General features: G+C 36.5%; 5 protein-coding genes across 6 annotated transcripts; 4 read left to right on the top strand and 1 right to left on the bottom strand.

The window, feature by feature from the left end:
- Nucleotides 1-19,051: 19,051 nt before the first annotated feature.
- On the top strand, nucleotides 19,052-23,057 carry LOC103958128 (beta-glucosidase BoGH3B-like). 2 transcript variants are annotated; one of them, XM_048571240.1, is made up of 10 exons: nucleotides 19,052-19,223; nucleotides 19,364-19,633; nucleotides 19,887-20,091; nucleotides 20,242-20,332; nucleotides 20,430-20,578; nucleotides 21,152-21,395; nucleotides 21,482-21,586; nucleotides 21,729-21,911; nucleotides 22,005-22,209; nucleotides 22,402-23,057. In XM_048571240.1, exons 2-10 carry the CDS (start codon nucleotides 19,402-19,404, stop codon nucleotides 22,884-22,886), a joined length of 1,899 nt encoding a protein of 632 aa, XP_048427197.1. In that variant the 5' UTR covers nucleotides 19,052-19,223; nucleotides 19,364-19,401; the 3' UTR covers nucleotides 22,887-23,057. The 2 variants fall into 2 exon arrangements, with proteins under 2 accessions (XP_048427197.1, XP_048427196.1); XM_048571239.1 differs by having other exon boundaries at nucleotides 19,053-19,219.
- A 10,301-nt stretch (nucleotides 23,058-33,358) lies between these two features.
- Nucleotides 33,359-35,851, top strand: LOC103958118 (beta-glucosidase BoGH3B-like). Its single transcript, XM_048571299.1, has 7 exons — nucleotides 33,359-33,708; nucleotides 33,815-33,905; nucleotides 34,041-34,186; nucleotides 34,498-34,741; nucleotides 34,858-34,962; nucleotides 35,066-35,248; nucleotides 35,351-35,851. Exons 1-7 carry the CDS (start codon nucleotides 33,359-33,361, stop codon nucleotides 35,597-35,599), a joined length of 1,368 nt encoding a protein of 455 aa, XP_048427256.1. The 3' UTR covers nucleotides 35,600-35,851.
- LOC125471155 (periplasmic beta-glucosidase-like) lies at nucleotides 35,806-36,243 on the top strand. Its single transcript, XM_048571274.1, has one exon. It carries the CDS (start codon nucleotides 35,806-35,808, stop codon nucleotides 36,241-36,243), a length of 438 nt encoding a protein of 145 aa, XP_048427231.1.
- A 720-nt stretch (nucleotides 36,244-36,963) lies between these two features.
- Nucleotides 36,964-40,884, top strand: LOC103958352 (beta-glucosidase BoGH3B-like). Its single transcript, XM_048571257.1, has 8 exons — nucleotides 36,964-37,751; nucleotides 37,909-37,999; nucleotides 38,118-38,263; nucleotides 38,378-38,621; nucleotides 38,775-38,879; nucleotides 38,974-39,364; nucleotides 39,547-40,045; nucleotides 40,330-40,884. The coding sequence occupies exons 1-8, from the start codon at nucleotides 37,315-37,317 to the stop codon at nucleotides 40,415-40,417; spliced, it is 2,001 nt and encodes a 666-aa protein (XP_048427214.1). The 5' UTR covers nucleotides 36,964-37,314; the 3' UTR covers nucleotides 40,418-40,884.
- Nucleotides 40,885-41,029: 145 nt separating this feature from the next.
- On the bottom strand, nucleotides 41,030-57,055 carry LOC103958103 (structural maintenance of chromosomes protein 3). The gene is made up of 30 exons (XM_048571256.1): nucleotides 56,789-57,055; nucleotides 56,089-56,127; nucleotides 55,891-55,966; nucleotides 55,135-55,173; nucleotides 54,942-55,009; nucleotides 54,766-54,837; nucleotides 52,774-52,853; nucleotides 52,582-52,660; nucleotides 52,344-52,461; nucleotides 52,091-52,266; nucleotides 50,963-51,208; nucleotides 50,710-50,831; nucleotides 49,755-49,899; nucleotides 48,658-48,830; nucleotides 48,486-48,585; nucleotides 47,634-47,770; nucleotides 47,286-47,487; nucleotides 46,423-46,510; nucleotides 46,173-46,322; nucleotides 45,159-45,310; nucleotides 44,875-45,066; nucleotides 44,599-44,782; nucleotides 44,442-44,512; nucleotides 44,221-44,372; nucleotides 43,693-43,861; nucleotides 43,438-43,584; nucleotides 42,961-43,056; nucleotides 42,328-42,502; nucleotides 41,548-41,740; nucleotides 41,030-41,308 (listed from the first exon to the last, which is right to left on the bottom strand). The coding sequence occupies exons 2-29, from the start codon at nucleotides 56,101-56,103 to the stop codon at nucleotides 41,550-41,552; spliced, it is 3,615 nt and encodes a 1,204-aa protein (XP_048427213.1). The 5' UTR covers nucleotides 56,104-56,127; nucleotides 56,789-57,055; the 3' UTR covers nucleotides 41,030-41,308; nucleotides 41,548-41,549.
- Nucleotides 57,056-71,771: the final 14,716 nt, after the last annotated feature.

Here is a 71,771-nt window from a genome sequence, read left to right as displayed (position 1 = left end):
ATATGAAACAACATTAAATAACATTAAACAACATAAAAATTATACAACATAAAAAAAAGTATTTAAAAATTCTTTTTTTTTTCCTATGACATCAGCCAGCCGTTGTATTTGAATTTGAATTTTTTTTTTGGCCAAAATTTAAAAATATTCATTTTTTTCCTATAAATTTAAGTTGTAGTTTTTAAATTTAAGTTGTTGTTTTTAAATTTAAATAATAAATTATGTTTGGCCCTCGGTTGGAGACCGTTTTTTGTAAAAGGGTTAAAACGAGCCATTTGGCCCTCGGTTGAAGATGGTAAGAAATATGGTCTTGCATTGTTCATTAAAATATTAATTGCTTAGAGACCCAAAGGACTAAAACAAGCCCTCTAGTCCTTCTTCGGTTGGAGATGATCTAAGTGCCAACATGTCAATAAACATATAGAATTAGAGAGTTAATTCCTACTCCAGAGGAATAGAGTTTCTCCGCTTGTTTCTCTCATTTTTTGCTTGTTAAATTTCAAATTGTGTCTTGAAGCCTCGTCATGGGTGCCACTTTCTTGGCCAGCTAAATGCAAAATTTTCGAACACCACTTGATGAACCTCATCTTTTTCTGGTTGTATCGGATTATTAGGACCAAGATCCTCTTCTAATCTAAGGATGAGGATCCTCATGATCAAGGGATGTGGGCCGTTGGATGAAAATCCAACGGCTATAAACAGGAGATCCCTTTAAAGTTATAATAGTTATAATCGTTGAATTTTAATCCAATGACCCACATTCCTTGGTCATAAGATCCTCATCCTTAGATTAGGAGAGGATCCTGCTCCAGATTATTACAACCTCTACCAGTCCTCCCAGTCAATTTTTTAATACAAAAAATTGAAAATTATGTCAACTTTTGGTAGAGAGTGCCAAATGCATATTTACAAGGCTTTGACGTCCAATGTGAAAAATATAATACAATTTGGTATAAATAATCAAAGGTGCAGAACCTACAGCTGTAACATGCAAAAAAATAAATAGGACACACTCTGTAGACTATTTATTGAATGGTTAATCTTTACATATTGATTTAAAATATAAAATTTTGATTATAAATATGAAGTTTTATAAGTTAATCATGAAGCATTTTTGAGACATAATCTTTCTAGTTTTTACTAGTCAAAGTATTTTCTTGAGCAAAAAGTATATCTAAATAAGGTAGGTTTTAACCTCACAATGAATTAACAATAATACAATTCAAATTCGTTTTTGATAAGAATCGAACCTAAAACTTCACTTATAAGTTAAAAAAATACTATTAAATTATAGTACTAAGTAACTTGAATAGTCATGTATTATTCTAACATAAAAGCCACCTATTTGTCTACATGGGCATAAAAAAACACCCATTTGTCTACATTTGCATTAATAAAGCACATGGGCATAAATATTTAAAAATTGAAAATGTTTGGCTTTTTTTTTTTTTCATATAAAAATCCCAAAATCCCGAGAATGGCATCAACGACAATTGAATTGGTCGTTTAATCACAATGACATATGCCCAACCACTTTGAATTTACTTGTGGTAATAACAATGTTGAAAATTCTATCAAAACAACTGATCGGTTCAGTTCAAATGTACAATTTTTTAACTAGCGATTTATTTATTTATTTAAGCTAAATTAAGAGAATGAAACGGTTTGAATTCGTGACAAACTTAGTTAAATAGAAATTCTCTATCTACTAGAATAATTCATCACTTACAAAAATCAATTGTAATTAAACGAAGAGAGTTTTAACGAAACACTTCAGGTACTATTCACTTTAACGAAAAATGACATAAGTCACTTCTGATACTATCACTTACAACACATTTTTGTCATTTTGATTAAAACTCAAAATTTTCAAGTCATTTTCATTAATTTTCCTTTAAATAAAATACCCTCTCAACTTGTTCATTTACCCTACATTTTACAAGGTTCCTTTACTAAGGAAGTGGAAGAGTGAGCTAAGTCTTACAATGGGCTAGCAATAATGTGGTTTAAATTCACATTTGACGAGAATCGAACCTAAGACCTCTCACTTATCAATGAAGAGGAATATCATTAGACCGTAATACTAAGTGACAAGTTTAAGTCTATTTACTTCTATTATTTTGTACTGGAAATAAATAAAATAAATAAAAATTAATGAAAAGGGTTTGAAAAGTTTGAGTTTTAATGATAATGACAAAATAAATGATAAAGTGAATAGTATCAAGATTGACTTTTTAGTATAAAAATATGATTTTTCGTTAAAGTAAACAGTAACGTAGATTTTTTTTCTTAAAACTCCCAATAAATAAAAACCCCAAAAACCCGTAAGTCTGCACCGATCAGCCACGACGACAGCCGCGGAATCGCCACCACCCACGACCAATCCACCTCGCCGACGAGAGCTCCATGTGCAAGCCTCCTATCTCTTTCTCTTCTAGGATTTCATCCGTCAAGGGCACATTCGTTGTTATTATCATTTGCCCCAATTCTAATTTTCTAACCGAATCAATTCGATTCAGATCACAGGCTTCGCAGGCTACGAATCAATTAGATTTCAATTATTGGCTGACTCAATTCCATTTAGTCAACAAGGAATTAGGAGGATTTTATAAGACTTTATAGATTTGATAGAATTTGAAAACTCCTACAAATTTTATATGGATTTTTAAGGATTTCGTTTATGATTTTGGTGGATTTTTAAGGCAAAGGAGGTGGTAACCCAACAGACATCCGCGAGCAACCATTGTTGTTCACCACTTCTACACACCAACCGCTACTGCCACCCATGGGAAATTCACCATTACCCACCAAGTCTTGTTCGACTTTCCGATAAAAAAATTACAAAATAAATATTACAAACGGTGAAATCAACACCATCATTCCATGAAATTAGAGAAAAAAAGAAAAACTCAAACAAATCCCCAAAGATCAGTGGAAAAAAGGATAAAGAACAAAAATTGATCGTCGAGCGAAAAAAATTGAAGATGTGAAAATTGGGACCCAACAACACTACATATGAGAAATGATGCGACCCAGCATCATCTTTATTTAGAAATAATGCGACCCATCAAGGAAATTTCAAGAAAAAATGCAGAGATGAAGGAATAGGATTAAAAAACCAAAAAACAAAGTGGCTGGCAGGGAGTGAGAGGAAGAGAGAGTCAGAGGTCGCTAGATTTGAAATCCCCGGGGTGGCTTGAGGTTGGATTCTATTTGAACTTGGTTATATATATTTGTTATTCTCAAATTTTATAAAATCCACAACTTAATGAAATTCTATAAAATCTTTAATATTTTAAAGGTTATTTTGATTCCGGTCCCCTAATCAACCTAGTTGTTAGAATGAAATCTTATTTGTTTAAATAGTTTGATCAAGATCCACAGCATCTAAGGAATTTAACTCATGCATTTATGCATTCAATATCCCGCAAATTATGAAATTTAAACAAAGCCACATAATATTGCTACAAATATAACAATTACTTAAAAATCAATAATACAGTAATTTGTTCTTCACGTAATTCTAACAAAAAAAAAATGTACCCACGTATTATTTGTGACATCCCACATCGCCTAGGGGAGTGATCCTTAAATGTATGTTCTCATCCCTACCTAGCACGAGGCCTTTTGGGAGCTCACTGGCTTCGGAACTCCAAAGTTAAGCGAGAAGGGGGATAGAGCAATCTCATGATGGATGAACCACTGGGAAGTTGCTCGTGAGTTCCCAAAAACAAAACCGTAAGGGAATGGTAAGCCCAAAGCGGACAATATCGTGCTACGGTGGTGGAGCAGGCCCAGGAAGTGATCCATCCCGGGCCCGGATGTGACAGTTTGGTATCAGAGCCTAACCCTGGCCGTGGTGTGCCGACGAGGACGTCGAGCCCCTAAGGGGGGGTGTATTGTGACATCCCACATCGCCCATGGGAGTGATCCTTAAATGTATATTCCCATCCCTACCTAACACGAGGCCTTTTGGGAGCTCACTGGCTTCGGGTTCCGTAGGAACTCCAAAGTTAAGCGAGAAGGGGGCTAGATCAATCTCATGATGGGTGACCCACTGGGAAGTTGCTCGTGAGTTCCCAAAAACAAAACCGTGAGGGAATGGTAAGCCCAAAGCGGACAATATCATGCTACGGTGGTGGAGCAGGCCCGGGAAGTGATCCGCCCCGAGCCGGGATGTGACAGTTTGGTATCAGAGCCTAACCCTGGCCATGGTGTGCCGACGAGGACGTCGGGCCCCTAAGGGGGGTGGATTGTGACATCCCACATCGCCCAGGGGAGTGATCCTTAAATGTATATTCTCATCCCTACCTAGCACTACCTAGCACGAGACATTTTGGGAGCTCACTGGCTTCGGGTTCCTTAGGAACTCCGAAGTTAAGCGAGAAGGGGGCTAAAGCAATCTCATGATGGGTGACCCACTGGGAAGTTGCTCGTGAGTTCCCAAAAACAAAACCGTGAGGGAATGGTAAGCCCAAAGCGGACAATATCATGCTACGGTGGTGGAGCGGGCCAGGGAAGTGATCCGCCCCGGGCCGGGATGTGACATTATTAATACAGTGCAAGTAATAACTATTGGTATATTTTAAAACATAAAATAAACAAATATAATTAGCATGGGTACATTCATAAAAAAAATATTGGCACAAATTAAATTAAAAATATGGGTACATATTAAAATTCAAAACTATGAGTACAAATTAAATTGAAAACATGGGTACATATTAAAATTCAAAATTATGGGTACAAATTAAACTAAAAAGAATATTGGTATAAATTAAAAAAAAAGATACAAATTATCAATAGAAATATATGAGGAAAAAAATATTGAAAAAAAATATATTTGAAAATGATTAATAAACATTTTTAAATTGACATATAATAACTTGTAAATAATTTAATATTCAAACAAGGACATGAAGATAAGTCAAGGGACCTTGAACAAAAATGAAAAAGGAATACGGTTTTAATTAATGAGAAGGAGAAATGAGAGATAGGAACCTAATTTATTAAAAAAAAAAATGTAAGTAGAGAGGTGATATGTTTTTTTAAGTATTTCTCAATTTGTATTATGATACGTGGTATACCAGCTTGTGTTTTGAATACTTTGAAAAATTTTGCGATGGCACGGACATACTATCTATGTGACAGTTTGTTCAATCAAATAAAACGTCATACGGAGGGAAATTTACACATAGTTGTGTGGACCAAACATAATTGTGGTGATGTAGATTTGTGCCGTGAAGACCTTTCTCTTAAGAAAGCCGCAACTGACGAGTGGATACATGAACCCTTGCATTGAGCCAAAATGCATATGACGAGTGGAAACACAGTTCTTTTTTTATTATAACAGTGTATCTGTGTGATGTAAATATTTCTGTCATGGACGAGACATTGGATTTAAGATGAGGTACTAGGAATGAAAGCAATTTAAAACAATAAGAAGCGCTTATTTCCGCAAAGCTGTCCCTAAAATTACACAATTTGAAACATGTTAACTCATTCGGCAAAAGAAAAACGTTTAAAATAGCTTTCACCAAAAATAAAAAAGTCTAAAATTGTGACATCCCACATCGGCCAGGGGTGTGATCCTTAAATGTATATTCTCATCTCTACCTAGCACGAGGCCTTTTGAGAGCTCACTGGCTTCAAGTTCCGTAGGAACTCCGAAGTTAAGCGAGAAGGGGGCTAGAGCAATCCCATGATGGGTGACCCACTAGGAAGTTGCTCGTGAGTTCCCAAAAACAAAACCGTGAGGGAATGGTAAGCCCAAAGCGGACAATATCGTGCTATGGTGGTGGAACGAGCCCGGGAAGTGATCCGCCCCGGGTCGGGATGTGACAAATTGGTATCAGAGCCTAACCCTGGTCACGTGTGTGCCGACGAGGACGTCGGGGCCCTAAGGGGGTGGATTGTGACATCCCACATCGCCCAGGGGTGTGATCCTTAAATGTATATTCTCATCTCTACCTAGCACGAGGCCTTTTGGGAGCTCACTGGCTTCGGGTTCCGTAGGAACTCCGAAGTTAAGCGAGAAGGGGCTAGAGCAATCCCATGATGGGTGACCCACTGGGAAGTTGCTCGTGAGTTCCCAAAAACAAAACCGTGAGGGAATGGTAAGCCCAAAGCGAACAATATCGTGCTATGGTGGTGGAACGAGCCCGGGAAGTGATCCGCCCCGGGCCGGGATGTGACAAAAATTGAAACAAAATAAAGAGAAAGCTGGACCTTTGCTGGAAAAGAAAAGAAAATAAAGAGAAAGTTGGGTTTTATTTGAATAAAAAAAAATTGATCTGCCAAATGACACTATTTATATCTTCGCATATATTTACGAGTTGATCAACACATTACTAATATAAATATATTAAACTCGATCACATTGGTCATTAAGAAAAATGAGATTCTTTATCATTTCATAATATTAGACTTATTAGTTGAACAATGTTGTCTACATCAAGTCCTATATTCGAGTCGTTTCTCATACTGGGGACAACACAATGGGGATTGACACAATGGGTCTTAAAGCAAGAGGAACCTTGTACAATGTAGGGCAAATGAAGAATTTGACAAGGTATTTCATTTAATTACAATTGATTTTTGCAAATAGTAGATTACCTTGGTGGATAAAGAAATTCTGTTTATATAAGTTCGTTTCAAATTCAATCCCTTCCATTCTCTTTATTTAGCTTAGACGATTAATTTATAATCAAAATTATTCATATTTTAAATCACTATATAAAAATCATTCATTAAAAAATAGCTTGCAATTGTTCCCCTTTTAAATTTCTGGTGCAACATGTTACAGACTGTAGGTTCAACAACTTTGATTATTTTATACCAAATTGTGTATATATATTTCCTGATATTCAACCGCATTGGACGTGAAAGCCTTGTGGCACACTTTATCAAAGTTGCAAGTTTACGAAATTTTCAATTTTTGTATTAAAAATTTGACTAGGACGATTGGTAGAGGTCGTAATAATCTGGAATTTTGTAGTCAAGTGGATTTTTCAGAAAAAAAAATAATAATAATAATAATAAGGGTGGGACTGGGGATAGAAAGAATGGCGAGGCGTGAGACGGAGGCGAGGAAAGGAATTTTATTTCGAAGAGAGTTGGGTTTCAATCATTTAATGATTTTTTTTTTTAAACAAAACGTAAACTAATTATAATAAAAGGCTTAAATGTTAAAATAGTCTTTGTGTTTGAGTTATTGGGTTAATTTAGTCTTTGTATTTTCAATTTGGCCAATTTATCCTTGTATTTATCTTCATTAGTCAATTAATGACATTTTCATCTAATTTCAGTAAAAAAATTTATAAATTATTATATATTTATAAAATTATTTATTTGATTTAAAATTATTTAAAAATTAAAAGAAAAATTATTCTTGTCCTAACTCGCCGACCTCCTCCCTAACATTACCGCTCTCTTTTCTATGTCACAACCTTATTCATTTTTCATATTGGAAGCTTAATTTCTTATATGTGTTATTTTTCATTCATTTGCATTTTTATAGTAAAGAAAAAAAGTAATTATATCTCATATATTTCTTCTTATGAAATTTTTAAAAAGATTGAATTTAATGTCCTTAACTGGCTAACAGTGATAAATATGATGACTAAATTAGCCAAATCAAAAACATAGGGACCGTTTTGACATTTAAGCCATAATAAAAACAAAAGAACATTAAAATTCATTGCATATTATAATCTCTACTAATTAATGAAACTCTCTTTGTCAACCAAGAGAGGGTGAAAGGACAAATTAGTCTTCTATCACACCAAAAAAAAAAAAATGATGGGCAATAATGTAACAGGTCCAAATTTTACTTTTTTTTTTATTAGAGCCTCACCTACAGGTAATGTTAAAATACCTCCAATATTTAAAATAAAATAAAAAACCAAAAACAAAAACCTCCCACTCCCCCCCCATGTTCTCTCTCTCCCCCTCTCTCATTCTCATTTTCTAAAAAAATGTGTTCATACACATAAAATATGTAAGCAAATGTTAGTATAAATAAAAAAAAATTTACTTATATTACAACACGTCACGTAGCTTGGTTTGGATTGAAAACGCCAAATTTGAATTTGGTCAAAAGTGAAGATTGTAGCGTTGGAACAGAAGTATTATAAAAGTGCTTAGCCGGCACACTTAACGCAAAAGGCTAAGAAAAATATGCCATTACAAAAACAAAGAACATTCAAATTAAACCGCGCAAGGCTTTTTTTTATTATTAATTTTATTTTAGTTTGTAATGTTAAATAAAAATTTGGTGAAAATTCAAGAGAGGTATATTAACATCTAAAGAGAAAATTGGAGCAATATTCTCTAAACTTTCATTCAATTGTAACTTTGGTCCTAAATAAAATTCTTTTAGACCATCTTCAATCAACATGTCCTAAATAAAACAATAAGAAGCGCTTATTTCCGCAAAGCTGTCCCTAAAATTACCCAATTTGAAACATATTAACTCATTCGGCAAAAGAAAAACGTTTAAAATAGCTTTCAACAAAAATAAAAAGTCTAAAATTGAAACAAAATAAAGAGAAAGCTGGATCTTTGCAGGAAAAGAAAAGAAAATAAAGGGAAAGTTAGGTTTTATTTGAATTAAAAAAAAAATTGATCTGCCAAATGACACTATTTATATCATCGCGTATATTTACGAGTTGATCAACACATTACCAATATAAATATATTAAACTCGATCACATTGGTCATTAAGAAAAATGAGATTCTTTATCATTTCATAATATTAGACTTATTAGTTGAACAATGTTGTATACATCAAGTCCTATATTCGAGTCGTTTCTTATACTGGGGACAACACAATGGGTCTTAAAGCAAGAGGAACCCTGTACAACGTAGGGTAAATGAAGAATTTGACAGGGTATTTCATTTAATTACAATTGATTTTTGCAAATAGTAGATTATCTTGGTGGATAAAGAAATTCTGTTTATCTAGGTTCATTTCGAATTCAAACCGTTCCATTCTCTTTATTTTTAGCTTATAAAAATCATTCATTAAAAAATAGCTTGCAATTGTTCCCCTTTTAAATTTCGGGTGCAACATGTTACAGACTGTAGGTTCTACAACTTTGATTATTTTATACCAAATTGTGTATATATATTTCCTGATAGTCAACCGCATTGAACGTGGAAGCCTTGTGGCACATTATATCAAAGCTGCAAGTTGACGAAATTTTCAATTTTTTTTATTAAAAATCGGGCTAGGACGATTGGTAGAGGTCGTAATAATCTGGATTTTTGTAGTCAAGTGGATTTTTCAGAATAATAATCTGGATTTTTGTAGTCAAGTGGATTTTTCAGAATAATAATAATAATAATAATAATAATAAGGGTGGGACTGGGGATTGAAAGAATGGCAAGGCGTGAGACGGAGGCGAGGAAAGGAATTTTATTTCGAAGAAAGTTGGGTTTCAATCATTTAATGAATTTTTTTTTTTTAAACAAAACGTAAACTACATATTATAATAAAAGACTTAAATGTTAAAATAGTTCATGTGTTTTAGTCATTGGGTCAGTTTAGTCTTTGTGTTTTCAATTTGGCCAATTGGTCCTTGTGTTTATCATTGTTAGCCAATTAAAGACATTTTCATCTAGCTTGTAAAAAAATTTATAAATTATTATATATTTATTTATAAAATTATTTATTTGATTTAAAATTATTTAAAAATTAAAAGAAAAATTATTCTCCTCCTAACTCGCTGACCTCCTGTGACATCCCACATCACCGAGGGGAGTGATCCTTATATGTATATTCTCATCTCTACCTAGCACGAGGCCTTTTGGGAGCTCACTGGCTTCGGGTTCCATTGGAACTCCGAAGTTAAGCGAGTAGCGCGCGAGAGCACTCCCAGGATGGGTGACCCATTGGGAAGTTCTCGTGTGAGTTCCCAGAAACAAAACCGTAAGGGCGTGGTCGGGGCCCAAAGCGGACAATATTGTGCTACGGTGGTGGAGTGGGCCCGGGAAGTGGTCCCCCCCAGCCGGGATGTGATAATTTGGTATCAGAGCCTAACTCTGGTCGTGGTGTGCCGACGAGGACGTTGGGCCCCTAAAGGGGGTGGATTGTGACATCCCACATCACCGAGGGGAGTGATCCTTATATGTATATTCCCATCTCTACCTAGCACGAGGCCTTTTGGGAGCTCACTGGCTTCGGGTTCCATGGGAACTCCGAAGTTAAGCGAGTAGCGCGCGAGAGCACTCCCAGGATGGGTGACCCATCGGGAAGTTCTCGTGTGAGTTCCCAGAAACAAAACCAAGAAGGTGTGGTCGGGGGCCAAAGCGGACAATATCATGCTACGGTGGTGGAGCAGGTCCGGGAAGTGGTCCCCCCTGGGTCGGGATGTGACAATTTGGTATCAGAGCCTAACCCTGTTCGTGGTGTGCCGACGAGGACGTCAGGCCCCTAAGGGGGGTGGATTGTGACATTCCACATCACCCAGGGGAGTGATCCTTATATGTATATTCTCATCTCTACCTAGCACGAGGTCTTTTGGGAGCTCACTGGCTTCGGGTTCCATTGGAACTCCGAAGTTAAGCGAGTAACGCGCGAGAGCACTCCCAGGATAGGTGACCCATTGGGAAGTTCTCGTGTAAGTTCCCAGAAACAAAACCGTGAGGGTGTGGTCGGGGCCCAAAGCGGACAATATCGTGCTACGGTGGTGGAGCGGGCCCGAGAAATGGTCCCCCCCGGGCCGGGATGTGACACCTCCTCCCTAACATTACCACTCTCTTTTCTATGTCACAACCTTAATCATTTTTCATATTGGAAGCTTAATTTCTTATATGTGTTATTTCTCATTGATTTGCATTTTTTTGTAAAGAAAAAAGGTAATTATATCTCATATAATTTTTATTATGAATTTTTTAAAAAAAATTGAATTTAATGTCCTTAATTCACTAACAGTGATAAATACGATGACTGAATTAGTCAAATTAAAAACATAGGGACCGTTTTGACATTTAAGCCATAATAAAAACAAAAGAACATTAAAATTCACTGCATATTATAATCTCTACTAAATAATGAAACTCTTTTTGTCAACCAAAAGAGAGTGAAAAGATAAATTAGTCTTCTATCACACATAAAAAAAATGATGGGCAATAATGTAATCTCACAGGTCCAAATTTTACTTTTTTTTTATTGAATCCTCACCTACAGGTGATGTTAAAATACCTTCAATATTTAAAATAAAAAAATAAAAAAAAATAAAAAACCTCCCACTCCCCCCATATTCTCTCTCTCTCTCTCTCTCTCATTTTCTAAAAAAATGTGTTCATACACACCAAATGTGTAGACAAATGCTAGTATAAATAAAAAAAAAATTGTTTACTTATATTACAACACGTCACATAGCTTGATTTGGATTGAAAACGCCAAATTTGAAGTTGGTCAAAAGTGAAGATTGTAGCGTTGGAACAGAAGTATTATAAAAGTGCTTAGCCGGCACACTTATAAAAGTGCTTAGCCGGCACACTTACGCAAAAGGCTAAGAAAAATATGCCATTACAAAAACAAAGAACATTCAAGTTAAACGGCGTAAGGCCCTTTTTTTGTTTTTTTTTTTTTTTAGTTTGTAATGTTAAATAAAAATTTGTTGAAAATTCAAGAGAGGTATATTAATATCTAAAGAGAAAATTGGAGCAATATTCTCTAAACTTTCATTCAATTGTAACTTTGGTCCTAAATAAAATTCTTTTAGACCGTCTTCAATCAACATGTCAAATTATAACAGTTAAATCACAATTGATGGTTGATGTTGCAACATATAGTCATATGTCAAATTTTGTGTTTCTCCAACCAAATTGTCAAAATATTATTTATTAATGTAGAGCTTTAGATAGTTGTATTTGTTAAAAAAAATGGTTGAAACAAAATTTGTATTGGCTAAAATGTAGTGGGATAAGAGACCCACAATTAAGCTAGTAAAAAATAAATTTGACGTTGATAATTTGACTCTAAAGAGCATCTCTAAAAGAAATGTCAAATATAATATGTCAAAATTATATTTGATGACTGATGTGGCCAATTGAATACAAATACTAAATCTTCTTCTTTTTCAATGAATGTGTCAAATATTTATTTTATAATTATATTGATGACACACCCCAACCGAGGTCAGGGCATGCTGGCCGTCACGTGGAAGTAACGTAGCCATGTGCACAGTGCGGAAGCTAAAGGAAATAATATAAAAGTACGAATAATTTAAAAACTAGCATACAATAAGTGACAATATGAGTACTAGCGTAAGTGAGTCGCTGAATTCAGAGCCTAAAGACTACAGCAGTCCAAAGAAAAGATACAACAATAGTGCACCCGAAGGTGACCCTACATCGGTGAGTGTCTGTCAGAAATGCCGAGACGCCCTCTGGGAAAACCACCGAACCCGCTAAGCTACTAGAACCTGGAGGGGCGCAAAACAAAAGCGTGAGTGGGCAAAAACAAATTCTTTGAAAACCATTTCATAAAATACATTCTAACCCCTCGCCGTAAAACCTGTATACTTCCCAGAAAATAAACATATATACGTAGGTATAAATATGCCAAATATGCTCAAGGGTATGCCATCATGCTCAAAGCCTCATAATAATATGCAAGTGCTCAAGTATAAACCGTGTCAATAACTTATCACTGGCAGCCGGAGTCACCTAAAGTGACCTGTACGGCTGAATCTAGAGCTCAAATCTCAATCTCAACAGCTAAACCTGCCCACGAGTCGGAACCACCTATAGTGGTCTGTACGACAAGCCTGGGTGTAATACATATAAACGCTCTAGTGCTACGATCACGTGAAGACTGTGCGAATAATCGCGGGTCACCTACGAGTCGGAACCACCTATAGTGGTCTGTACGACAGGACTGTGCACCTAACTTGGATCCAAGCTGAGCGTGTGGTACGGGAGGTGAACGACACGTGAAGGACTGTGCCCTACTCAGGGCGGGAGCACTAACACCGGGGGTGCATGTTATGAGCTCTCTAAGCACCTCTAATCACCATTTAATGCAAAGGTTAAATAACGCTTACCTGGCACTTACCTGCGCCTCCACAGCACCAAATATAATTATGTATATGTATGCCACTACTAATGCATATGATAATGCATAAACAATAAGGATATGGTGCATGGCATAAACAAATGACCCTTTTTAAACAATTTCTGGGAATATAAATGTATATAGGTATATACAGAAAACCAAAAGCCCACTCACTGGTATGTGGAAGGGTCGTAGCCCCCCTACCTCGAGTGTGCACGCTCGTCCTCGGGATACATGTCACCTATATGCGAATTAACTATAAAAACGTTAACTTTAAAACACATAACCTTCCGTTCAAAATAACTTCTCATACATTGCTCAAAATGGGCAAATGAATATACCAACGTGCTCTACACAACCTCAGGATCACAACCATATTTTTAAAATAATTTTTGGACCTCTCACGCGCCCCCACGCGCCTAAATAGGTATGGACCTACGCGCCCCCACGCGCGGCCACGTGCCATGCACACTGACGGTGTCAATTGACGCCGTCAGGAATATTCCGTTAAACTTAACCGGATACCGTTACTGCCGTTAGGAATATTCCGTTAAAATTTAACGGAATATTCCTGTTTCTTCTCCGGCCTACCCTCGCCGGACTTCGGTCGCCGGAAAACCGGGAAAACTTCAAACTCACTATTCTCGTTCTTTTTTTAACCAATTTTCATGATTCTTGAACCAAAATGAAGCTTAGACCTAGGAGAATCACGATAGACTACTTTTAAAGGCTAAAAACCACGCAATCATACCTGTCTTCAAACTCAAAAACCGGCCAACTTCAAACCAAGCTTTCCCGACGTCCAAATTTGTCCAACGAAGCACTCCCAAGCTCCTGGGAACCTCACAAGGACATCTAAGAGCTCCAAAAGTCCAGAAACAAGCTAGAATAAGTTTGCATGAATAGTGCTCAAAACGGAGTTCGTGAAATCGACGTGAAAACGTCGAGGTTCTTACCTGAAAATGGTACCACTGGACTCCTCTCAGCCTCACGAACTTGATGGTGTACTTGGTTCCCTCGATCTGCAAAGATTTGGTGGGTTTTGGGTTTGTCCGTACACTCGAAGGAAGAAGAAGAAAGAAAGAAGGGAGCTCGGGGGAGAGAGACAGGGAAAAGACAAAGGGAGAGGGAAAGTGACAGTGTGTGTGTGTGGTCCAACTCTGGCCAACACCACACTAAACAACCAAAAACATAACGAAAACAAACTAGGGGCAAAACAGTCTTTTCACACGTACGTTTCCGATAATTCCGGGACGGGATGTCACAATTGAGCCCCATAGTTTCACTAACTATTACTAAATAATTAAAGTTGATTTTAGTTTTTATACTATTGGTTGTTAATGATACTTGCATTAAAAATTAAATTAAATACTGTTGACTCATTCTTTGTTTGCTTTCAAAAAAGATAGCTCCAAAGTAAGGAGTCAAGTGACTCAGTTGCCACATCATATATGGCATATCCATTGGTTACTCTTACCACCAACGTCAGGGCAACTAACAACCTTAAGCTAGAAGGACTTACGCGTGACACCTAACTCCCAACTGCAGCCGGTATGGAGTTATGTAGGAATTTACAAATTATGCATCAACAATAACTACTGGTAGCATAACCCAAACTTTGGTGGGGCGACACACAAAACATAGACCTTAGACCATCTCCAACCCTGACATAAAACTTAAAAATATTTAGCCCATAAAATTTAGGTTTTAGCCCAGAAACAACTTTTATGCTTAACCCTTCTGGCCTAAAATTTTAGCCCGAGATTATGAAAGAATGAATTAATGCTATTTTAAAAATAAAAAAAAAATTATGTAGACTATCCTAAATTAATTTTATGAACATTTTAACCTAAAAATATTTAAATTATGATAAATTTTGAAAAATCACTAAATCAATACATGAAATCATGATAAACCACATAAACTTAATATAAATGACATTTAATAAACCACATAAACTTAATACAAATGACAATTAATAAACCACATAAACTTCATAAAAAAAAAAAAAAAAAGACAATTAATAAACCACATAAACTTAATACAATCGAAAACTCATAAACTACATAAACTTAGTAATGATATCCACCATCTTGACTTGGTGATGGACTTGGGTGATAGTCTTGAGATGAATCATCATCTTGAAACATACTCCTTGAGCCATTCCTTCGTAAAATGTCTTTTTGCGTACCACGTAAGTATTTCTTCCTCTCTGGAGTGTATTTGTCAAGGTCCTCCATCATCAAATTAATTTCGAACCTTTCTTGCTCCTTATCCCTATCTTCCTTCATGGCCAAATGCATTTGGGCCGATTCTTCTTGCCGAGAGATATGATTTTCGTTCATTCTTGCAATTTCGCTAGCAAATTGTGCACGTATCGGATCTTGGGACTTCTCTTTTCTCTTTGCTTCCCTTTGCTTATCTCTACCCAGGGGCCTTGCAAAAGAAGAAGTTGGGGTCATTTGTTTGACACCTTCATTGTCGAAAAAATTCACACCTTCATTGACATCATTTGTGGGTGGGGCTTCACAATGAAATAATCTTCCACATTGTTCAATCGCATCGGTTCCCCACCTTGGACAATCCTTGAGGATGTTCCAAGCATGATGCAACTTAAAAGCTTGATTTTTTGGTGTAGTTCTTGTCTTGTAAATTGCCATTGCTTTATCACCCTATGCAACAAATACATAAAAACAATTAGTTGCAAAATACTATTATGTACATGACAACTAAAATATCAACAAAGAAACTCACAATTTCTGAGGCGCCCCTTCCACTAGGCATGTCAACCATGGCTCTCTCCAAGCTTCCCTTCCACAAAGTGCACGCTTTGTTGATAAATTTTCACCGATCATAAACACCACCAACTTTGACCAGCATTGGAGTTTTCATGGAACTTATCAACGATTTTACCCCAGAGAACCTTTCTATTTTGATTCTTGCCTACGGCACCATCTTCGCTAGCAAAAATCTATGCCAAACATAAAGCAATATCTTCGTCAAAGGTCCAATTACGACCTCTAACATGCTCTTTTGCCATCTTGAAAAATTTGGAAATGAGAAGAAATGGTAGAAAGAAAAATTGGATGAATTGTAGGAGAAAAGTGAGTTTTGTGTGGATGTTTGAACAAATACATAGGTATTTATATAGTTTTTGGTTGAATTTTAAGTTAAATAACATTTTTAAATTATTTTAGCCATTGGATTTAAATTTGGACCATTAGATCTTTTTTTTTTTTTAACCGTTAGATTTGATTATATTTTATCTAAGCCGTTGGATTCAATAAATATATAAATATAAAACTCAAAAAAAAATAATTTGAACCTGGACCGTTGGATTAACCAACAACCCATTTAAATCGAGCCGTTGGATGAAGAAAACTAGCCTTTGGGCTACTTAATGTTTTGACACCCGGGGGAACAACCCCACGTGGGTTTGTTGGGCAGCAGAAATTGCCTAGCGCGTAGGTGAGTAGGGAATGGGCTTCACAGCCTCGGTTTTCAGTCTCATTTGCTAGGGCCCACTTTGCTTTGTGGCCTAAAGTTGGGCCTGTATTTGACTCCCATTTGGGTTTTAGGTTTTAGGTTAGTTTTAGGTCATGGGTTGGAGTGGATTTCTTTTTTTTTTTTTTTTTTTTTTGTGGTGGTTGTTTTGGGGGGGGGGGGGGGGAGGGGGGAGAAGAAGGGGAATTATAGGTTTTAGCCCATTGTTGGTGATAGGAGCATATTTATGCGACTTAATTAGCTTGTTTTCTTGCATTTACATAGCTAATTTCTACTTATTAGAGTGTCTTAGACTATTTTTCGTGTGTTTTCAGGTTCAAATGACAAAGTTGGTAAGAAAGTGCAATTTGGAGTATTTTAGAGCAGTTTTGGGCTTGGAATGGATAGCACATGCATGGACCAAGGTGGATGGACGTTTTTGAAGATCAAAAGAGGCTAGAAATGTGCTCAAGAGTTGAAGAAATTAATTCAAGATTTGGAAGATAAGGAATCAGCTAACAAGAAGGAAACATAATCCAAACTACCTTATCTTATCCAAACCTTATCCAACCTTATCTTATCTTATCCTAACCTAATCTTATCCCACCTTAATACCAGCTGCAAGGAGGACACCCAAATGACATTAGGATACCTACAAATCAAGTTTCTAGAAGCCAAAGCCCTATCCCTAAATCTATGCTGCATCCACCCCTTCTTAAAGCCATGTTTCCTGCCGCAAGGACCATTCCTTTTCCTCCCTGGAATCTGAATGAGAAGTGTCATTTTTCCTTGTTGATTTGGAGTCCTAATTCCCCTCCTTCTCAGCCATTGCCGTGCCCTCCCTTCTCCCTATAAATACCTTGTGCCACAGCAATCATAAATCACCCATTTCTCACCCCAATTCACACCACACATCCATCATACACAAAAACACAATTTGTGCCACAACAAGGAAGGAAGGAGAAGAAGAGCTTTGGAGCCGTGCCTGCCATTCAAGATCATTGGAGTGCTGGAGCGTTTCTAGATGTATTCTATCCTTAGTTTTAGTTCAATGTTTGTTTTAATTTGGTTTTCAATTATGATGTACATGTGGAACTAATTTCTTTGTAGCTAGAGGTGAATTTAAAGCCATGAACATATGTGTGATATGAATTGATTACATCCAGTTATTGTTTTTTAAAACATGAATGCGATTTACTTATCTGTTTGATTGATAACTTATTCTTGTATGTTGATTAAGGATGCATACTTAGTTTGCATGCATGAATTTGATGCTAAAATATAAGGGAGTTTCACCGAATCGTTATGAACTTATATTTATAAGTAGTGGAAGTCACTAGTCATGATTGTGTTAAGTAAATCCATGGCAGGAGTATCATGCAGTTCATAGTTACGAATGTCATGTCAATGCTTATGATTTTCATAGAACTTAATGATCTTTAATATGTAGCTTATCATGCAGTTCATATAGGGAACTTGATAAGAATAATTTGATTGCGTCGCTGAGTCCAATTCAATGAAATTAGGAAAATCTGAGAGTTAATTTGTGCAGTTCACAATTAATTTGGGGCATTGTCATTCATTGTTTATTGGAATAATAATTGGAAATTGATTTGTATGCATTTGTGTCATGTGTGGAGATGAACCCTCTAGCTAGCCATTCACCCATTAAAACACCCAATTTCGTCCAAAGTTGTTTAGAGTCTTTAAATTTGTTTGCTTTTACTTTAAATTCGTCAAAAACCACTTTCCCCTTTATATTTCGTGTATTTTAGTTAGAATCTGTTTAAACTAGTGTCTTTTTAGTATTTTGAGTCAAGTTAAGTTAAAATTCATCCAAGGTCACCCTTAGTTTCTATTTTGAGTCAATTTGCTTGTTTTGTGCTGTTTTAAGTCATTCTAGTTTGTTTTAAGTCATTAGAGTCTAGTTTTCTGCTTTTGAGTCTAGTTAAGTGTAATTGAGTCTAATTTGAGTAGATTAGCATCTCTTCTAATCTCCGGCCTAGAACGATCCCTACTTTCATATACTACAACTATTTAAAAATGGTTTAATTTGTGTGTTAGTTTTTACTACATCAGTTGGAGTGAATCTTACCAACTGAGTCAACCCTCGTTGGCTCTCTACTTACATTTGATACATAGTGCACCCGCTTGTATTTCAAATACACTGAAGAATCCAAGCCAACTCCATGTTCTTGTGTGTGATTGCACAAAACACGCTCCGGCGGCCAAGTGCTTGTATTTCAAATACACTAAAGAATCCAAGCCAACTCCATGTTCTTGTGTGTGATTGCACAAAACACGCTCCGGCGGCCAAGTTTTAGCACATGGGGGAGGATTTTAATGAACGTTATGTAGAAATCCTTGGGCGGATGGATTTAACTCATGGAATTTAAGATAATTTAATATAAATAGACGAGTTTTTTAATTTTTTTTTTTTTTTTTTTTTAATTTTAAGAAAAAGATAAATAGACGAGTTGGAAAACTCAGAAAATGTCCATAAATCATAAAGCTACTTTCTATAAGTAGCACCCACCACCCTTCTTCTCCTTCGTCAACTGACCTCTCCACTTTCTACCAGATCTCTCTCTCTCTCTCTCCCTCTCTCCTCTGTGTGCGTGTGTCTCTCTCTCCCCTCTCTGCAGTTTCTTGAGCTCAGTTTCTTACAATGCAAGTAGAATGCTCTCAACTTTTCGAATAGTTGTTGTTAATCTTAGTTACTTATACAGCATTCTTCATTGTTTGCTTATGTTTAGTTACATTTCTTCCTGTATGTATTCTAATGGAACCCTGTTGGGTCTGGCCTCCCCGCAGATTACAAACAATCCATTAGCTCCAGTTGAGGTTCGAAAATGGCGAGATTTTCGATATCCTTAACGGGGTTTCTACTCTTATGCTGCTGTTTACTGCCAGCTCTGAGACTGACAGAAGCTGACTACTTCAAATACAAAGACCCAAAGCAGCCATTGAATGCTAGAATCCGAGACCTCATGAAGCGAATGACTCTTGCTGAAAAGATTGGCCAAATGACGCAGATCGAGCGCACAGTGGCAACCCCTGATGTCATGACCAAGTACTTCATTGGTAACCAAACAATCTCACCCATATTTTCAATTGTTCATCTCAACATGTCCATATTGGACTGTTTGTCCATACTGGGTTTTTTATTCGAGCGATATTCTAATCTAATCTAAACTACTAGAAGCGAAATTTAAACTTGGGTGCAGGGAGGGAAAATAGTGGAATTACAGTAATGTCAAAGTTGGTTTTAGTAGCCAATGAAATGATCCTAGTATAATTTGTAAATGCCTTAATGGGATATTTGGTTTTTCTGCAGGGAGTGTGCTTAGTGGTGGTGGGAGTGTACCAGCCCCAAAAGCTTCAGCTGAGACGTGGATCAATCTGGTAAATGGCCTCCAAAAGGGATCTTTATCTACGCGTCTCGGGATTCCCATGATCTATGGGATTGATGCTGTTCACGGCCACAACAATGTCTACAATGCTACTATTTTCCCTCACAATGTTGGACTGGGAGCCACCAGGCAAGTCACATTCATTCTCACCCAAATAAGTGGAAGTCCACAGACTTCATTCAAGCATTACTGAAAGTTTTTTATCTTTCGGTCAAATTAAATAGCCTGATGTTTCTAATCAATGTACTCATGCTTCATTTTGCATGTTATCCGTTTCAGAGATCCTAATCTTGTCAAGAGAATTGGGGAAGCAACTGCCCTTGAAGTCAGGGCAACCGGAATTCCTTATGTCTTTGCCCCATGTATTGCGGTAATTGAGTAGTCTTATTATCCAAGATCCCTACTTACAAACTTCAAAACTTGACCAAGCATGCCACTAAAACAATGTATTACTACTGTTCTTGCAGGTCTGCAGAGATCCAAGATGGGGTAGGTGCTACGAAAGCTATAGTGAAGACCATAAGATTGTTCAAGCAATGACTGAGATAATACCTGGTCTGCAAGGAGACATGCCTCCCACTGCTCAAAAGGGGGCTCCCTATGTTTCTACTGCAAAGTAAGACTTCGTTTTTTTATCTTTCCAGTTTTCAAAAATTTGCTACTTGAGATCTTTTTATTGGTTTCACTGTTTAGGGCGAATTATTTGTGTCGTGATAGTTCTTATCCGTAAATAGTTTGAAAGTTTCAGACAAGTACCTCTACAGACATATTTATTTTGATCATAATGACCACATTGTAGGCCTGGTTAGATATATAGTGGTCAAGCATTGATTGAGTAACAACACTTGAGTTCCACAAGTTTTTTATATTTACTAAAATTTCCTGCCTTTTCTGGTTAGCTGGGGTTCGATTGGTCGAACGCAAAACATTTGAAAGTGACAGATTGAGACTATGCCTCGGTGTCCTTCTAGTATTTTCCACCATATTTTACACTTTAATTTGGCCTAGAGCCTTCTTTAATTAGGCATCAAAGCCAGGGTGTTGATTCACCAAACTACATATGGTTCAGCCTATTTTAATTGCTGGCGAAAAATCAATTGTATATGTAATCTACCTGTGATGTATTCTTTATTTCAAATATTTGGCCAAAAAAATTGGGTGTAATTCGTCTTCCTTACCGTTTCTCTAGAGGAAAGGTTGCGGCCTGTGCTAAGCACTATCTTGGAGACGGTGGCACAACGAACGGCATCAATGAGAACAACACTGTGATTGATTTGAATGGATTGCTCCGTATTCACATGCCTGCATACCTCAATTCCATCCTCAAGGGTGTTGCAACAGTTATGGTGTCTTACTCGAGTTGGAATGGGAAGAAAATGCACGCAAACAAAGAACTTGTAACCGGATACCTAAAGGACAAGCTACGTTTCCGGGTAAGGAATGTCATTTTACGTAACTTGTCTGCTGTGGTGGTTATTACTAGTGCTGGGCATAACTGTCTCTTGGTGGGTGCTGTCAGGGTTTCGTCATATCAGATTGGGAAGGTATTGACAGGATTACATCTCCTCCCAAAGCTAACTATTCATATTCGGTTCAAGCTGGAGTTGGTGCTGGAATCGACATGGTTAGTCTAATTAAAAGTGTAACTTTTGGCCATTATATTGTAATAAGCTTTCGGCATGCTGTTTATATTATAGTACTTCCTCAAGACGAGACATGCCAGGTTTTTATTTTCGTTTGCTAACATATATCTGGGGTTGTTACAGATTATGGTTCCCTACAACTTCACTGACTTTATTGATGAATTAACATATCAAGTCAAGAACAATATCATCCCCATGAGCAGGATCGATGATGCCGTGAAGAGAATTTTGAGGGTTAAGTTTGTTATGGGGCTTTTTGAGAATCCCTTGGCGGATCTCAGCCTGGCCAGCCAGCTGGGAAGTAAGGTCCGTATGTTTCTAGCTCGTTGATACAAAATAACCTTGATCTCTTCATCTGCCGTATTCAAACCCTTTTCTTCAAATGCTGGCTTTTCATAGGAGCACAGAGAATTGGCAAGGGAAGCTGTAAGAAAATCACTCGTTCTGCTAAAGAATGGAAAATCTGCTTATAAGCCATTGCTTCCCCTTCCCAAGAAAGCTGGGAAGATACTAGTAGCAGGAAGCCACGCTAACAACTTGGGCAATCAATGTGGAGGCTGGACAATCACATGGCAGGGCCTTGAAGGCAACAATAATACAATGGGTACGTGTTGAGTTAACCATTACGCCTTCATCGGTCTTTTGAATGATCTAACAAGCCATCTCACCGTAAAAAAAGTGTGGAAACAATTTATATTTCTTAAACTCACCTGATCAAAGTCTTTGTGAGTATGTTCTGTTATAGTATATTCGTATACCCAATAGTTTATTAATCAATGACTCAACGTTGTAACAGGTACCACAATCCTCAGTGCCATAAAAAGTACAGTTGATCCTACCACCCAAGTTGTCTACAACGAGAACCCCGATGCTAACTTTGTGAAGTCCAACAAATTTTCCTACGCTATTGTTGCTGTGGGCGAACCCCCATATGCCGAAACATTTGGAGATAACTTGAATCTGACCATACCACAACCTGGACCAAGCACAATCGCCAATGTGTGTGGAGCTGTGAAATGTGTTGTCGTGGTTATTTCTGGGCGCCCTGTCGTGATTCAACCCTATCTTGCTGGAATTGACGCACTTGTCGCAGCTTGGCTTCCAGGAACAGAAGGCCAAGGTGTGACGGATGCATTATTTGGTGATTACGGATTCACTGGCAAGCTTGCACGCACATGGTTTAAGACAGTAGACCAGCTCCCAATGAACGTTGGTGATCCACATTACGACCCTCTATTTCCTTTCGGATTTGGTCTCACTACCAAGCCAACCAAGAATTAGTAATACGGGGACCGTTCGTATCCGATCATGAAGGGTTGTTGCTCGCTGTTTCATGGATAAGATTTTGTAGAACAGTCTTTTCCCATGAGAGAGCATAATAATATGTTGTATCGTTTCTGCCGTCGATTTTTACCCGTGGTTTCAATTTCAACATTTAGCATTTTTAGCCAATGAAGGTTGGTTGAGTTCGTAATGATGTTCTCTTTGCTAAACTAAGGCCTAGGTTTGAGTCCCGCAGTTGACAATTCTTCTTAGTGGGCGATATTTAAACCCCAAAAATGGGGCTAGAACTCTCTGTAAATGTCCAAAACAGGCGTTTGTGCTATGCCTTGGCCTTAGAATTGGTAACCTCCCCCTCCTAAACTTTTGGGTAGCAAACATTTAGCATTTTAAATTTGCTTCAATGAGGTGCGACCATTAGCAGGACCGTCAATAGGCATTTTGATAGGAGAGAACCTATCCAGTTGAATAGGCATTTTCAATTTACTTTCACTTATGAATGACTAAAGTGGTGTTATTGAATATAACCAGTTTATATTTAATTCCATCTCAGTAGTTTTTGGTACAATATCGAGAAACAATTAAAGTCCTTAACAGTTAAGGCATTAAAAAGAACTAAACTTGGGCCAAACATGCACAATCCTTTGTAAAAGAAGTTTTATTACTTGTGGTGCAAGTATTCAGTATACATATAACTTATTCTAAATACAACACATCTTTCTGTTGGAAGAAGTCAGTGGCATAACCAGAAAAATTTTGAAGGAGGGTCAACATTAATAATTATAAGATTAAAAGATAATAAGAAAAACTCATATAAAAATAACAGTCCTTAGTCTTAATGGTATTCATAAAACATTCTACTAAAATTACAATTGCTCTCGACGAGTTTTTAGTAGAATTATCAGAGAGACGGGTCAAAGGCCCACTTCCAACAACATCAATATTGTCCCTAACTTGTTAAGTATCACCTGCACAATCCGTCAGGTATGAAGTTTTGTCACAAAAGGCTTCGGTATTAGTTGGAATGAAGGGTATGATACTTAAACTCTTCTTTCTTAAAGATACAATCGATATCTGATATTTCAACACGCCCCATCGACCCAATTAGTGGGTCACACATGCGAGATCCACACATCTACAATCATGTGGAGCCTAGGTGACTCACCCTATATGCGGGGCCAAGGGACGACCATTAACATACAAGGTCAAGGGGACCCACCCATCACGTGGCAATACATTACCGACCCACTCCTTGGCTCTGATACCATGTAAAATTATCAGACAGACGGGCCAAAGGCTCTCTTCCAACACCACCGATATTGTCCCCAACTTGTTAATTATCACCTGCACAATCCGTCATGTATGAGATTTTATTACAAAAAACCTTGATATTAGTTGGAGTGGGGTTGAATGTTTAAACTTTTCTTTTATCAAATATACGGTCAATGTGGGATACTTTTACATTTTCATGTTATGGAATCTTCTCATAATCACATCATTGTCAATATTATTAAGTTTCAAAATCACTTTTCAATACATTCACAGCAGAAAAAGCTCTTTAAACACTAGCAATGGCAACAGGTAAGATTAGTGCTAATGTCGCGAGCAAGAAAATTGTAAATTAAGAGTTTAAGAATTACCTAATTGATTTGTTGTTTCAGAAGAGAATTCCAAAGATGAATTAGTGAAGGTTTGCTGTCTTAGAGTTGGAAATGCCTGATTCTCAGAATAGAAGAAGTTTTTAAAAAGAAAATTAGGTTAATCTCATTTTTATAGTTTTCAACATTTGATATATCAAGTTTTTATCGTCTTAAAGTAGTATCTGAAGTCATAATTTTATAACAGTTTCATACATCCGTTAATATTGTTAAATCAACTATTAACTAATGACATGACGTTCTCATGGACAGTAACTAGACGCTACATGTCAATATGGGCTCCATATGGATATTAAAAAATTAAATAAAAAACAAAAGAAAATTTAAAAAAAGATTTCAAACCCCAATCAACTCTCCAAATCACAGTAAAACATTTTCCCAAATCCCCAAACCAACAAGCCCCAATTTTCACCATGGACAACCTAAGGAAGCTCAACCACCGGCGGAACCTAAACCTCAGTGGGAAGGACATAGAACAGAACTGTTTGGCTCAAGTGTTCATCCGTGTCGGACTGGAGTCACTCCTCCTTTTCATCTCGTTCGAGTGCAAATCCTGGAATCGCGCCACCAAAAATCCGACCTGCTGGGAGCTTACTATTTTCCCCGATGCCATCGAAAGACGTTTCCCATCCTTTCAGCCTCGACAACGCTGTTTGGAATCAGCCCTGGAACTGGGCGAATCAAATCGAGAACGAGCTTAAAAATGCGGCGATTGGGCGAGGCGAAGCGGAGGCGATGGTGACAAAAGTGGCGATCGTGGGACCCACTGCTCACAAACCCGAATCTGTTGGATCTATAACCCGCCCGTTTTATTGCACTGCAGCTCCATGTAGTTTGCTGCACGTGAAACCGTTGCGTTCGTCGACCACCGTTAAGCCCTTGCCGTCGTTGCACACGGCCCTCGCCGAGGAGATTCGGGGCAAGAGCTGCAATAGCCCGATCTGGTGAAGTGAGAGGTGAGAGGGTGGTCTTTGGGTAGGAGCGAAAGAGGGGGCATAAGAGGGAGTTGGGGGTTGGGAGAGTTTTGGGACGGATGAAGAGGATGGGAGGAGAGGAGGGCAAGAGGGGAGGAGCGAGAGAGAGGTGGCGAGGGTCTGCGAAACAGAGAAAGTAGGGAGGAATTGAAAGGGAATCTGGGAGAGAGGACGAAGGCAGAAGAAAAAGTGAAAAGGGAGAGCAGAGAGGGAGAACAGAAAAGAGGGGTTGGTCGCTGGATTGGATGGGAGGGAGAAAAGAAAGCTGGGAGGGGAGCGGCGCCGGCGTAGGAGGAGGGGGAGGGGGAGAGGCGGAGGAAGAGGAAGGATCATGATTTTCTGTGTTGGCTGGGGAAAAAGAAACAGAGAGATGAACTCAGATTGGTTTTCTAGGTTTAGGTTTGGTTTTTTAGTTTTTTAAATTTTAAATTATAAATTGTTTTAATTATTAATTATTAATTATTAATTGTTTTTTTTTTTAATTTTTTAGTATTCATGTGGGCCCATACCGACACATGTCACCCAGTCATTGTCTATGTGGGTGTCACGTCAGGTTTTGACGGAAAACTTAACAGATGTATGAGATTGTTTCAAAATTATGACTTTAGATACCATTTTGAGATAAAAAAACTTCATGTACAAAATCAAGAAACTTTAGCGTAATAAATTAAGATTAACCTAAAAAAAATTTGATGATGGAAAAGAAGTTTAAAGTTTAATGCTTATTGATTGATTACCTTTTTAATTTGTGTAATTCCCCTACTTTTCTAAATATTATAAATATATTAAACAATGAATGAAGAAAAATAGGTAAGAAATAACTCTACCATAATGGAACTATTCGGTTCATTAACAAGAGAAATGTAAGAAGACTTTCAAAAGTAAATTTTTTATAGACTGTCCATTAGGGGTGGGCAAGGTGCGGTTCGATGCGGTTCCACCCCTAAATTGGAACCGAAACCGAAATATATTAACGGTTCGATTCGGTGCAGTTCCACTTAAATTTATTACTAGAACTTTACGGTTCGGTCTACACCGGTTTCGATTCGGTTCTTGCCAGTTTACGGTTCCTAATAATAAATTATTTGAACACCAAATCATTATGCATTCAAATACATCTTCTAAAACTGATTACATAAAGTTGCATACAACACATCTTTTTTAATGCAAATGTCTTTGGTAGTGGCACCAAGTCAACAAAAAGAGACAACTAAAATACATATGCACTGGTCAATCAGTCAACAAACAAAAAAATGATGAAGCAAATTGCAGGTTTTCAGACTTCAGAGAGCAAGCAAGAAGCAGCAGCTCTTGTACACAATTTTTCAACCTATTATACCATGACATGTGTGTGTATATATAATTTATTTATTTATTATTAATAAAACGGTTCGGTTCGGTTCGGTCGGTTCTTGGTCATTCGAAACCGGAACCGGAACCGGTTTGAACGGTTCGGTTAGGTTTTTCACTCAAAATTGACTTTTCCGGTCAACACAATTTTTTTCGGTTTTTTTTCTTACGGTTCGATGCAGTTTTGCGGTTTGGCGGTTTTTATGCCCACCCCTACTGTCCATCACCTCATATTTTTAACACAATTCCCTTGCCAACTTGATAAAATATTGTGCCAAAACGTGAGATAGTAGAAAGTCCATGAGAGTTTCACTGTCTCACTTTGAGAGACCCTGCTTAGCATTTCTCAACCTAACAAATAGGAATTAAGTTGTTTAGTTGGCCACAAGGGTAAATATATAAGAATTGTTGAATTATAAGTCTCTAGCTGATTGAGTATTAGAAATAAGATGAGTTTAATGTGTGTATTCACTTGAGCATATCTGCCAAGTGTAAAGTAAAAAAAAAGATGTAAGACCATGAGTGTCATGTGTTGTTTGATCCATGTAATTAGGTAGATGAGTGACTAAGATTAAATGTAGTGTTTTTGTGTGGTCCTAAAGCTAAGGCCATCAGTTAATGTAAAGGAGAGTTAGTGCTCATTTTCTGATGTAGTAGAAATATTCCTCTGCAAAACTTTTTGCATGAGAGAACAAGAAAAAGAAAACTTTCGTTTCAGCTTCTTCTGTCTTTGCTTTGCTTCTGTTTAGCTTCCTGTAAATAAAACCCAGCAAAATCAAGTTACACTAACATGGCCTCAGAGCCTGGTTTCGATTAGATCTAGGCGTGTTTCTGTGAGCTCAAACATCACCGTTTCTGGACTCGGTGAAGTTTGCCAGAGTTTGTTTGTGATCTAAAAACTACGTGTTTCTGGATTCACACAAGCTCACGATGGCTGGATCTGGGAGTGCTGAAGTGAGGACCCCGATCTTCTTCGGTGAGAACTACGAGTTCTGGAGAATCAAAATGGTTACCATTTTCAAGTCACATGGATTATGGAATCTGGTGAAAAAGGGATTTCGGTTTCCGATTCGAAGAAGAAGAAAGCTAAGACTGATGAAGATACAGATGTTGATGCTGATGATGATGAGAAAATGGCTGCAATCTTCATGAAAGATGCAAAAGCTCTCGGAATCATTCAAAGCGCAGTCTCCGATCAGATCTTCCCTCGAATCGCAAATGCAGACTCAGCAAAAATGGCATGGGATCTCTTATATGGCGAATATCACGGTGGGGATCAGGTAAGATCTGTGAAACTCCAAAGTCTTAGATGAGAATTTGAATACACTAGAATGCGTGATGATGAATCCTTGACTGGGTATCTTACTTGTTTAAATGATCTGATTAATCAAATGAAGACGTTTGGTGAAACTCTGTCAAATGAGAGATTAGTTCAGAAGGTGTTAATCAGTCTCACTAAGATATATGATCCTATATGCTTAGTGATAGAAAACACCAAATGTTTAGAATCTGTTGAACTGCAAGAGGTACTAGCTATATTGAAGAGTCAAGAGCAGAGGTTTGATTTGCATTCCTCATATGCAACTGAGAGAGCATTTTCTTCTCTTACTGTTAGTTCAAAAGGGCAGAATCGAAGTTATGCTCAGTCTAGTACTTCTAAACCACAGAGAATTTGGAATCAAAAGGGTAAGAAATGGGATTCAAAACCAAAGTTTCAGCAAAAATCATTCACAAATGTTGCACAGAATAGTACTTCCTCACAGGTTATGGGTCAAGAGAGTGTAAAACCTCAATGTAAGGTGTGTTCAAAGTTTCATTATGGTGAATGTAGATATAAGGGGAAATCTAAGTGCCATAACTGTGATAGATTTGGTCATTGGGCCAGAGAGTGTACTGTTGGAAAGTCTGTTCAAAAGGCAAATTGTGCAAGTCAAATGGACGTGACAGGAAACTTATTTTATGCAAATAATGCAGTTGCTGAGACTAAGGTTAATGGAGATTGGTACATAGATAGTGGCTGCAGTAATCATATGACAGGAAATGTTGATCTTCTTGTTGATGTGAATACAAATGTTGCAGGGAAAGTTCAAATGCCAACAGGAGTGCTAGTTAATGTGGCAGGAATGGGATCACTAGAAATTGAGACTAACAGAGGAAGAAAATACATCCGAGAAGTCATGTACTTACCTGGTTTGAAAGAGAATCTATTAAGTGTAGGACAAATGGATGAGCACGGATATTATCTTGTGTTTGGTGGACATATGTGTACTGTTTTTGATTGTCCTTCTCTGAAATGTCAAATTATCCGTGTAAAAATGAAAGAAAACAGGTGCTATCCTCTATCTCTACGGCCTGAGAAACAACTTGTGTTGAAGACTAGTTTTGCTCATTGTTCTCTGACTTGGCACAGAAGATTAGGTCACCTAAACTTTGGTGGAATCAAGAAATTGAAGGACAAAGACATGGTTCATGGTTTACCATATCTAGATGAGTATGACAAAGTGTGTGAAGGCTGTCAATATGGTAAGCAACACAGAGAAAGGTTTCCTAGTGGTCAAGCACAAAGAGCAGGTGCTCCACTTGAATTGGTTCATGTTGATTTGTGTGGACCGATGAGAAACGAGTCTACTGGAGGAAACAAGTATTTCATGTTGCTTGTAGATGATGCAACCAGGATGATATGGGTGTATTTTCTTAGATTTAAATCTGAAGCTCTTACTTGTTTTAAGAAATTCAAGGCCATGACTGAGTTGCAAAGTGGAATGAGGGTAAAATGTGTAAGGAGTGATAGAGGAGGGGAGTTCTTATCAAATCAATTCAATCAATACTGTGACACTGAGGGAATCCAAAGGCAACTGTCTCTCTCTTACACTCCACAACAAAATGCAGTGGTTGAAAGGAAAAACAGAATTGTGATTGAAATGGCCAAGTCTATGCTTCATGACAAAGGAATGCCTTACTATATGTGGGCAGAAGCTGTGCACAGTGCAGTATATATATTAAACAGATGTCCTACCAAATCACTGGATAGCATAACACCTTTTGAAGCTTACAGCAAAAGGAAACCAGGTATTGCTCATTTGAAGATTTTTGGCTCAGTTTGTTATGTTCATACTCCATCCGAGCTAAGACACAAGCTAGAACCCAAGAGTATAAAAGGAGTCTTTGTTGGATATGCAAAATGTGAGAAAGGGTATAGAGTATTTGATCCAATCTCTAAGAGACTGATCCTGTTAAGAGATGTTGTGTTCGATGAAAACTCAGCTTGGGATTGGGAAAGAAGCACAGAAAGACATATGTCACTGCCTATTTATGAGTTTGACTCTGTTGATACACCAAGAAGTGAGAATACAGAAAATGACACTCAAGTTTCAAGTGGTTTATCATCTGGCATATTGGAAAAAGCTGCAAGTGGTATTGATGATACACAGATCAACTCACAGTCAAGTGCAGGTGTGAGTGACACTCAGTCATTTGATCATACTCCATTAAAATGGAGAAAGCTGGATGATGTACTTGCTCAATGTAATCTGTGCATTATAGAACCAGAGAAATATGAAGATGTGACTAAGGATGAATCTTGGATGAATGCTATGAAGGATGAGCTCTCCATGATTGAAAAGAATGCAACCTGGGAGTTAGTAGACATGCCAAGTATCAAGCCTATAATTGGAGTAAAATGGGTCTTAAAACCAAGCTCAATCTGGATGGAACTGGGCAAAAGAACAAGGCAAGGCTTGTTGCAAAGGGATATGCCCAGAAACCAGGAATAGACTACAATGAGACCTTTGCTCCTGTTGCTCGGTTAGATACAATCAGAACCCTTATAGCATTGGCTGCACAAAAGAGTTGGAAACTCTATCAACTTGATGTCAAATCAGCTTTTTTAAATGGTGTTCTAGAGGAGGAGGTTTATGTAGAGCAGCTTGATGGTTTTGTAGCTAAAGGGGAGGAAGACAGAGTATATAAACTTCACAAAGCCTTGTATGGTCTAAAACAGGCACCACAAGCCTGGTATGGAGAGATTGATACATATTTCTCACAGTGTGGTTTTACAAGAAGTTTAAGTGAACCAACACTGTACATCAAGGCAGAAGAGAAAGACATTTTGATTGTGTCGATCTATGTGGATGACATAATCTATACTGGGAGTAACAAACAAATGCTTGAAGAATTCAAGGAAGACATGAAACGAAAGTATGAGATGACTGATTTGGGTCTTCTCCATCATTTCCTTGGAATGGGAATAGTTCAATCAACTTCAAGCATTTTCATCCACCAAAAGAAATATGCAAGCTCTTTATTAGACAAATTTGGTCTAAAAGAGTGCAAACCTGTGCTTACTCCACTGGTTGCAACTGAGAAGTTAACCACGGATGATGGAAGTGGTGCAGCAAGTGAAGAGTTATACAGAAGTATGGTGGGAAGTCTCCTATATCTCACTGCAACCAGGCCTGATATTACGTATGCATCCAGTCTGTTAGCCAGATTTATGCATTGCCCTACCAGTAAGCATGTTGGAACTGCTAAAAGAGTGCTAAGATACATCAAAGGCACACTAGATTATGGTCTGGAATATGTGAAGGGTAAGAACTCAATGTTAATTGGGTTCTGTGACAGTGACTGGAGTGGATCAATTGAGGACAGTAAAAGTACTTCTGGTTATGCCTTCTCCTTTGGCAGTGGAGTATTCTCATGGGCATCAGTGAAGCAAAATTGTGTAGCTCTTTCCACCACAAAAGCAGAGTACATCAGTGTTTCAAAAGCAACTACTCAAGCCATTTGGTTGAGATTTGTTCTTGAAGACTTTGGTGAATTTCAAACCGAAGCCACTCCAGTGCACTGTGACAACACCTCAGCAATTGCAATCACTAAGAACTCTGTGTTCCATCAAAAGACCAAACACATTAACAGAAGATACCATTTCATCAAGGATGCACTGAAGGATGGCATCATTGATCTGGTGTACTGTCCAACTAATGAGCAACTTGCTGATATTTTCACAAAACCTCTGCCTAAAGATCGGTTCAATTATCTCAGGAGCATGCTTGGAGTGAAATCAGCTCAAAACTTAAAGGGGAGTGTTGAATTATAAGTCTCTAGCTGATTGAGTATTAGAAATAAGATGAGTTTAATGTGTGTATTCACTTGAGCATATTTGCCAAGTGTACAGTAAAAAAAAAGATGTAAGGCCATGAGTGCCATGTGTTGTTTGATCCATGTAATTAGGTAGATGAGTGACTAAGATTAAATGTAGTGTTTTTGTGTGGTCCTAAAGCTAAGGCCATCAATTAATGTAAAGGAGAGTTAGTGCTCATTTTATGATGTAGTAGAAATATTCCTCTGCAAAACTTTTTGCATGAGAGAACAAGAAAAAGAAAACTTTCGTTTCAGCTTCTTCTGTCTTTGCTTTGCTTCTGTTTAGCTTCCTGTAAATAAAACCCAGCAAAATCAAGTTACACTAGCAAGAATATCAATCAATTAGAACATTAATACATAATATTTTAATGGGAATCATTAAAAGTTCACAAAGGTCATCTAAGTACGAAGTGGCTCCGCCCTTGGAAGAAATCAACGGTGACACGCCTGATAATCAACGAATCAAAAATTTCACTAAGCTTATTTGAAGGCCAAAGTATGAAACCTGACAACTGAGAAACAACACCACTTCTCAAGCCAGTAGTGTCTGTTTTGCAACGAACAATCTCAACTCTATAAATCTTAAGGTGAGGTTGTGTGTAGAATTTAATAATTCAGAGGTGTCTAATGCAATTATTATACAAACTAAAATTCCTGAACTATGAGACCTTATTTCAAGTTCTTCATCTCAGAAAACGTGATGAATATTTTAAAGATTTAATTAAACTCAACAAAAAACAATAGATTATGAGATGTTAAAAAAATAGACGTGTCATTGCGAAATTGGTAGATGTTTCGAATGAGCAAGTGAGATATCTTCTAATTAAAACCAAAATCGATGATAAACCCATTACTTAATCTGGTAAGATTTTCTTCAACTGCAAGACAATTTTAGAAACACATTCTCTACAGAATCTCTACTAAATAAAACTAATGAGATGATTTGATAAGACCTGGTTTCGGTTCTTATCCTAATACATATCTAATTCTATCCAGATTCTTTTGCTAATCCAAAACTTAAATCTTTAACTAAATTCCTGCTATAAATATACCCCAGTGCACAAGCACTGCTTCCTCAGCCAGCGTTACACTCTATCTTTTTTTCATAATTCACCTCCTCTCCTCTCTTGAAAGGTCTGCAAATTCTCCGAAATCCTTTTTCAAACTTTCGGTACTTCTTTTCGTGTTTTAATTTTCGTTCAGTTTTAATTTCCACGCAATCAATCTGAAACAATGTTACCTGTACAGGTTTGACTAGATAGTAACGATGAAGGCAAGGTCGTTAGTCCTCTTGGTCGGACTTTTGTGCTTGTGCTGCTTGGGAGGCACGGCACAAGCAGAGGCGGAGTACATGGCATACAAGGACCCCAAACAGCCCATAAATCATCGTATAAAGGACCTTATGGGTCGAATGAAGCTAGCTGAAAAGATTGGTCAGATGACGCAACTGCATCGTGCCAATGTCACAGCTGACATCATGAGGGACTTCTCATTAGGCAGTATACTGAGTGGTGGAGGGAGTGTGCCGCGGCTACAGGCCAGTCCACAGGACTGGATCAAAATGTTCAATGAGTTTCAAAATGGTTCACTTTCAAGCCGGCTTGGAATCCCGATGATTTATGGCATTGATGCGGTTCATGGCCACAATAATGTTTATAGGGCAACAATTTTCCCACATAATGTCGGACTTGGAGCTACCAGGCATGTGCAAGTATTCAACATACATATTCATAGCTACCTTGGAAAACTATGTTTTTACCAGCTACTTAAGTTCTTTAATTTGTTTGACGATTTGCTGATCTTGTAGGGATCCGGAACTAGTGAAGAATATTGGTGCTGCAACTGCTCTTGAAGTTAGAGCTACTGGCATCAATTATGTATTTGCACCATGCATTGCGGTATGCTATCAAATAACTGAACAATTTTGGGAAGTTGTATATTTTTTTGTAGTAGTTGGATTGATGTTCATCTCTTATTAATGATCACTAATTCATATTAAAATTAATCTTTAACCCTAATGTACTGGACACTAGGTCTGCAGAGATCCGAGATGGGGTAGGTGTTATGAGAGTTATAGCGAGGATCCTGCAATAGTAGAACAAATGACTGATATCATACTCGGATTGCAAGGTGAACCTCCAGCTGGTTTAAGAAGGGGCGTTCCTTATGTTGGTGGAAAGTAAGTTGATCAAGTATATGTTGTACGTACTTCTGCTTAGAAAAATCAAATATCCTCGACTCAGCTTTGTTACCACGCTACCTAGTTACTGATCGGAGTAGGTATTAATAAATACAGTTTGAAACAAAAAGAAAACATATATAACTTAGTTCAGGTGTGATCATAGTTGTCGAATTTTAAGTTGATGTTGTTTCATCACAATATGTGGTAAAATTGACAATGCCATGATTTCGTTGATTATGTTAGTACTTCTAGGTTTAGAGTAAACTAGGAATTCCTGATATGAAGAACTTGTTGGTGATATTATATAGGGACAAGGTAGCCGCCTGTGCAAAGCACTTTGTTGGAGATGGCGGAACGGTCAAGGGCATCAATGAGAACAACACAGTGATTGATAGGCATGGATTGCTGAGCATTCATATGCCTGGTTACTACCATTCTATCATCAAGGGTGTCTCAACAATCATGGTGTCCTACTCGAGTGTGAACGGGAAGAAGATGCATGCCAATCACGAGCTTGTCACCAAATTTCTTAAGGATACCCTTAAGTTCAGGGTACATTAATTAACTTTGAAATTGCACTACATTAATTGGAAACACTGGCTATATATATATATACTGGAAAATGAATGAACTAACTCTATTAACTAGTGTGATTGTTCAAATTTCAGGGTTTTGTCATCTCTGACTGGCAGGGTGTTGATAAAATTACCTATCCGCCCCATTCGGATTATCCAAACTCTGTTCTTGCTGGTATTCAAGCTGGCATTGACATGGTTAGTTACTCAAATCTTAGACCAAGATATGTAAATGGTAATTTTGTTCGAGTGGTTTGGTTCACTTTTATGATACTGAAGCTGTATGTTGGTTTATTTTTAGGTCATGGTTCCGTTCAATCACACCGAGTTCATTGATATTGTAACAACCCATGTCAACAACAAATTAATCCCCATGAGCCGTATTGATGATGCCGTCAAGAGAATTTTGAGAGTCAAGTTTGTGATGGGTTTGTTTGAGAACCCGTTGGCTGATCAGAGTTTTGTTGACAAGCTTGGAAGCCAGGTTAGTACTCTTGATCAGATATGCTAAATTGTTTTTAAACAAAAAATAAGCATAATCAAGTAATATGAAAATGTGTACCTATGTGTGCTTAATAATGTGCAGACTCATAGAGATCTGGCACGCGAAGCAGTCAGGAAGTCGCTTGTGCTGCTGAAGAATGGGGAAAATGCAGATGCACCAGTTCTACCGCTCTCTAAGAAGGCGAAAAGGATCCTAGTTGCTGGAACTCATGCCAACAACTTGGGCTATCAGTGTGGAGGTTGGAGTCTCACGTGGCAAGGACTTACCGGCAACAACAACACTGCTGGTTCGTATGTACTTATAATTGTTTTTCTTTTTTTTTTTATATGAGCGATAGTGAGGAAAGAGGAATCAAAAATAGGATTTCGGGTGCAAGGACAATGCTCTTAACCGCTTGGATATAATTTCTACTCATACGAGTATACTTAATTAATTTAAACATCGATCATATTATTGTAACTGAAATATTTTATGTGCATACAGGAACCACCATCCTAAGCGCCATCACAGCTGCAGTTGATCCCAGCACAGAAATTATGTTCAGCGAAAACCCTGATGCTGATTTTGTCAAGTCTAATAACTTTTCCTATGCCATCGTTGCCGTTGGGGAGCCCCCTTATGCTGAGACCAACGGGGATAGCTTGAATTTGACCATTGCGGAACCAGGTCCAAGCACCATCACCAATGTTTGCGGTGGAGTCAAATGCGTGGTTGTCGTTGTCTCTGGCCGTCCTGTTGTGATTGAGCCCTACGTTTCCTCGATTGATGCGCTTGTGGCTGCATGGCTTCCGGGAACTGAAGGCCAAGGAGTGAGTGATGTTCTTTTTGGAGATTATGGATTCACAGGAAAGCTTCCTAGGACATGGTTCAAGACAGTAGATCAACTCCCTATGAATGTTGGTGATGCACATTACGATCCCCTCTTTCCCTTCGGTTTTGGACTTACAACCGATCCAGTTGATCAGTCATCTTAGTTAAAACTTGTTCTAGCTCTCTCTTTGTTCTACTTGTCATTTTCTGGATTAATAACTCAACCCCTTCGGAATTTAAATTATATGTTCAATGTTTTTTTATTTCTTCTATATTAGAGAGAAAGAGAGAGTTAATCAGCCGCATGAGCTGCGGAAATACAGGAAGATAAAAATCTCACTAGAGAAGTTGGCCATGCTCAACAATAAGCAAACTCCGTCGCATTCGTAGCAACACGACTAAGGACTTCAAATAATCAATAAGCAAAGAGTATACTATCAACCAAGCTCGATAACATGTAGGCGGCCAACAGCTTTCTTTTTGTCCAAGTTTTTATCATAAGTAAACATTCTTTTCGGTTGTCCTGAAAAACTCGGAATACACGAATGGATGTGGGTTGAAGTTGCTCGGAATCTTCATGACGGTTCATTATATATACTCTAACAGCCTATCCAACAGCTGCTGCGAACTTGAATTTGAAAATACAGTCATGAATCTCGCTATCTAGTTGAATTTGAATTGAATCCAAGCGTCTAACAGTCTTTTGTTTATTTCGAATAAATAATATTAGTGTAAGAGAGTGCAAATAGCGTTACATGCCCACTCCTACGGGGACTGAGGAATGCATCGGACGGCCGCAAATAGCTCCATCTTATAAGCAATGCCTTGAACCTTTACAACTTAACGACAATTATTCCTATAAATATACCACATCAGTCGATTCGTGTTGCATCACATACATTCACATTCTCTTGTTTTGTATATTGCCAAATTTCCAACATTAGTTGGCTCACTCGTTCTATTAATATTGATCTGGTATACTATTTTTCTAGGCTGATTCTTTACTCTCTTTTCTTTCCAGACTTCCTATAAATATACGGCTTCCGCGATGAGTCATCTTTCTCTTTTTTTTTTTTTTTTTTTTTTTGTAAGTTTTATTTTCCAATAAAAAGGAATGCTGTTTCCTAGTTTACTCTCTTTTCTTTTCAGAGTTCGAATGTATACTTAGAACAGGTTAAACTTGATCTGTTTAACGTGTACAGGTTTAATTTAATCGAAGTAGTTTCTGATCGAGGATGATAAAGCCGAGTTCATCAATCCTCTTAGTGGGACTTTTATGCCTTTGCTGCTGGACAGAAATGACAGAGGGAGAAGAAGAGGACATGAAATACAAGAACCCTAAATATAGTATTAATGATCGGGTAGAGGACCTTCTAGCCCGAATGATGCTAGAAGAAAAGATCGGTCAGATGGCACAAGTAGACCGTGGCAATATCACAGCTGAGGTCATGAAGGAGTACAATATAGGCAGCATTCTTAGTGGCGGGGAGAGTGTGCCACGAACACAGGCTACTACGCAAGATTGGGTCGACATGATCAACAGGTTTCAGAATTGGTCACTTGCAACTCGGCTTGGAATCCCTATGATTTACGGCATTGATGCGGTTCATGGCCACAACAATGTGTTCAAGGCCACAATCTTCCCGCATAATGTTGGACTTGGAGCTACCAGGCAAGTCATTATTCTTTGATAAAGAACAACCCGAAAATTATTCGTTGAAAGGAATTTAATCATCAACCTATCCTAGTCCTAACTCATTTCCTCAACCTCCTCCGCTTGCACTTGCGCTAGTAGTGTTCATTTGGGTGCTTTTATATGACAATTTCAGGGATCGAGAACTTATCAGGAGGATTGGTGCTGCAACTGCTCTTGAAGTTAGAGCTACTGGCATTCAGTATACATTTGCACCATGCGTCGCGGTAATGCTATCCATTCCTTGAACAATTTGGCGTTCAAGTTGCAATATTTTGCGAGCGATTGGAATCACCTTTATTCTCAGATAATCAGACCACTTGAATGAACATGTACAATGAACAGGTCTGCAGAGATCCGAGATGGGGTAGGTGTTACGAGAGTTACAGCGAGGATCCCAGTATCGTAAAACAAATGTCCGAATTAGTGATTGGATTGCAAGGTGAAATTCCAGCTGGTTCACCAAAGGGTGTTCCTTACGTTGGTGGACCGTAAGTTGGACTAGTATTGTTCTACTACTGTGTTCATTCATGAATGCTAAGTCTTACTACCATGCATTTTTCCTCATCCCATTAATTTCTTCATCATGATGTATGTATATATAGGGATAAGGTGGCGGCCTCTGCGAAGCACTTTGTGGGAGATGGCGGCACCACCAACGGCATCAACGAGAACAACACTGTAATTGATTGGCAAGGATTGTTCGAAATTCACATGCCTGGTTATATCGAGAGCATAGCCAAGGGTGTGTCCACTGTCATGGTGTCCTACTCCAGCTGGAACGGAGTCAAGATGCACGCTAACTACGAACTCATCACCAAATATCTCAAGGACACCCTTAACTTTAAGGTAAGGTACAACCAAACTGTAAAGTTCAACTACAGCTGGGGTATCCAAATATGTTCATCAAATGACGTAACAATGTTTCATTTATCCGATAAAATGGGACACAGATGGCAGTAACGCTATCATCAATGATGCGGCATGTTGTTAATTTTGCAGGGTGTTGTCATCTCTGACTGGCTGGGTGTTGACAAAATTTCGAATCCACCCATGACGAATTATTCGAACTCGCTACTTCTTAGCATTCAAGCTGGTCTTGACATGGTCAGTTGCTATATATCTTCAGCTTCCATGTTATCAATGCACAATATACATGAATGTTGGTACTGTAACTGCACCACATCATATTGTTTTTCAGATCATGATTCCCCACAATTATACTTTCTTCGTCAAATTTCTAACCAACCATGTCAATGAGAATCGAATCCCAATGAGCCGTATCGATGATGCAGTTAGGAGAATACTGTCTCTCAAGTTCATGATGGGTCTGTTCGAAAAGCCGATGGCAAGTTACGAATATATTCCCTGGCTTGGATGCCAGGCACACAGAGATTTGGGAAGGGAAGCTGTGAGGAAGTCACTCGTTCTTCTGAAGAATGGAAAAACCCCAAATGATGCACCAATGCTGCCACTCCCAAGAACGGCCAAAAGGATCCTTGTTGCTGGAACCCATGCCAACAATTTGGGCTATCAATGTGGGGGTTGGAGTCTCACTTGGCAAGGAGTAAGTGGCAACAACCATACTGTTGGTATGTACGTGACGTAACAATGCTGAGTGGCAGAATAGTTAAAAGATGACATGCGGTCAAATTTGATAACCAAAAATACATGTTATGCTTTTCAAACTGAACTGTTCTCTCACTCGGTAGACGTGCTTTACATTAATACTATATAGTTGGAAACAAAATGTTTACCTTTGTATTCGAAACAGGAACCACAATACTAGGTGCCATCACAAAAGCAGTTAACGAGACCACAGAAATTTTCTACAGTGTAAATCCCGATCTTGAACTTGTCACGTTAGGTAAGTTCGATTACGCTGTGGTTGCTGTTGGTGAGCTCCCCTACGCTGAGACGAAAGGGGACGATTCAAATTTGACAATGATAGAACCAGGTCCGAGCGTTATAAAAAACATATGTGGAGCAGTCAAGTGTGTTGTGATCGTAGTATCTGGGCGTCCGATTGTGATGGAGCCCTACATTTCGTCGATCGATGCTCTCGTGGCTGCGTGGCTCCCCGGAACAGAAGGCCAAGGAATCGCTGATGTTCTATATGGTGACTATGGATTCACCGGAAAGCTTGCTAGGACATGGTTCAAGAGAGTAGATCAGCTCCCTATGAATGTTGGTGACAAAGATTATGATCCCCTCTTTCCCTATGGTTTTGGACTTACAACTCAACCTAACGCCAACTCAACTTCGGCAAACTCGTAAGTAATTGTTAAATTAGCAGATGAACTTACTTAAAACGGGTTCACCATCAGTGTGACTTCCTAGTCTAATAATGCAATGCTATGTAAAGAAAATCTTACACTTGGCATTACATTATTGGTAGGGGACACAACGTGGCAATAAAACTTTACAAGTGTTGCTTTAAATGATGCATTGGGTTGCTACATTCCTAATTTGTATAGAAGAACATCAATTATAGATTCCTCACTAAAAGGAATCATAGTCATTTAAGAAATTCTCACAAACTTTAACATGGTGTCAGAGCGGCTGCTCCTAGATCATCTCAAGCATCGTGGTCAAGCGTGTCGTTATCGTTGTCTCTTGGAGCCCTGTTGTGGTTGAGCCATTAACTTCACCGGTTGATGCCCTCGCAGCAGCATGGCCGGCGGAACTGAAGGAAGACCAGGCAATTACCGATGCTCTCTTCGGAGATTATGGATTCACCGGAAGGCTTCCAATGACCTGAGTGTAGATCAGCTCCCTATTGGCAAGCTCATCGCTCTTTTCCTTTCCCTTATCTTGCTATTTGTTTCGTTTTTGTACGAATAAGCAAGCTGTTACCAGCCGTTGGATGTAAAACAGTCTGGTAGTAAGATGGTGTAGCTGATAATGCAGACAATAAAATTTCAAACGGCACCTTAATGTACTTGTTTAGTGCCTTTCTACTGTTCTAAACGCGGTTTTATAGAGCTTGAGTAATTCATTGGCAGCACGCTACTCAAATCCAAAGTTCTTCGATATTTAAAGTCCCTCGTCCAAACACAAACACAAGTACAAACATCAAAAGCACGATATGCGCAAACAGAATTTGCATGTTTTATTTTGTGCAATTGAAAGTTTGTAAGAGTTGAGTTGTCTTGTGCTAGAACCAGAGACCAAAAAATGAACTGTGTCCAACCAAATACATCGCATCAACTAAGCATTATGTAGACCTTCCAAAGGGAAACAAAACGAAACCAGCAGACAACGTAAATTCCTTAATATTATACATATATACTTATTCTCATGGTTCATAGTGGCATACCATGTTATGGATTAAAAGTATTACGTGCTAATGGTTCCTTCTTACGAGCAATACAATCTTACAAGGAAATTGTCAATGGATGAAGCTAATGGTTCTTCAGTATCTAGACTTGAGCATATACAGAAGCAAACATACTTTGTACAAGATCTCCCTCCATCAGTGTGTCAATTTACCAAAACGCAGACTGCTCCTCCGTCATTCCTGTTATTGAACCATGCTGGACGGACCAAAAGAAAAAAAAACATCGTTCAATTCCAAAACGAAGCTGGTAATATAACAGTAAAATAATGACCCTGCAGCCGTTCATCTACAATGACAAAACCTCCTCAAGGGCCTTTTTCCTTGTCCATTGTCTCTGGTTTTAAAAATCATGACCTGGAACTTCTGCCCTAAAGAACCTAATCAACTTCATGAAAAAATATATTACAAAAACGAAAATACAAAAGTTGTTCTAACCTTTACTCCGCATTGTGAGACTGGTCGCGCTCGATGAAATCCAATGCATCATCCTTTGATACAACGTTGACACGGCTCACCCTGTTTTTATGTTCAACAGCATATATCTTGTCAGAAACTTTCACAAGCTCTGGCCGGAATGTTGTGGTTATAAATTGAGTGTTTGCCATGTCTGCCAGTCGTCGGATCATATCTATCAACAGGTAATTAAGGAAGTTGTATGGCAAATGAAACTTCCAACATAGAAATGTCAAAAGGAAATGCATAGTAAGAGGCTGTACGAGTATTTTCCATGTCTACCCTTGTGACTTGATACCTGCTACAGGTTAGCTTTAAGAGCTGTATCACTAAGTATTCTTACTTTGGTTTTGTTTTTCTAGGGTTTTATCATGGTCACAGATAAATCAATCTGTTAATTAAAAGAAATTTAAGGCGGCTTTCCTTCCATCTCTAGGTTATCTACATGTGGCAGCTTAACCAACTTTTGATCTAAGGGAGTCGGAAAGAATGATCAAAGCTATTGGTAGAACTAGAAGAGGGGACATATAATAGTCATTCATCCCTTAACCAACTTTTGCTCCATTGGCGTGCAGGACATCAGAACCTACAATCTGTGTCATGAACATAGCGTGTTCCCTAATAAAACAAGCATGCACAGTTACTTTAGGAGATCTAGGAACCTGTTGGCTGACAAACGAACATAATATTTGAACGCCTGGTGAAAACGTTTTCATTTGAGCAGAAAGAAAAACAGAAAACAAAATACAATATAAAGGATACTTCCAACAGCGGTTCTGTACTGAGGATCAAGTGCTGCATCTATTTCATCAAAAAGATAAAATGGGGCAGGATCACATCGCTGGATGGCAAAAATAAGCGTTAGCGCAACAACAGTTTTCTGACCTCCAGACAACTGCTTCATGGACTGAGTCTCCCCTTGTCCAGTGAAAGAAACCTGCCAAAAGAAAAAAAAAAGAATTTAAAAATAAATACAACCTTACTGAAAACGCTATTACATCTATTTTTTTTCTATTCTTTTCAATTTTAACAATTTTGTACCTGAGGCTGGATTCAATTCCCAGTCTCAGAGGGAGCATATAATTTTGCCAAATCAATTATAATTTAAGGTATCTAAATCTCTGAACCACAGATCCCAAGGGCACATGCAGACCCGCAAACCAAATGGGTGGGACAAACAATGGGAGGTGGCCCCACAGGAGTATACACATCTGTGGCTAATCCAACTCGAGACCTATGCTTTCTGGGGCACTTATTCTACCAGCCCTACCACAGGACTAACCCCATGGGGTTGCTTGCCACTTAATATCACAAATATTTATTAGCTCTCAATCACAAATAATTATTAGCTCTCGGTTTAACTTTTTAGTAAAAGGAACAACAGAAAATACGTGCCTTCACTTTTACACCAATATATTTCTCGACTCTTCCCTCCAAATCCGCATCACGTGGTCCATCCTCATCCTGATCATCATCATCATGGTGACCATCCTGCAGATTTTGATACCCAGATTCAAGTAGAATCATTAGAATTTTAACTAAATGTCTAAAATGAAGGCAACATTCAAGAAGACAATCCTACATACTCAAGCCAATCTAGTTGTGTCTAGGCTCTTTTGACAACAAATCCAGGAATAGAAACCATTTTTAATTATCTTTTTAATGGAGAAAGAAACTGTATTTTTTCTGAACGAACATTTAGATGGGACAGAGTGTCAAGCATCTCTGGCGCCTCAGCTAACAGAGATGCAGTAATAGTACATTCTTTCAGCTGATAATGAACCAATAAACACAAAGCATCAAGCTATGTCCACGCATATCAGGATTGACTCCAAAGAGGAAAACCTGAAGAGTTCAAGTTCAGCAATAAACCTTTTTCTTCATCATAACAAGGTGCCCATGGCCACCTTGCACAAGTTCTGAGAAAACTTCTCGGAAGTGCCTAGCAACACCTTTAAAAGTACGTTCTATTGATTCATCTTTCCTTTGATCCAAAACCTTTATAAGTTCATCAATTTTCTGCAAAAATTGAAATAAACACGAATAAATGGCAAGACAACCTAATCTTAGCCAATCTTTAAAAGAAAAAACCAACTCAATACAAGAGATCTGACAGTGAATTGATACCTGATCACCCGCTTTCAGCTCAGCTTGCCTCTTCTGGAGCTCTTCTCGTTGCTCAGTAAAATTTACATACTGATCAAGTGCTTTCTTGTTGACATGACTAAACTGTTGCAGTTGTTCATTGCATCTATGCAGCGCTTTATGCAAATCTTTGATGCCCCTTCGCTTATACCTACCATTTCAAGCAGAAGAGAACAAATAAATACGAACCTACCAACGGTGTTGCATCTCGACATAAGAACAAATAAATAAGAATCTAGCCAATGCATGCATCAATGATGGACTGTCATCACACAGGTTGAATTACTAAGTAAATAGGACTTGAGCTCAAGTAACACGGCAGGTGGGAAACAGTTGTTCTTAGATTCAAATCTTGGCAGGAGAAGTGGTAAAAGATCTCAAGGTGCAAATGATTTCAACAAATAGAAAACCTAGATAATACCCAAATAGATTATGAGAATTTGGACCTAAACAAGATCCAGACATTGACATTAATTATTCCGTAAAATAATTCAAAGTATGGAGCAATACGCTTCAAAAGCATCCGATGACAATGGACCCAGTTCCCTGATTTTCTTTGAGTATTCTTCTTGTTTTGCAAGAAACACATTTCTTTTACTCAACAGTTGCTCTAACTCTTTGGCTTCATCCTGAAGTGTCCTCTCATACTTGTCTTCCAAAGTCTGCAGCCACAAGTATTCATCTTAGCAGCGGCAACACACATTTAGAATCTAATAATATAACCACCTTACCTTTAACGCAGTCTTTTCATCTTTAATTCTCTTAAGCTGCTTTGACTGGCTATCTATACTTTCAGAAACTCCTGATGAACAAAACTGTAGTTAAAACACAAAACAAAACTCAAAACTTCAGAATGGGCATTTCAAAAACAGTTGATCAATGCCTCACTTTTGAGCTGCTCTGTTGCATCTTTAACCAATAATTCAGCATCATTAAGTTCTTGAAACTTAATTTCAGCTTCACCATTATAATTCTCAGTCTCCACAGAAGATATTATGGCTTCTAGTTCTTGCCTCCGCCTCTCAAGGTTTGTGGTTAAATTAGTTTCCAGCTCAGCCTTTCTTGTTTCAGTCTATATATGCACGTGAGGAGTAGAAGGAGATGCAAATAAGGACACAGTTACACAGTAATACTCTAAATACTAATCAACTATATTTGAATAACCTCAAAACGATCCGTCTTGCAAGAAATAAGCTTCTCTTTAAGATCTGCTATTTCAGGGTTTAATCTTGAAAGAAGATCCTTCTCATCTGGGGATAAATGATCAATGAGATCTGTGCCCATTTCCGCTCTCTTCATGGCCATACTGGCTCTAAGCTGAGTAATTTGAGTCTCCACATCCGCCAGTGATTTTTTCTACGGTCAAGAGGGAAGAATATAAGCACACACAACAGATAATTTAAACTCCTACAGGCACTGGAACATGTCATCTCAAATGCCAAAAATACCTTATTCCCACAGGCTTTGGAAATCAGATTCTTCTGCTTATTAGCATTAGCAATGTCCTGCTTAAGTTGTTCCAGTTCTGATTTGTCATGGGCCCGCTTAGCATCAATTTTCTGCTGTTCAGTTACGAGTTCTGTAATACTTCTGTCTATCTGTGAGGTAAATTTAGTAAAAACAAGGCTATATTTTTCAGATAGACATAAAGAGTATATCACCAAGAGAGAAATGAGAAGTACAATCAAGTGAACCAGAAGTCCACGAAAGCAACCCAAAACCAACAGGAAAAGTCAACAACAAAAACAGGGTAAATGACAAGAACAAAAAACAAAGGAATAGAAACAAACAACACCCCACTCTAAAAACAAAACACCTACGCAATCTAAATATATCAAACTAACTGGAATGCTCAAAAAATATTTAGACAATGACACACAAAAGGATTACCTGCTTGATACTGGTCATTTTTATTCAATTTCCTTTTCAAACCCTTCTCCAATTTAGGCAATTAAGACAGTAACATTAACTCAGGCAGGGGCCTCTGATTATCTTTCGTCAGATTTTTCATTGGCTTTAGTAACCAGATAGGGGGCTGTACAGATTCAAGGGCTTCAAACCAATTAACATACCGGACACAACTCAGTCAAATCCATTTAGGAATTTTTTGTTATAATCAATCAGTTCAAATTGGATTTATCAAAATTTCCAGAAAACAAGAATAGAAGTTCTGGCGGAAAGTGATTAAAACCATTTGTGTCAAACCAATGCTCAGCTTATGAAGTGCATATGATCGCAAATCACTCACGCAGACAAGATTAAAGAATCCAAGGTTTACCTCTTTATCTAAATATTAACAAAATCCATGTCAGCAGCAAACTTCTACTTTCAATCAAGATGTTTTTGTTTCACCCTTGCAATTAGGTAGCCCGAAAACCTTCTTTTATAGTGAAAGTAAATTAAAGTTATAGCAAAAAAGCTACTGCTCTGCATGTATATGAAATCATTTTCCAAAAGGATATCTTCAAGCATTTTCTTCACTTTCTCCAGCTCTTCTTCCTTCATGTTAATAGATTTCGTATTCTGCATTATTATATGCATAAACTTCAATTTTGATCGTCTATGGTCATAAAATCCTCCCGTCATACCCCCCTTCTTGCTGACTTGGTCACCTGTTAGAGAATACATGGTGACTTGTCAAGGCATTAAAACTAATAAAAATAAAACTCTGCAACAAATAACGCAAGAGTAAGTCTCGATCTCTATCTAAACCTTCCAAAGTAATGCAGTCTAGACCATCATTACGAGCAACCCTTGTAGCCACATCAAGGTCTCGACAAACAACTGTTCTTGCAAATACCTAAGTTAAGAACATAAAATGATGACAGGTCATTCTCAACATTGTTAGAAGCATTAATTCAAGAATGCTAAAATACAATATGAACATACAGAAACCACCATACCTTGTAGAGAACACATAATCCTAAAGTGAACCAACTTAAGAAGGTATACCAATGAATTTTCAAACTTGTATATTCAATCATGTTTTCATCATTCACCCTATGAAGAGAGCATTACATACAAATGCACCACTACAATTTTGCTATTAAATATTTAATTGCCATGTTTTTTAACCCAGACAAGTAAATCAATGTGTCATTTGCATAAATCCCAAGCATAGGTGAGTTCCAAGTTTATTCCGTATGCAAAATCAAATGAACCATTACTGTTATGCTTAAGTAATTAAGATTTTAGTCCTCCCCTTGAGTAGTTTCATGTTAGACATACAGATAGTTGTTGGTATTAGAGTTTATTACACTACATTTGTAAATCTGTACTTCGTGTACAATGGGGTTCTTTTGCCCGTCTTTTCGTGAGTAACACAATGGTTCTACTGGAGTAAAATAAAAGTGATCCCCAACTTAAGATAGAAGATACATATAAATAATAAATATGTATATATGCATGTATTTATACAAAAACAACACACAAACAAAAAAAGGTCCACTTTTGATGCAATAATTGCAAAATCAGTTACAACCAAGGTTTTGACCAACATAGCTCAACTACCAAAATGATATCATGAATCTGACATTGACCCAATAACCAATGATTTCTAAGATGTAAAAACTAACCTGGGAAAATGCCGGGGTATAGTTCGGAGCAAATTTTAATTTCTTTAACAGAGGAACCACATCTGAATTCTGTGGATAAGTGACCCGTGGAGCCTTCACCCTATTGAGGGGGATAAACGTAACACGTCCACCTTTCAATGAATTAAGGTGCCTAATTATCTGGGTTGATATTTCGTCATTCTCAACCACAACGTGAAACAAGCTGTTCAGAAAGAACCGAAAATCAATTAATAGAACTAAAAGTGCAAAGAAACAATAAAAGCAATAGCTAACAGATCATAACAACATTTGGTAAATGTAGGAACACCTAAAAGAATGGGGGTAGAACCCTTATGAAACTTTGAGTACCTGTTCCCAGCAGTTACTTCAACGGCAGTAAAAAACTTTTCGTCACAATCAAGCAACTCAATGATAGGACCAAATACCCCACGAATGTTATACTCTCTGCAAATCTTACGAACAGAATTTAGCCCTCTCCTCACATCCTGAAAGTATTAGACAAAAACAGAGAGGAAAGGTGAAATGTTACATATAGTACTGCCTAAAGATCTTGAATATACAACTATTCTTAAACATGGAAAAGAAAGAACAAAAAAGAAAAAAACTCATAATTTGAAGATGCACCAATAGATAAGTTACAATCATAATAAAATACATAATCACAACACAACACAACACAACAAAACAGAACAAGTGGAATCATAATGCAAACAATAAATACTAATTCTTTTCTGCAGTTATTGACAGAGAAAAATAAGTTGGATTTTTTTTGCACTCTTTTCCAACAAAATAACCTTTAAGGCTTTGGAAGTTCAAAGTCATTATATCTCAAAGATCCATGAGGTTTTGAAAAAAGTTCTAGCATCAAACCCCCAAATTGTAAGCTAGGAATATTGATGCCTTATTAGATATGCACTGTGTTTGCAACTTCATTTAAATACAAAAATATTTTCAGTAAATCAGCGCAAATATATACATATATAATATTGAATATTTTAGTTTGTGTTCTGATCCCTCACAAGATTTGCTTTGTGATCCCTGAGAATATATTATTGTATATATGAAATTTTATACATTTTTATGTTTACATATCTATCGACGTTTATAATAATAATAATTCAATCACTCTAAGTTTCACACAAATGACAGCCATGTTTAGCATAGCAGAAGCTACAAAAGGTAAAGAAAGCAATTACTCACACCCGGAGTTGCATGATCAAGGCTCTTTTCAGCCTTTTCAACTTCTGCTCTCAGCTTCTCAATTTCAGCAGAAAGTTCAGTTTCTTTCCTCCACAGGGACCTAACAAAAAATATTTTCATATTGGAATAATTGTAACAAATTCATATAATATTAAGTTCAAAAGACTCATACTTGCGTTCGTCCTGCAGCTTGTCCCTCTGTGTCTTGTGATGATTGAACCCATCATGTGACTGAGAGATGAGAGATTCAATAGTAGCAATCTCAGTTCTTCGAGACTCAATGTAGACATCCCGGTCGCTCAACTCAGCATCAAGCCGTGCAATTTCAACCTTGAGTTTTTGCTCCTGGAACATACAAAAGCAAAAAATAGATTAAAGTAAAAATTTATACATAGTTTATAAATGTTATGAATGACTAGAAAATTAAGCACTACGGACATAAGGTGTAGCAGGAGGAATGTCAAGTCACATGCCGAATCAAAAGTGAACCAAAAGCCACAAGACTAAACGCCCAACCAAGGCAGTCTAAGCAGAGCAGAACAGCAAATCATACAACATAACTACAGAGCAACAATAAAACCACCCAAACCACCCCATAGGATCCTTAGCAACACAAAAATGAAGGAGCAAGATTAACAAAAAACAGAAATGTCTTAGTGTTAGGGTGGTCAGTTGACCTGTGAAATATTTGGGCACTCTGCTATGTGATCCACATGCAGATAATTTCTGGGATTTAATTGTGGAAAAAATAGAGAAGCGGTTGGAAGGTTAAAAAAAGTGTTTCAATGTAAAGGAGGTAGGCTCACTTTGATTTATTCAGTCTTACGCAGTGTGCCATCTACCTCTCTCTTTTCAAATACGTCTAATTCAAAGAAAGTTTTGAGAAATGACGTGAATTCAAAGTGAAATAATTTTATTTTGGTCGAACAAGGTGAAATATTTGAATCCAAGAAAAGAGGATATTAATTGAATCCGTATGTATATGAATCTACACAAAAAAATTAAAGAAACAATCATTGGGGAAAAATGGAAAACTAACCTGCATACAATTCTACTTCAAGTAGTTGGAATTAAGAAATACATACTAAAGTACCATATGGACTTACGAAGTACTTCAACTACGCCCTGATATGACATAGAAGGTACAACATACGCTTAAAAAAGAAACCATTTAAATATTCATGTGCCAAGTTTGAAGAAAAACCATTCAAGATCATCAATTTCCTTTTGAGCCCTTTAAATATACACTTGAAACAGAAACGACCATACCTGTGCCAAATTTGAAGAAAGAACTCGCTCAAGATCATCAATTTCCTTTTGGAGCCATTTGTCACGAGCAGCTTTACTTGAAAACTGGGTGGCACGGCCTTGTTTTTGGTACAGTATGCTAAGCTGCTTCTCGCGTTCCATTATTCTATATTCCAAAAGAACCAATTGTGAGATAATATACTAGCAAATATGCCAAGACTTCTCAAAGGTCCAAATATATTCCAGTATTTAAAGAGACTTTTCTATAATTTCTAAAACTCAGACTATCTTTGATGTATGCCCTCCAATACAGGGGAAGACAAAAATCCTGAGAAATGAATTTCCCAAGGACTATGAAACTTACCTGACTCACAGTCCTAAAATGTTACCCTCAAGAATGCAAACCAAACTTTGAAATTTGAATAACAGAACCACTATAAATCCTGCTCATGAGGGAATCACCACCACCAGCCACGGGTTACCCAAACAAGGCCTATTCCTAATCAGCAAGTTCCAATTGCTCCTCTTTACACTTAAAACTTTCTACTAGACTTGAAACTGTTCTATAATGTTACCTGGGCCAAATTAAACTTAATAGCCTATCATCACTGCGTAGCGAGCAGACGTAATAAGGGCATTGTTTTAGTGTGCAAGAAAAACAATTCGTCCATAACATAAAGACTAGATGAACAAATTGATTTTTGTATATGAGCTAAAGCTGCACATGAATCTTAAGTAACTCCTTGTTTGTTTAAAGTATAAAAGATGCTGTTTCAAAAAGATTCATCAGAAAAATGGAGATTTATTTAACATCTACAAGACAAATTATGATTTATTAATTAGTCGACATAATCCTCCTCTACCTATTTTTTCCACCAATCAAAAGAAAAATCAATATTTTCTCATGACTAGAATTAAATTATATATTGTAACTGGGATAGAAATAAGAAGATTATCTAATATTATATCAACATACCCTTTTGTTATCTCCATTTCCATCTTGACTTGATTATCATACAGAGGATTTATTTTCTTAAGTTCTTCCTCTGAATCCGTAATTTCTTTCTGCAGACTTAGCAGCTGTTTCATAGCATCTTCCTGGAAGCATGTAAAGATCAACAAATGCATCATTCATGTCCCTCCTATGACTAGAAAGAAGAAAACTGATGCAAAAATACAAAATAAAAAATAAATAAAAACAATGCAGGTAACACAATTTGAATATTTACTTTGGCACGGGTATTTCCAGTTTTCTTCTCCTCCAAATCGTTGACATCAAGCTGAAGCTCTGTGCGCTTCTTTATTGCTTCTGTCCTTCGCTTTTCTATTGCTTCTTTTTCCTTATCTAAAGTTTGAAGCTCTTTTGTCAGATCTTTCAAAATCTTGTCCAGTTCCTTAGACTTTTCATGGGCATCCAGCACAGTATTATACATCTTTGTTGAAGTTTCAGAAACCTTATTTCTAGCATCTTCTACCTGAATCAAGGTGAAAAAGTATATGTTTAGGCATAAAGGTCAGCATTGCGCATGTTTCTGCAGTCAGATCAGAAAGAGAGTTAGGACTTAGGACACAAGATGTGTCCATATATATATATATATATCTCTGGGACATTGTTCTTTTGGCTCTTCAATTTTAGATTACTTTTTTTATAATCAAAACTGGAGTTTTTTACCATTCAAAGTTTCTAAACGGAATAGTTACCATAACACCATCGTTCATCACTTTAAAGATGTAGAGTGAGATTTATCATTGAGTAGCACAAACACTTCAAGGAGAGCTATTTATTATTCAGACATGCGCTGAACATCAAACATGTCCACAGGTTACAACAATATATGTAATGACAATTGCATATGCTACCTAATTATGATTCCAGAACCACTTGGGGGCAGGCCAAGAGCAGAGTTTCGAGATCCAGTGGTGGAGAAGGTGGAAAGGGTGGCTTTAAAATTGGTAATTGGAAGGAATTTTTAATTCAGAGGTGGTAGAGTTAACATTGATTCAAGGGTCCTGAAGTAGACAAAAAAGGGGACCGAATTAGATACTTGGCAGCTCTTTGGGTGTCAGCTTCAAATGAGTTTGGGGTTTATTCTCACTTTTCTATAATGACGCATCTGAAATGAGTTTGGGTTTCAAGTTTGGAGGTTTTTGTAATTTAGCTCTATTTGAGATGTCCGATTCTGTACTATAGGCTCCATTTTAAAATTGTGCACAACTCAGTCACACTCTGTAATTGCTTCGAATTTTAATAAAATTCTTTCTTTTCAAAATAAATAAATAAATAACACTTCTCAAGAGCAATGAGAAAAAAACTTATGCAAACCTTTTATATGGCCTAGCATCTAACATTGACTAACCTCTGCCAACTTTTGGCGAGCATCCTGAAGTTCCTTGTCATAAATAGTGTATTCTAAAGATTTCCGCTGCTTGTCAAATTGCTGATACTGTCTTAGTTCCTCTTTCTCTTCATCCAACTCCTTTAATCTCTCATCCAAGTACTGAACAACTTGAACTATCTGTTTTATTTTGTTTCCTGATTTAACAAAAAGAGAAGAGCTTGTAAGAAAGTATATATAATAACCGTAAACAAATAATTCAATAATGACTTGCCAGTTTCCTGCATAATTTTCAAGCTTTCTCGGCGCCTCTCCTCATACACTCGAGTACCACCAATTTCCTTCAGCAAATCCAGCCGTTCAGAGTCTTTCATCAGTGTCAAGGATGCTATCTATGATAAAGTCAACAAAATGTAATTAAAAAAAAGTGCATCAATCTCAACTATTCTTAATATATAACAATGAACTCTGTCAGGTAAAAATACGATGTCCAAACAAGTAGAAAATCATACCTTTCCTTGCTGCACAACATAATAAGGATTGGAGCGAGAGAACCCAGCACTTTCCAGTAAATTCATAACCTCCGTTTTCCTGAAATTAGTGTTATCATGCTTCATTCAACAGAAACAATGGGAGAGGATCTAATAATAAAACTCCCGTAATACACAGCACATTAACATTTTCCCAAAAATATATGCACTCACGTGATATGCTTTCCATCCAAGAAATACTCATCCTTCTTCAAACCAATGGTTCTTCGCAAGCGCACTTCCTCCTTATCAACCTATCAAGAAGTGGTGCAAAAGTTGAAAGAGATATAACCCATAAAAGAAAGCAAGGTAAATGCCTCAATTGGTGTTAAAGAGGTGAAGTAAGCTGAAGCTGTGAAAATGAACAATAATCAACACATACAATATCCCTACTTGTGCATGTGTGTACTTGGACAAACATAAACATCAACTGAAAACAGAGGTAATTTGAAACTTGCCAAAGTGGAGCAATTTTACGTATCAAGATACAAGGCTTAGAATACTCGATGTGCAAATTTGATATTTGCCTTCTCAAGTATGGACGATAAGCCAAACAATTGGTTTAATCACCCAACTTTTTATGAGAAACAAAGCTCTCCAGAGATAAAAAATGCATAAAATAGTGAACAAGGAGTCCACTTCTGAAACAAAACATGAAACTTACAACATCGACACTATACTATGAGTGTACATCAACACATTAGCAAAAAGATAAGGGAAAAATACAACAAAAAGAAAATTACAAGGCCAACTATATGTCCTCCATAATTTTAGTAATCCAATGACAAAGGCATAACCAAGGAAAAGAGCTTATGGTTCCATACACTAAAAATTAAAAATCATTTTCGATTCCTACCCAAATTTAAATAAAATCGCCCTAACTTTGGGGGTAGTCACAATGTTGGCAGACACACATGGTTCATGTATTATTGCAGCTTTCCAATCAAGCCAAATAATTAAAAAGATAGATCTTTCCAATCAATCCATAGAGCTAACTAATTGCAGCTTTCCAATCAATGCCTCTATTACAGACAAGATATTTTTCCCCTCAGATAAACCTTTCTCAACAGCCAACCCCACTTAGTGGGATAAGGCTTTTTGTTGTTGCAGATAAACCTTTCTCAAGGTAGAGACATAATACTGCTACAGTTCCAAACTTTGACAAAATAGAGGTCTTTTCCATAATAGCATCAATGAAGACTGAAGCTTAACAGACAATGGAGAGCAAGCCGCGTCGCTTTGTCCCTCTAAAATCTCTTGGTCAGCTCTAAAGAGTGTTGTTATGCCCACCCAACTGTCCTATTTTCCCACCCACCATATAACTATAAATATAGATGGCAAATCAATATAAAAAAGGTGGGTGGGCATAGTAGAACACACTCCAAACTTGATTTATATATACTTTTTCTAAATGTTGCAAGCCAAAACATTATGGTTCATTCCTATTGTGGTCATCTTTGCACAACCCCTACACCAAGGGGGGGAAAAGGTGTGACTAGGGAGCCTAGAAGCACAGCTACTCGCACACAAACGTATATGTCAGAAGACTCATAACTAACTTTTTTGAAGAAGAAGAAGAAGGAGAAACAAATTTTTATTGCAAAGAAACAATACAAATACAAAAGCGGACAAGAAGTCCGCAAAGGCACAAACAAAACAAGATAAAAAGCACCATCACCCAGACATTTAGAAACTATAAAAACAACACAAAACTAACTAATAGCCACATTCCAGTTACGCCAAATTTCTGAAAAAGACAAATCTCTAAATTCTGTAGTAACCGAAGTCCACAGAGATGACCATAACCGAACATTATCCCACATATCCTCCCTTCTACTGCCTTCGTTGTCCTAAAAAATCTGCTTGTTTCTTTCCATTCATTCCTATTGTGGTCATAACTAACTTTCAAAGTGATACATTTCGGTTGAATGCTAGAAGCAGCACCATGCAGTAAATTTTCCATATATGTGTACTGAGCAAGAGAGATAGAGAAGGGAGAGGGAGGACAGGAACTGCAAGAGGATGCAATTCTTCTTGGGAAATAAAAAGGAGGGGTACCACAAGGAAGAAACTAACAAATTTGGTATGATAATGAAACATAACTTTATTAAAAGAGAACTATAAGTTACAGAAAATAACTAACGAGATATGATCAATAAATATTACCGGGATTCTATTGTCAGCGTTATCAAAGACAATCTCCACAAACGCAGATAATACTTGGTGCCCTGCACCTTCCTGGTCAATCATGACGAAGCATGAATTGCAAATAAAAATTGTTTAATAAGCAATTAGTTTGACAAAATAGCTTGAAACAAAAACACATGTTCAGAGAAACCTACATGGAGTAGAGCATGCCTATCCTCGCTCCGAAGGTTTTGGAAAAGGTCACTTAGGACAAACCGGATCGCTATATAAAAAATTTTGAATCCAACAAATGTAAATCAGTCAACGTTAGTAGTTCTGAAAGGAAACATAGAAATACTGGTTGAGGGAATAAAACCACTGCAAGAATCACTCAGACTTAATACTTACCATGGAAGAAGTTCGTCTTTCCAGACCCATTGGCACCAACTGCAGTAAACATCATTGAAATGGATTTTATTAGCACAGAATTAGATATAGAAGCAAGATGATAAAGAACGTAATTAAAAAAGCAGCAAATACAGATACAGAAGTACCATTGACATTTTTATTTTCAAAGAGAAGATCTCCAATATGTATAGGCATACTTTTACAAGAGGAAATGCAAAAGTAACAAATGAATAAAACTACTGAAGACTCAAATGTTTTTTCAATCTGGGTTGAATGACCTCAAAATTCTAGTACACAGGATTTTATCTTATGCCGTGAAGCTGCACAAAGGTATATCAGAAAAATCAAAACGAAGGGCTCATGTTATCCAAAAGGATAGGTTCTGCAGCATGGAATGCTTAAAGACCCTGATTGGAAATTTAAGATTCTCAAAATGGCTATTCTTGCTTTCCCTCCATATACACCATGAGCTCGGCAAGCTAAACATTCGTTGACAACCATAAAACTCCTTTTTACATCACACACCTTAAGAAGCAAGACAAGATACTTCAGCACATCATTATCCGATGTCTATCACTATGCAAACCAAACAAAATGGAAATATGACACATCATCACCTCATAATTCAATACTTTGAATGTTTGAATTACATTATCCATTTTAAAAGCTAATCCAATCAGTTATCTTTATAAAAATAAAAAATAAAAAAAAAGCATAAAATTCATCAGATGCAATTTCAAAGGGAGATATAATTACCAACACAATTAACTTTTGGGCTGAAGGCCTCAGTAGCAACTTGTTCCCTGTAGCTCTTAAATCCTTCAATAATAACCTAATTGCAGGACGGCACATATTAATAATATAGTAGAAAATCTCCAAAAGTTAAATACAGAATTATAGATATCACGGGGAACAAACAAGGTTAACAGTAATTCACCTATAACCAAAACTCACCTGCTTTATGTACATATTGAAATCACCAGATCAGCAACCTTCGAGGAAATGTAAAAGAAAAATATAAGTGATAGCCATACTAAGTAAACAACTCAAGGATTTCCCTGTAAGCCGTAAACCAGAATACTAATGCAACTTAAGCAACTATTACTGGAAAGTAATCGACAGGGGGACGTTGACAAACAAGCACAGAAATGCACGCAAACACCCAAGGAATCCTGAGTTAGTGGCTTCACAAATTAGCATTCTGGAAGTAATTTTCACACAAACGGGAAGCAATTGCTTCAAAAGTCGACAATTATTATTCCAAACTTAACTCAAATAATAATACTTCACAGCATCACTGCTGTATTGGCACGGTGGAAGTACTTTGCCCCCATCCCATACAATTTTGCTTAAAAATTTGAAAATATCCCTACCATTTCCATAGGGCTAACTCACAAGCATCTCGGGTCGGACCTCCATTTCTACCCAAGAGTGAGAGAGAGAGAGAGACTAACAAGTTCTATATGAACTCAAACCCTAGCTATTCCCAGTCTATGAAACTAAATTAGCATCAACAGCGAAAACCGAAAACAAAAATTCGAAGTTCAGAAACAGTTCTACTTCTAGGGTTTCAAATTTCAGGCACTGCGGAACTATACTGCTCCTGAATTTACGAAAATGAAAGGCAAAGCTTGGAGAAGAAGGAGAGACCTACCGGTTGAAGTTGCCAATTCAGTTCCTGTGGTGTGCTCCACAGTCGGAGAGAGAGAGAGAAGCAGTAGGGGTGGTGCGCAGTTTAAGCAGTGTGCGCTCACCGGTGAGCTGTAGCACAGATCGAGGAGGGAGAAATTAAAGGGCGGCAAAAATGAAATGAAAATTGTTGCCGAAAGTGAAATGAAATTATGCGCCGGTCTTTCTTTATTTTTCGTTTTAGCGAAATTGTTATGCGCGGGTTAACTCGGACGAGATGCGAAGCCAACCCAACCTTAATCAAACACTAGCATATGACCAGTGTGAACAATTTTTTATTTTTGTTCTTAAATTAGAAGGCAGAGAGATTCAGATAAATTATAAAATATTTAGAAGAAGCCCCTTGTAGTAAAGTAATTTAAATTTATACTCTTGTAACATAGTCGGTTAACAAAATCTAGTTCAAAAATAATTTTTTCATTATACGTTCGTTAAATGCATTGGTAAAATTGTATTTTGAGTTAATATATTGTTACTTTCATTTAATGTACCAAAATGAAGTCATAATCTTCACAGCATGGGAGAATTAGACCTAGTATTTGTGTCGTATTTTTTGTTTTCGTGTCATACTCGATCTCTTAACAGGTCGTGTCATGTAACATCCGTTAAAATAAACGGATAATATGACCCGACCCGAAATTGACCGTTAATATTATCAGGTAATATGAATCGACTTGTTACCCGTTAAAGAAAATATTTTTTTTAAATCAGTAAATAATGAAAATGAAAAACATAATTTGACCAAAAAAAAATAGAAAACATAATAATAAAATAGTATATGCATACCACATTGTCATATAAATATTACTTCAAAACATAAAAATAAAAAAATTATTTGTCTTTCAAGTATTATATACTCTAAAATAAGAGCCTAATAAAAAAACATTAGTACATTACTATGAAATATCAAATGTTTGAGGATATGCAAAATAAAGGGTTGAGTAACCTTGCATGTTTATATATGCTTTCAAAATTTTTAGAATTGTACATTAATTATTATGAAATTTTTTTTTTTAACTCTGTTAAAAATATTACTCTTAAGGGTTTGTATAGTTTTTAAATTTAAAGGACGTTGTACACATACTCATAACGTAGAGGATGCGATCACGAGCCATTGCATATTTTTTCACATTTTTCGCACTTGTAAAGTAATTAATAATTTTTTTAACGTGTTTAATATTTTTAAATTACTTGATACTTTTATTTTAATGTTTTTTTTATAATTTAATCTTGCTATTTTCTTATAGTATACTCTAAAAATAAATAAATAAAAATTAAATTTTTTAAATTTATATAGAATAATAAAACGATAATGCATACTTAATATTTAATATACAATATATACATATACATAATGGCTATTGTATTTCTAGTAAATTTTTTAGTTGTTTAAAAAATTAAAATCATCAAAATAACTTTTTTCTTAACTTGTCGAAACAAGTTACCCGCATGTCACTTTCATGTAAATCTGTTAAGCACACGTTACTAACAAGTTCTTATTGTGTGACTCGATAACGACCCGATTAATTATCCCGATTAATTATCATGTTGATCCGAAACCTATTATTTTTTTGTCATTTACGTGTCATGTTAACAGATCGTGTACGAAATTATCAGGTCTAGGTGAATAACCTCAAACGAACAAAACTTGCAGAACCTAATAATGATGAAGCAGCAGGTATTCCCAAAAAAATGGCAAAAGTAAGCAGTAGTTGCAGCTCTTCCTCCTCCTCAAAGCTAAATTCTTTTTCTTAGAAACTAAGTTTCAGTATAATCAAATAAAAATAAAATCCCCCAACAAAAATGGTAGGTGAATGAATTGGAATAAAAGGTATCTATTGCTATTAATGGACATTTAACGACAAAATCATTTTTGGATTAAATTTGCTACTAGATTACACCACAGAAATTTAAAAACGAATTTTTTAACACATGAGCTATCTTTCGAATATCTTATGTACATGGACCATTTAATCGATTTGGTCTATTTTTTTTATATTATAGATTTGTTAAGACCACATGTAGGTGTTGCTTTTAAAAAAAAAATTGTAAATTTATTCTGTGCAAAATTATTATTGTCCATAATGTTATTTTTTATAGAAAATAAAAATATTTTTTTGCCTCTTTTTGGTTGACAAAGAGAGTTTCATTAATATACAGTTTAGATTTGTAATTTGGAGTTCGATTTTAATTCAGGTTCATACTGATCCATTGATACTCGGGTTTTTAATTCAGTTCAGTTTGACATTTAAACTAATCGTGTAATCCATATCTACTTAGTTTATTTTAAAAAAAAAAGTTATTGTTAAAACCATTTCATAATTGAATTATTATATTTGGATCATATTCAATTTATTGCATTTAACTTGTTAAACCAAGCTCAAAAACATGATTAAATAACGCAATTCATATGTTTTAATTGAATAAAACAATTTAGTAAATTTAATCATCATTTTTAATGTAATTATTCTAAAGTTGAGTTTGAAATTGAACCATTCATCTTGCTTATGGAAATGGACTTGGAGTTTGAATTTATTATAATTGTACCATTGTGTGTGTGAGTGGGTCGTCGTTCACCCAAAACAGTCGAGTTGGGCCGTTGCATTTAGGCCTAGCCTGCAGTTCTCAAGCATTTTGGGCTAGGTTTCAAGGAAAGAGGCAAATGACTTTTTTGCCCCTTTAGTCCATATCCAACGGTCACTAGCAGGGTTTTTTTGTCATTTTGTGATTCGATGTGAGGGAGGGGGTCAAGTGGCTTCGATCTTCTAATGCAAGGATTGCTAGACGAAAGGGTCACATCAGGTTAGGGTTTCTATAGTGAAAGGCGAGAGCCTTAACTGGAACGGTTAAGGTGACAGAGAGTGAATTTGAAGGCTACAAACTAAAAGGGGCAGGTTGTCTGCTGACATTGGTTGCAGAGAGACATATGGGAAAAGCATGGGGTAGGGTTGGGGGGAAATGGTACATAGAGGAATACCAAGAAAGTAAGGCCATCTCTAACCGAGCTGGGCAAAAGGTTATAGGCCAAAACATAGTCTGCCACAAGGCCAAAATATAGCCAAATGGCCAGAAGGCTGGGCAAACATAGCCATTCCTGAAAGTTGGACCCAGTTGTGCTATTAGCTGACGTCATGTAAACTTTTTAATTTTTTTAGGACGAAATTAAAAAAAAAATTAAAATATAATTTTTTTTCTATAAATACTTAGCCATTTCACCCTGTCATACTATCTTACCTCTTTTTAACGCCTAAGTTGTTAACTTGCAAGTAAAATTAAAATATTAAACAACATGAAACTTAAAACAAGTGGCCCTTAAAATATGTCGGGAAACCTTACTTTAATATAGTAGTTTAGTTCAATTAACCGACAAAATTAAAGAATAAACTTTAAATAATAATTTATCGAGGGGGCTAAAAAATAGCCTCCTTCAATTGGAGATTGTATATAGATATGGTTTGACACAATGCATTAAAAAATAATTTCTTGCGGGGTTATAATCTAGACGGAGGCTAAACATAGCCCATTCGCTTGGAGATGGCCTAAGGGGCATAGGAGGTAGGGATATGGGTGAACTGTTTGCATCCCTCTTATTCAAAGGTAACAAAGTGGCACATAATCATAGATTACAGTCATTAGAAATTACAAACAATGATTCCACCTTCATTCTCGTTTATCCATACTCCAAAACATAGAAGGCCTCACATGTCCCAAACTATGATTGGATTCGAGTGTCTCATTATATGAATTATCACCCATGATACATATTCGTTCATTTTTCATTTTTCTTTCAAATCACAATACCATTATCTTAATCGCCAAGTTGTCCCTCACGTAAACAATGGCAGAGTTAGAAAATTTTCACCCAGTGGTCTAGCTTAAAGATTTAAATCTTTATAAACAAAGAAACTTAATACTATATTTTTTACAGTATTAGCTAGCTTTTCGCAAGGTGAGCCAAGAACTTTCATTTTTCAAACAAATTCAAACTTTTACATGTACAAGAAGCAATGAGAAAAAAGATGTGGGAAAAAGAGATGGTTTGTAAACAGTATTATATAATTAAATTGAGAGAATTCGAATTATTGATTAAATATATGGTGGGCTACATTCAAAAATCAATAAAAATTACATGTAAAAGTTTATTTTCTACTGAAAGCTACCTAGGCTACAACCCAGGGTAGCCCTTAATGTGGCTCCGCCAATGCACATAAAGATCGTCTTTCCAGCCGATCAATCACGCTTACCAGAAACCTTGGTCCTTATGAGAGTTGGATCTATCTTTCCAATACAGTACCATTCCAATTCTCATGGCACAAGCCCATGTAACTCCCACGACTCAGGCCTCTCATTATTGAAATGCATGATGTGAATTCTGTCATGTATATGCATGCCGTAATTATTTAAAGAATAATATCAACAATAATTTTATATTAATTCTAGCATATTATATCTAAGAAGAGTAAGTGGTCAAACCAATCATTCTAATTACCAAACAAACATAAGCACATCAATTCTCACAACTTAACAACAACGAGTTACAGTTCACAAAGCTTAATAAGACCAAACATCCAATCATTATAGAGGCCCCCAAGAACCCTCTACCTTGAGTCCAGCTATAACGTAGTTCCACATTACTTTCGTACCAGTCAAAACATCAATCCAGCTCGTACATCCCTGATTTTCTAGATCTATGTTGATGGGATTGACTTGAAATTTGGATATGTTATAATACTCGAACAGAAAAATAACTTTCGTGAAGAACACTTTTCGATTTGAGCTGTAGAAGATAACATTTTACTGCACTAAATAGGCCTGACGACTTTTTGGCTACTTTAGAATAAAGAAGATGGAATGAAGAATACGATCAACCTATATCAGAAGAACAAATGGTTGGCTATTAAATGAAACAAGGATATGGTATGGGTGTCTCAGACTAAGACACCTAGTCATGACTCATGGATTTGAGAAAAAGGTAGGAAGAAGAATTTAATCTAGAAGATACAAAGAAGAGAGTGGTGCCATTGGTGTTTGAAAGAAATTGGGCTAGAAAGAGATTGAAGTATAATTGGGCTCTTAATCTTGCTTGATGGCCTAAATTACAAGTAAAAATATGGAATTGGGCTAAACTTATTTGATCCAAATCTCTTTTATAAATGAAAGAAATTAATTAAAATAATTCCTAATTCACAAAGTAAATAAAAATGCAGCTAAACGAAATTAATCACAATATTAAACATATTATTAATTTATTACCATATAGATATTTCTAAATTACAGGTTTTTCACGTTCCTCAAATGAAAAAGTTCTGTCAAATTTTTTTGAGTTGTTCGATTGGATCTGCAAGTTTAATCGCCAAAAAAAGGTTGGGATGTTGCTGCTCTTGGTCATCGCCACCTCAACGGTCTTCTGGATTTTAAGTATCTAGGGACGGGATAGCTTTTAAATTTAAAAAGGGGTCATGTAGATCATTTTTGTTGGGTCATAAGCACAATAATGTAAACAATGAACCCCTTATCCTTTTTAAGGATTAAGTGTTATTGCTACTCATTTTGATGCCCTTTTAGCTCTCATTAATTCATTTATGCGTTAATTTTTCCTAACTTACGAGCTGGCTGAATCAATATTCATATACCATCTACAATATCACAAAAATAATCACATTATTTAACCATCATTCATGTTTTGCTTTTGTTTTATTTTACGTTGAGTTTTATGTTATTTATGTCTTTAACTGGTTAATCCGTGTTTTGCTAGGATTTGTCTTCCTTTTTTATTTCGTTGCAGTTGTGTGTATGCTTACATTTTTAGCCTTTTATGTGTTGGTCAACTTTCTACAACCCAGGTTTTCACAAATATTTGCTTACACTTGCCTGCGATTCCTTTTGTAGTTTCAGCCTAGTTAGATTTCTTGCCTTTTACATGTGAATTAGTTTTAAAATTAAGACTTAACTTAATTGGATTATGATTCTATGCCTCTATTTTTCGTACATTTGTGTTCCCCTAACTCATGCTTATCTACTAATTATATATTGTTAAAATGGGTGTTTTAGTGATGTTATGGTTTCATCAGTCAGTGAGGCATTTTCATTCATGGGTATTTTGTTCGTTTATGTAGTGTTATGCCTAGAAAAGTCAAGATATATAGGCGAGTTGATAAAATTCAACATGACAGTTTGCTGATCTTTAGCGATGTTTTTATTTGGATGATTTTGCAAGATGTCCCAACTTCTTATGACCACGAATTTAACACTATTTCAAGCTCTTTATTGTATCATGGCAACATGAGCAATCTTATCCAAAACTCTACATCCGTTTTAAACCAACATGCATCAATTGATCATATCGCTAACTCATCATCAGCTGCTACCAATAATTCTCATTAATTTTCTATGCCTATTTTTCTTGCCTCATGGTCAAAGTAGTGGCCCTGTTAGGAGTCCATCTATAATTGGTCAAACCAATTATCAAAAGAAAATAAACCTATTTGAATCTGATTCTCTCCACATTTACCCCTCATTTAAAAATTTAACTTTCCTCCGCTTCTTTGATAAATGAGTTTATGAATGTTTTTTTTCCCTAGGTGCCGATCCAGACTATGTTGACTTTGGTCTTAGAAATTGTGAGTGTCAATATTGTGGTGCTTTGTTTTGGCCTGCAGAATGCTTCAAGAAAAAAAAAACACTCTTCAGTTGTTAAGCCGTACTTAAATGCATGTTGTATGATTGAAAAAAATTAAGTTCCTACCTGTTAAACCCACCCTTGCATTTTTAGATCATTTTCTAGATCCAAGAAATTCTCGAGAGAGTTTGCATTTTAAAACAAATGTCAGGTTGTATAATTCCATGATGACGTTAAGCTCAATGGAAGCTACAATTAATGCATCAATCAACAAGAGTTAGGGTCTTTATGTTTTTAAGATCAATGGTCAAGTGCATCATTTGATGGGTTATTTGTTGCCTCCTGAAGGTGAAAGCCCTAAATTTGCCCAATTTTACGTTTATAACACTCAAAATGAGGTTAATAATTGCTTGAGTTGTTTTTCTCATTCAACAATTTCTTAAAAAAATTGACAAACAGATAGTTGATGGCCTCATTAAAATGATAAATGAGTGTAATGAGTTGGTTCAGTTATTTAGGATGGCAAGGTATAGGGTTAATGAAGAGTTGGCAAGTTCTTTGCACTTGCGTATACACGATGTGCAAGGCAATCATGAAGCGTAATATAGTCTACCAACGTATGATGGGATTGATGGGTTAATAGTTGGAGACATTGGTCAATTTCATAGAAAGAGATATTGTTGTTGAGCATAAGATGACTAGGTTGCAAAGTATAACAAGGTTACAACCTAAATATATAGCTCTCCAATATCCTCTTCTTTTCTCGTTCGGTGAAGACGACTATAGGAAAGGTCTTCCTTGGAATCAAGATTTCAGAAGGAAAAAAAAAAACTGGAGACGTATCTATGAAAGCATTTCTAAGTTATCAAATTCAATATAGGGTGGGTCATGATAGCACCCTCTAAAAGGTGGCAGGCTGTTTCAATGATATTTAGTCGATGAAGGAAAAATTTGTCCTAGTTAAGAATATGTGAGAACATTTGAACACATAAGCAAACTAATAACACTTTAAAGTAGGCATGCATTTAAAAACAATTCTAAAACCCATGACTTTCAAAGCCTAGTGAATGGTGAACCAAAAGACTCTTTAACAAATTAAAGAGAAGAGAGTTTGAGTTTCATTACCTTTGAAGCTCATCCTTGTTTACACAAGGGATTCACCCAAGTGGAGGGCCTTCAAGTCACCTGCTTTGCTCCTTGGATGGTTGCTTCTTTGCTTCTCCTTTGCTCCTGGAGGATTCGAGGAGAGGAACTCCAAGAACACCAAGAGTTTGGTGTCTCACCAAGGATGAGGTGTGAAGATGAAATGGATGACTTAGAGGAAGGAAGATTGATAGCTATTTTTCTCTAAGTGTGGCCAGCCTGTTTGGAAGACAAAGAGAGAAAGAGTTTTGCTCTTTTGCCTCAAAGAAAACCCTTGATGTGGTAAAGCTATAAAGTTCCTTTTATAGCACCTCACATTTGAGTGGCAAACTTGCAATTATGCCAAGTTCACTACCGCTCACCCTGTGGCCGGCCATCCCTTAGTTATTGGGCTAATTGCCCATTTTGTTTTAGTTATCATACAACTTAAACATAATGGGCCTTGTGGACCAAAACCTTTTTGGGCCCTGAGACCCGAAACTAACTTGAAAGCCCAATATGAACCTTTCGTATAATTAATTAACTAATTAATTAATCTTGACCATTCTCAATTAAACCATTTAATTGCTTATTCATCTCATTTATATTTCTTCACTTTCATCCTTACTCGGTTTACAAACCATTAGGTTCTAATTAACGAGGCAGTGGGTGATTGTTACTCTTAACGATCGATTGTGAATTGAAACTACATTTCAATTATCCCTTTGATAAAGATTAGTGTTTGCTAACCTTTAGGGCTTCCAAACCATGAGTGACACCTAGCAGTATGTCATGGCTACCCAAGCTAAGTAGAAGTGGTTAGGAAACCTATCCAGTTACAATTATAATGCAATACTGTCTTTCTCTAATACAATACTCTTAATCACATTGTTTGAGTGGTAATTTGTTTCATGTCTACTATCCAATGTGATACTTCTCTATATGATTTAATTGAATATGATTTGGAACAAACCTCCTAAGTCATATTCGTATGCTTTGGCCAAAAACTCCCAAATCATATCTCAGAGTATTCTCCCTCCACCATGGAAGGTTAGAGATCCCTTTTGTGCATTCATGCCTACATGACTAGATAGCTTAACCCCAACAATATCATGGGCACTCTCGATGGAATGCCTTTGATATGATCCAAGATCAAAGACCTAACCATTAGACATCTATGATGCCTCAAGTCAAATGACATAGTGCAACTTATGAGTTCTTACATGACATGTATGTTTGAACTCTCTTTTGATCGTAGTTCAGTGTACTCAATTACCATTGTGAGCACCTATGCGTTTGTCTCAGTGTCCAACACTAAATGACTTGAGACTAGTCATACTCACACTTGAGTTAACATAACACATACTAACCTTAGCAGATTGTCAATGCCCAATTGGCAATCCTATGGCTATGAACGTTTTAGGAATAAACAAAAGAGAAAGGTCTCGTTAATCTAACTTAGATCACTTCTCTCTTAGATTAAATATCAATTCCTTGGATTCCCTTATTACTTAAACACATAATACAATAAATAGTGGTTAACAATAAGCTTTGCCCTTCATTAAATATATAATAGTTTAACACAATAAGTATTCCAAAAGCTATTACATCAAATGAGTGGCTTTGTGGGCATACTTCCAATAGTCGATGCATATGCCATAACTGAAGAAGATAGACTTGATTTCATTAGAGTAAATCAAAGTTCCTTGAAAATCGAGGGTTTTATGGGAATTCGTGAGGCATTAAGAAAAGGAGGTACAAGTGGGTCAAACGTTGGTAAGAGGATTATCTTGCCGACTACATTTACAAGTAACATTAGATATATGTGAAATTGGTACTAGGCAGAATATCCTGTATATAAAAAATTATAATCTGCTGGACTTACTGGTCAAGCCTCCTAGTCAACTAAGATAGATTTGTTAGTCAATAAATCAAAGATTCAATAACCAATTTCAAATACTAAAAGCTTTCACAGTCAGCAAGGGCTCAGTTCTTTCCAAGTTATTAATGTGTCAAGTGAGCATGATTGTGAGCACATACCAATTAAATATTCAAGTGATACATGTAGCATGTATATGTATGTGGGATATGTGACACAATATAAATAACTTTGAACACAAGATATTTTTGGCTGGAAAAACCCACATTTGGGTTAAAAAAGCAGGGACTCACTGAATAAAATCCACTAGTATAATCAAGGTTGTTACAAAGTACCACACAAAGCTCAATTCCTAATCCTAGTCTATGGAGCAGTTTTACCTTTATGCAACATTGTCTCACACAAGATGGATTCATTCGATCTTCACGAAGTGGTAGCTCCTTTTGCGCTCTTCACCTTGTGGCACCGAAAATTTGTTGTCTCTAGTCTTCACAAGATGGCAACTCATCTGACTCTTCACCTTGTGACACCGAGAGCAACACACAAACTATGCATACGATGATAAGTTAATGATATGTATATATGGATTCAAATGTCCAGTTAATTTCTCTAGTCAAACTATTGAAGGAAGAAACTAATGAGAATGCTAAAATGGGTTAGTTTTAAAGATTTAAAACTAGAAACACTTGACCACAAATTTAATGGAAAACCACAAAAACAATGCAACCTTATTCTTCAATGATTGGGTTGTTTAATGCATGAAAGAAGGTTTTACACTTAGGGTTTCATAAATGAAGAACAAAGAGGAATGTGAAGCCTTAATGCTCTTTTCTCTCTTTCTCTCACTAGGAAATAAGATTTGAAACCCCAAAAAAAATAAAAATAAAAAACTAAGGAACCAACTAACCCCAAAAGCTTTGGTTCAGTTTTCAACCCTCATGACACGTGTCAAGCTTCAAAGTGATTTGAAAAGATCAATGGTGAAAGATAAGACATTCACCAAAAAATTGTCAGTTAGCCCATATGGGTAGGTGTTAAATTGCGTGCCCAGCTTGCTGGAAATCTATAAGCACGGCTAACTAGACAAATAAACTAGTCAGAATGTAACAAGAATGTAGACGTGAAATGCACATGCATAAACAAACCATTTAAAGTGAGATGTGCCACACCCTTGAACATTTCTTCCCAACAGACAACCCATAAATAAAAAAGCCTTAAAGCTAGACTGGGCATGTGGTACAATTACAATGTTGATAAGGAAAGCCAAACCTAGATGTCTGGACTTCACAATATGAAACAACTATCAAGATGCTATAACCATATGCGGTAGTTTGGAAATCTTGATCTATTCATCACCTTTACTTGCAATGTCAAGTTGTGTGAAATTGTTGAAGATTTGCATCAACGACTTGGATGTAGGGCTGAAGACAAGTCAGATATAATTTCAAGAATTTTCAAAGCAAAGCTTGATCATATGATCAACTATATAAAATCTGAAAAACCTTTTGGCAAGGTTGAATCTGGTTTCTGCGCTGACTTTGTCCATTTCTCATCCCAAGTCATTTGTTTTGTTTTGTTTTCAACACATAAAGATGAAATGTTCTCGTTTGATGTTTGCGTGTTGTTCATTTTACAACAATAATTTACATAGTTTAGTTCCTGAAAAGAAACCTACCTAATTGTTACATTTTGGTTTAGGTCAGTAAAGGAGTGTAAGTGTCATTCTCCTTTTGATGTAGATAAAATCATTTCAGCTAAGATTCCTGATCAGAAATTCAACCAGTTTGGGTATGATGTTGTTTCACAGTTCATGATCCACGGTCTGTGTTGTCTTGCAAATGAAAAATCACCTTGCACGAAAGAAAAATGTGTGAAGAAATTTTCAAAAGCTTTTGCAAATGAAACCACTTTTGACCTTGATGGTTTTGTTACATACAGACGTTTAGAAACAAAAAATGGTTTTGTTCTGAAGAATTGAGTCAAGCTTGATAAAGCATTTGTTGTCCTTTACAATTGTGAGTTGTTATTGAAGTACCAAGCTCATGTAAATGTTTATTCATGCTACCAATCAATGCTTATTAAATACCATTTAAATACATAACCAAAGACACAGATAGAGTAGACCCGACAATTTCTTATATGACACGTAACACAACACGAAAACGACACAAAAATAACGGATTTCGGGTCAACACGATAACTAATCGGGTCATTATCAGGTGACCCGTTAAGAACCGGTTAATAATAGGTTTCAGGTCAACCAATAACTAATTGGGTAACCTATTAAGAACCCGTTAATAACGAGTCCTTAACAGGTATATACGCGGGTAACATGTAGGTAACCCTTATCGATCTGTTAAGAAAAAAAATTATTTTGATAATTTTAAAGTTTAATTACTAAAAAGTTTATTATTAAATACAATAACCATGTTGTATATATTCTATGTTAAATATACGTTATTGTATTATTATTTTAAAAAATTAAGTTTTATTCATTTATTTATTTATTTTTATTATGAGAGTTTCTTTTTGTCGTTACTAGGATAAATTTTACTTAACATTTTGTTCAAAATTAAAATCAACTAGTATAGTATTAGTATAGGCAAGAAGATAGGCTTACAAGTATGAAAAATGTGAAAGAATATCTAAACACAAGTGTTTGCATCGTTCCTCCATAAGTAGACAATAGTTACATTTACATTATTGTTTGGATTTTTAAAACCCTCCAAATCCTCATGAATAATGTTTTTTATTTGAGTGCAAAATTGATAAAATTAAGAATAATTATCGTAGAAGTGTTAAAAATATAAAAATATATACAATAACTCGTAGTGACAAGCTTTACAACTTTCGTAAAGGGGTCAACTTCGAAATCCAAAACTATAATCCATAAACCTTATATTTATATTTAACTGTCGATTGTTGTCTACACTTTACTCTTTTTACTGAGTTTTGTTTTTAAATTTCTTTTTTGAAAACATGACCTTTTGCGTAGATGTGGGAAGATGAACGGTTTAGATCCTTGATATCAAATTCCGATATTTACAGTTAACTAAAATATGAGTTGATGTTATATAGTTTGTAGAGACTCTATAATCTCAAAACAATATTTACACTATCGGTAAAACTCTAAACATATTATCAACAATCCAAACCGTTCATCTTCCTACATCCTCTAATAGACCATATTTTCAAAAAAGAAAATCTATAAAAAACAATATTTGGTGAGAAAAATGAAGCGTAAATGTAAACAACAATCAACCATTAAATTTTGATTTATGATTTAAATGATTATAGTTGCGAATTTCGAACTTAAGACTTTCACTAAAGTTGTAAAGCTTATCATTACAAGAGTTTAGATATATATATATATATATATATATATATATATATATAATTTTATTTTCATACTTCTACATTAATTAAAAAACTATTAAAGACTTTACTTAAACAATAATCGTAGGATAGGTGAGGTTAAATTTGTACCGTTGGATTCTATTTCACTTATATTATTAGACATTTTTTTGGATAAAAAATCCAATATTTGCCCAATTCCCCAATCTAATTAAAACAAAAGCCCTAATATTCTAGAATCCCTTTATCTCTCCAGTAACCCCTATCTCATGCCGTCTGTTTTTCCTGTAGCGCAGTCTATTTTTCTTGTAGTCTCTCTGTCTCTCTTTTCTCCTATTTGCGCAGTGGACGGAATCATTCTTGGCATCTTTGGTTGTCTCTGCATCTCTGCATCTCCATTCTTCAGATTCTAGGTTCCAGGTTTGGTTTTGCCTCTTAATTTTTTTAATTTGTTAATTTCTACTCATGAATTGTTTCTTTGATTGGTGATTTTATTGGGGTTTATGTTGAAATAATCTGAATTTGATGTATAATTGTATTTGCCAACAACTAGCTTGTTAAATTTGAAGAGAACTATATTACCAACTCAGGCACATATTCAATTCATGTGTTCACCTTGAGACTTATAATCTTGAAGTTAACATTTGGCTTCTGATCCAATTGTTTGTTATTCTTCTCGAGTTACTCCACAAACCTAAACAATGCCTATCATTATGGGGTTAGAAGGAACCTATTTGACATTTGTTGTATTTAAAGCATGACAATGGAAAACTGATGTAAATTTGAAATCTTGGAAGTTGCATCTTATGATTGTTTAATTTTATGGGTTTGAATGATTAGCTCTATATTGGAGACATACTGGAAGACTAGCATTTTTAGACAAAATTAAAGTGGCGATGTGTATGCTACAGATTCCTAGTTGACTTTCTCTATTTTAATTATCTTATAAATTTCCATAAAATCGTACCTATTTAAAAAGCTTTTAATCGATTTCTATCCATTTTCTTTTTGAAGCAATGGATGCTAGAGATTGAGATTTAGTGAACCTTAATGATGATGAGTTTGTGGAGATAATAATGGGAATAGAACGAGATCTTGGAAGCGAAAGTATAGACAATACAAATACGAGTTTTGCAAAGAAAAAGGCTAGAACAATCAATTTAGGTAAGTGAAAACTTTAATCTCCTGTTTGGAACACTTTCACTAAATTGGATACTATTTTTAAAGATGGTAAAATGCGTGCTCAATGCAAAAATTGTAAGAAAATAATGATAGATGATAGTCAGTATGGACAAGTAATATGAAAAGACATTTGAATACATGCCCTGCAAAGAATAATGTTGAATTATTTATGTCGGCATCTGAATTGTTTTCCCAAAAGTTTAATCATATGGTATTATGTGGCTTATTAGTAGAGGCAATCATCAAGCATAATTTTCCTTTTAGTTTTGTTGAACTTGAGGGAATTAGGGCTTTGTTTGCATATGTATCTCTTGATATTAAGCTATTGTGTCGAAATGCTGTCAAAGCTTGTGTGTTAGGATATTCAAAACTGAAAAACAAACACTACATAATTTGTTAGGCTCGGTTAAAGGTAGAATTTGTTTGACAACTTATGGTCATCTCAATGCATTGATGGGTATCTTGCACTTACTGCTCACTTTGTCACATGCCACCTTTGCATACTGGTGTTGCATTATGTGAAAAAAATCAGTGCGTTGGTAACTGAGTGGAGGACTAAGAAGAGGTTATTTTCTATTACTTTGGATAATGCTTCTTCAAAAATTTGTTTTGTTAACACTTGGAGGAATCAATTAAATATTAGAGGTCTTCTCTTAATTAATGGTGACTTCTTTCATGTGCATTGATGTGCTCATATTTTGAATTTGTTAGTCTAAGATGGACTTAAAGAAATTGATTCTTTAGTGGCAAAAATTGAGGAATGCATCAAGTATATAAAGGGTTCTGAGGCTA

The sequence above is a fragment of a genome, unplaced genomic scaffold (assembly GCF_019419815.1).
Source record: "Pyrus x bretschneideri cultivar Hongxiangsu unplaced genomic scaffold, Pyrus_bretschneideri_v1 Contig58, whole genome shotgun sequence".
NCBI lineage: Eukaryota > Viridiplantae > Streptophyta > Magnoliopsida > Rosales > Rosaceae > Pyrus > Pyrus x bretschneideri.
Note: the sequence above shows the minus strand (reverse complement) of the source record. Positions and strands in the feature narration are given on the sequence as shown.

Bases quoted from the DNA above. Each gene is read 5' to 3' on its own strand.
- LOC103958128 (XM_048571240.1), top strand. From the start codon at position 19,402: ATGGCGAGATTTTCGATATCCTTAACGGGGTTTCTACTCTTATGCTGC. The intron at 20,579-21,151 runs GTAAGACTTCGT...CCGTTTCTCTAG, and splicing joins CCCTATGTTTCTACTGCAAA to AGGAAAGGTTGCGGCCTGTG. The intron at 21,587-21,728 runs GTTAGTCTAATT...GGGTTGTTACAG, and splicing joins TTGGTGCTGGAATCGACATG to ATTATGGTTCCCTACAACTT.
- LOC125471155 (XM_048571274.1), top strand. From the start codon at position 35,806: ATGTTCAGCGAAAACCCTGATGCTGATTTTGTCAAGTCTAATAACTTT.
- LOC103958118 (XM_048571299.1), top strand. From the start codon at position 33,359: ATGGCATACAAGGACCCCAAACAGCCCATAAATCATCGTATAAAGGAC. The intron at 34,742-34,857 runs GTACATTAATTA...TTCAAATTTCAG, and splicing joins AGGATACCCTTAAGTTCAGG to GGTTTTGTCATCTCTGACTG. The intron at 35,249-35,350 runs GTTAGTACTCTT...AATAATGTGCAG, and splicing joins TTGACAAGCTTGGAAGCCAG to ACTCATAGAGATCTGGCACG.
- LOC103958352 (XM_048571257.1), top strand. From the start codon at position 37,315: ATGATAAAGCCGAGTTCATCAATCCTCTTAGTGGGACTTTTATGCCTT. The intron at 38,622-38,774 runs GTAAGGTACAAC...TTAATTTTGCAG, and splicing joins AGGACACCCTTAACTTTAAG to GGTGTTGTCATCTCTGACTG. The intron at 38,880-38,973 runs GTCAGTTGCTAT...ATTGTTTTTCAG, and splicing joins TTCAAGCTGGTCTTGACATG to ATCATGATTCCCCACAATTA.
- LOC103958103 (XM_048571256.1), bottom strand. The intron at 47,488-47,633 runs GTACTCAAAGTT...CTTTCTGAACAG, and splicing joins GAAGTAACTGCTGGGAACAG to CTTGTTTCACGTTGTGGTTG. The intron at 43,057-43,437 runs GTTTATTGCTGA...CAAAATCTGCAG, and splicing joins TTGTTATGATGAAGAAAAAG to GATGGTCACCATGATGATGA.